Raw genomic sequence first — 71,112 nt, 5'->3', positions numbered from 1 at the left:
TCTGTGTAGACTAGGGAAAGACACCACGGTCCCCAGGTTAGAAAGGCTCTTTTCCTAGTTGCTTTCATCCATGGAAGACCCAGAAACGCTGCTCTCAACTAATCGTACTGCACATTCCTGATACCTTGCGGTAGGGTAGTTCTGAGCCAGTATGTCACCTAAGGAATGAAAGCAAAGTTTCCTTGCTACAGGAAAGCACACCGAGACCTGGTGTTTTCTCTATGAAATTGGCGTGGGCTTGAAGGGTGAGGCCTACTGACTGCCCTCCTTTATAGCCAGTTGAGGAAATGTAGCAAGGCTGATGCAACCCGCTTACAACGAAATATTTCTCTTCAGAGTAGGAGATTTTGCTACCAAAGGCCAGCAGCTCCTCTCCCTCAGAGTGCTGTTTCTGTGTAGACTAGGGAAAGACACCATGGTCCCCAGGTGAGAACGGCTCTTTTCCCAGTTGGTTTCATCCAAGAAAGAGCCAGAAAGGCTGACCTCAACTAATCGGGCTGCATATCCCTGAATCCTTGGGGTGGGGCAGTCCTGAGCCAATGTGCCAGCTCTGCAATGAAAGCGAAGTTTCCAGACTGGGAAGCAGGGCCTCAAGAAAATCTGCCAACTGACTGCCCTCCATTATAGCCAGCTGAGAAAATGTGGCAAGGCTGACGCAACACGCTTACAACAAAATGTTTCTCTTCAGAAGAGGAGATTTTGCTACCAAACGCCAGCAGCTCCTCTCCCTCAGAGTGCTGTTTCTGTGTAGACTAGGGAAAGACACCATGGTCCCCAGTTTAAAACGGCTCTTTTCCCAGTTGGTTTCATCCAAGAAAGAGCCAGAAGGGCTGATCTCAACTAATCGGGCTGCATATCCTTGAACCTTGGGGTAGGGCAGTCCTGAACCAATGTGCCAGCTAATGAATGAAAGCAAAGATTGCAGCCTGGGAAGCAGGGCCTCAAGTAAGTCTACCAACTGACTTTCCTCCAATATAGCCAGCTGAGAAAATGTGGCAAGTGTGTTGAAACCCGATTACATTGAAATGTTTCTCTTCAGAATAGGTGATTTGCTTCAAAACGCCAGCAGCTCGTCTCCCTCAGAGTGCTGTTTCTGTGTAGACAAGGGAAAGACACCACGGTCCCCATTTTAGAAAGGCTCTTTTCCTAGTTGCTTTCATCCATGGAAGACCCAGAAAGGCTGCTCTCAACTAATCGGGCTGCACATTCCTGAATCCTTGGGGTAGGGTATTTCTGAGCCAATATGCCACCTAAGGAATGAAAGCAAAGTTTCCTTGCTACAGGAAGGCACACCGAGACCTGGTGTTTTCTCTATGAAATAGGCGTGGGTTTGAAGGGTGAGGCTGACTGACTGCCCTCCTTTATAACCAGTTGAGAAAATGTGGCAAGGTTGAGGCAACCCGCTTACAACGAAATATTACTCTTCAGAATAGGAGATTTTGCTACCAAATGCTAGCATCTCGTCTCCCTCAGAGTGCTGTTTCTGTGTAGACTAGGGAAAGACACCACGGTGCCCAGGTTAGAAAGGCTCTTTTCCTAGTTGCTTTCATCCATGGAAGACCCAGAAACGCTGCTCTCAACTAATCGGACTGCACATTCCTGATACCTTGCGGTAGGGTAGTTCTGAGCCAGTATGTCACCTAAGGAATGAAAGCAAAGTTTCCTTGCTACAGGAAAGCACACCGAGACCTGGTGTTTTCTGTATGAAATTGGCGTGGGCTTGAAGGGTGAGGCCTACTGACTGCCCTCCTTTATAGCCAGTTGAGGAAATGTAGCAAGGCTGATGCAACCCGCTTACAAAGAAATATTTCTCTTCAGATTTGGAGATTTTGCTACCAAGGACCAGCAGCTCCTCTCCCTCAGAGTGTTGTTTCTGTGTAGACTAGGGAAAGACACAGTGGTCCCCAGGTTAGAACGGCTCTTTTCCCAGTTGGTTTCATCCAAGAAAGAGCCAGAAGGGCTGATCTCAATTAATCGGGCTTCATATCCCTGAACCTTGGAGTGGGGCAGTCCTGAGCCAATGTGCCAGCTAATGAATGAAAGCAAAGATTCCAGCCTGGGAAGCAGGGCCTCAAGTAAGTCTACCAAATGACTTTCCTCCATTATAGCCAGCTGAGAAAATGTGGCAAGTGTGTTGAAACCCGATTACCATGAAATGTTTCTCTTCAGAATAGGTGATTTGCTTCAAAACGCCAGCAGCTCGTCTCCCTCAGAGTGCTGTTTCTGTGTAGACTAGGGAAAGACACCACGGTCCCCATTTTAGAAACGCTCTTTTCCTACTTGGTATCATCCATGGAAGACCCAAAAACGCTGCTCTCAACTAATCGGGCTGCACATTGCTGATACCTTGCAGTAGGGTAATTCTGAGCCAATATGCCACCAAAGGAATGAAAGCAATGTTTCCTTGCTACAGGAAAGCACACCGAGACCTGGTGTTTTCTCTGTGAAATAGGCATGGGTTTGAAGGGTGAGGCTGACTGACTGCCCTCCTTTATAGCCAGTTGAGAAAATGTGGCAAGTGTGTTGAAACCCGATTACAATGAAATGTTTCTCTTCATAATAGGTGATTTGCTTCAAAACGCCAGCAGCTCGTCTCCCTCAGAGTGCTGTTTCTGTGTAGACAAGGGAAAGACACCACGGTCCCCATTTTAGAAAGGCTCTTTTCCTAGTTGCTTTCATCCATGGAAGACCCAGAAAGGCTGCTCTCAACTAATCGGACTGCACATTCCTGAATCCTTGGGGTAGAGTAGTTCTGAGCCAATATGCCACCTAAGGAATGACAGCAAAGATTCCTTGCCATAGGAAAGCACACCGAGACCTGGTGTTTTCTGTATGAAATTGGCGTGGGCTTGAAGGGTGAGGCCTACTGACTGCCCTCGTTTATAGCCAGTTGAGGAAATGTAGCAAGGCTGCGGCAACCCGCTTACAACAAAATGTTTCTCTTCAGAATAGGAGATTTTGCTACCAAAGGCCAGCAGCTCCTCTCCCTCAGAGTGCTGTTTCTGTGTAGACTAGGGAAAGACACCATGGTCCCCAGGTGAGAACGGCTCTTTTCCCAGTTGGTTTCATCCAAGAAAGAGCCAGAAAGGCTGACCTCAACTAATCGGGCTGCATATCCCTGAATCCTTGGGGTGGGGCAGTCCTGAGCCAATGTGCCAGCTCTGCAATGAAAGCGAAGTTTCCAGCCTGGGAAGCAGGGCCTCAAGAAAATCTGCCAACTGACTGCCCTCCATTATAGCCAGCTGAGAAAATGTGGCAAGGCTAACGCAACACGCTTACAACAAAATGTTTCTCTTCAGAAGAGGAGATTTTGCTACCAAACGCCAGCAGCTCCTCTCCCTCAGAGTGCTGTTTCAGTGTAGACTAGGGAAAGACACCATGGTCCCCAGTTTAAAACGGCTCTTTTCCCAGTTGGTTTCATCCAAGAAAGAGCCAGAAGGGCTGATCTCAACTAATCGGGCTGCATATCCTTGAACCTTGGGGTAGGGCAGTCCTGAGCCAATGTGCCAGCTAATGAATGAAAGCAAAGATTGCAGCCTGGGAAGCAGGGCCTCAAGTAAGTCTACCAACTGACTTTCCTCCAATATAGCCAGCTGAGAAAATGTGGCAAGTGTGTTGAAACCCGATTACATTGAAATGTTTCTCTTCAGAATAGGTGATTTGCTTCAAAACGCCAGCAGCTCGTCTCCCTCAGAGTGCTGTTTCTGTGTAGACAAGGGAAAGACACCACGGTCCCCATTTTAGAAAGGCTCTTTTCCTAGTTGCTTTCATCCATGGAAGACCCAGAAAGGCTGCTCTCAACTAATCGGGATGCACATTCCTGAATCCTTGGGGTAGGGTATTTCTGAGCCAATATGCCACCTAAGGAATGAAAGCAAAGTTTCCTTGCTACAGGAAGGCACACCGAGACCTGGTGTTTTCTCTATGAAATAGGCGTGGGTTTGAAGGGTGAGGCTGACTGACTGCCCTCCTTTATAACCAGTTGAGAAAATGTGGCAAGGTTGAGGCAACCCGCTTACAACGAAATATTACTCTTCAGAATAGGAGATTTTGCTACCAAATGCTAGCATCTCGTCTCCCTCAGAGTGCTGTTTCTGTGTAGACTAGGGAAAGACACCACGGTGCCCAGGTTAGAAAGGCTCTTTTCCTAGTTGCTTTCATCCATGGAAGACCCAGAAACGCTGCTCTCAACTAATCGGACTGCACATTCCTGATACCTTGCGGTAGGGTAGTTCTGAGCCAGTATGTCACCTAAGGAATGAAAGCAAAGTTTCCTTGCTACAGGAAAGCACACCGAGACCTGGTGTTTTCTCTATGAAATTGGCGTGGGCTTGAAGGGTGAGGCCTACTGACTGCCCTCCTTTATAGCCAGTTGAGGAAATGTAGCAAGGCTGATGCAACCCGCTTACAACGAAATATTTCTCTTCAGAGTAGGAGATTTTGCTACCAAAGGCCAGCAGCTCCTCTCCCTCAGAGTGTTGTTTCTGTGTAGACTAGGGAAAGACACCGTTGTCCCCAGGTTAGAACGGCTCTTTTCCCAGTTGGTTTCATCCAAGAAAGAGCCAGAAGGGCTGATCTCAATTAATCGGGCTTCATATCCCTGAACCTTGGAGTGGGGCAGTCCTGAGCCAATGTGCCAGCTAATGAATGAAAGCAAAGATTCCAGCCTGGGAAGCAGGGCCTCAAGTAAGTCTACCAAATGACTTTCCTCCATTATAGCCAGCTGAGAAAATGTGGCAAGTGTGTTGAAACCCGATTACCATGAAATGTTTCTCTTCAGAATAGGTGATTTGCTTCAAAACGCCAGCAGCTCGTCTCCCTCAGAGTGCTGTTTCTGTGTAGACTAGGGAAAGACACCACGGTCCCCATTTTAGAAAGGCTCTTTTCCTAGTTGCTTTCATCCATGGAAGACCCAGAAAGGCTGCTCTCAACTAATCGGACTGCACATTCCTGAATCCTTGGGGTAGAGTAGTTCTGAGCCAATATGCCACCTAAGGAATGACAGCAAAGATTCCTTGCCATAGGAAAGCACACCGAGACCTGGTGTTTTCTGTATGAAATTGGCGTGGGCTTGAAGGGTGAGGCCTACTGACTGCCCTCGTTTATAGCCAGTTGAGGAAATGTAGCAAGGCTGATGCAACCCGCTTACAACAAAATGTTTCTCTTCAGAATAGGAGATTTTGCTACCAAAGGTCAGCAGCTCGTCTCCCTCAGAGTGCTGTTTCTGTGTAGACTACGGAAAGACACCATGGTCCCCAGGTGAGAACGGCTCTTTTCCCAGTTGGTTTCATCCATGAAAGAGACAGAAGGGCTGATCTCAACTAATCGTGTTGAACATCCCTGAATCCTTGGGGTGGGGCAGTCCTGAGCCGATGTACCAGCTCTGGAATGAAAGCAAAGTTCCATCATGGGAAGCAGGGCCTCAAGTAAGTCTTCCAACTGACTGCCCTCCATTACAGCCAGCTGAGAAAATGTGGCAAGGCTGACGCAAACCGCTTACAACGAAATGTTTCTCTTCAGAATAGGAGATTTTGCTACCAAAGTCCAGCAGCTCCTCTCCCTCAGAGTGCTGTTTCTGTGTAGACGAGGAAAAGACACCATGGTCCCCAGGTGAGAACGGCTCTTTTCCCAGTTGGTTTCATCCAAGAAAGAGCCAGAAGGGCTGACCTCAACAAATCGGGCTGCATATCCCTGAATCCTTGGGGTAGGGCAGTCCTGAGCCAATGTGCCAGCACTGGAATGAAAGCGAAGTTTACAGCCTGGGAAGCAGGGCCTCAAGAAAATCTGCCAACTGACTGCCCTCCATTATAGCCAGCTGAGAAAATGTGGCAAGTGTGTTGAATCCCGATTACAGTGAAATGTTTCTCTTCAGAAGAGGTGATTTGCTTCAAACCGCCAGCAGCTCGTCTCACTCAGAGTGCTGTTTCTGTGTAGACTAGGGAAATGCACCACGGTCCCCATTTTAGAAACGCTCTTTTCCTACTTGGTTTCATCCATGGAAGACCCAGAAAGGCTGCTCTCAACTAATCGGGCTGCACTTTCCTGAATCCTTGGGGTAGGGTTGTTCTGAGCCAATATGCCACCTAAGGAATGAAAGCAAAGTTTCCTTGCTACAGGAAGGCACACCGAGACCTGGTGTTTTCTCTATGAAATAGGCGTGGGTTTGAAGGGTGAGGCTGACTGACTGCCCTCCTTTATAGCCAGTTGAGAAAATGTGGCAAGGCTGAGGCCACCCGCTTACAACGAAATATTACTCTTCAGAATAGGAGATTTTGCTACCAGATGCTAGCATCTCGTCTCCCTCAGAGTGCTGTTTCTGTGTAGACTAGGGAAAGACACCACGGTCCCCAGGTTAGAAAGGCTCTTTTCCTAGTTGCTTTCATCCATGGAAGACCCAGAAACGCTGCTCTCAACTAATCGTACTGCACATTCCTGATACCTTGCGGTAGGGTAGTTCTGAGCCAGTATGTCACCTAAGGAATGAAAGCAAAGTTTCCTTGCTACAGGAAAGCACACCGAGACCTGGTGTTTTCTCTATGAAATTGGCGTGGGCTTGAAGGGTGAGGCCTACTGACTGCCCTCCTTTATAGCCAGTTGAGGAAATGTAGCAAGGCTGATGCAACCCGCTTACAACGAAATATTTCTCTTCAGAGTAGGAGATTTTGCTACCAAAGGCCAGCAGCTCCTCTCCCTCAGAGTGCTGTTTCTGTGTAGACTAGGGAAAGACACCATGGTCCCCAGGTGAGAACGGCTCTTTTCCCAGTTGGTTTCATCCAAGAAAGAGCCAGAAAGGCTGACCTCAACTAATCGGGCTGCATATCCCTGAATCCTTGGGGTGGGGCAGTCCTGAGCCAATGTGCCAGCTCTGCAATGAAAGCGAAGTTTCCAGCCTGGGAAGCAGGGCCTCAAGAAAATCTGCCAACTGACTGCCCTCCATTATAGCCAGCTGAGAAAATGTGGCAAGGCTGACGCAACACGCTTACAACAAAATGTTTCTCTTCAGAAGAGGAGATTTTGCTACCAAACGCCAGCAGCTCCTCTCCCGCAGAGTGCTGTTTCTGTGTAGACTAGGGAAAGACACCATGGTCCCCAGTTTAAAACGGCTCTTTTCCCAGTTGGTTTCATCCAAGAAAGAGCCAGAAGGGCTGATCTCAACTAATCGGGCTGCATATCCTTGAACCTTGGGGTAGGGCAGTCCTGAGCCAATGTGCCAGCTAATGAATGAAAGCAAAGATTGCAGCCTGGGAAGCAGGGCCTCAAGTAAGTCTACCAACTGACTTTCCTCCAATATAGCCAGCTGAGAAAATGTGGCAAGTGTGTTGAAACCCGATTACATTGAAATGTTTCTCTTCAGAATAGGTGATTTGCTTCAAAACGCCAGCAGCTCGTCTCCCTCAGAGTGCTGTTTCTGTGTAGACAAGGGAAAGACACCACGGTCCCCATTTTAGAAAGGCTCTTTTCCTAGTTGCTTTCATCCATGGAAGACCCAGAAAGGCTGCTCTCAACTAATCGGGCTGCACATTCCTGAATCCTTGGGGTAGGGTATTTCTGAGCCAATATGCCACCTAAGGAATGAAAGCAAAGTTTCCTTGCTACAGGAAGGCACACCGAGACCTGGTGTTTTCTCTATGAAATAGGCGTGGGTTTGAAGGGTGAGGCTGACTGACTGCCCTCCTTTATAACCAGTTGAGAAAATGTGGCAAGGTTGAGGCAACCCGCTTACAACGAAATATTACTCTTCAGAATAGGAGATTTTGCTACCAAATGCTAGCATCTCGTCTCCCTCAGAGTGCTGTTTCTGTGTAGACTAGGGAAAGACACCACGGTGCCCAGGTTAGAAAGGCTCTTTTCCTAGTTGCTTTCATCCATGGAAGACCCAGAAACGCTGCTCTCAACTAATCGGACTGCACATTCCTGATACCTTGCGGTAGGGTAGTTCTGAGCCAGTATGTCACCTAAGGAATGAAAGCAAAGTTTCCTTGCTACAGGAAAGCACACCGAGACCTGGTGTTTTCTGTATGAAATTGGCGTGGGCTTGAAGGGTGAGGCCTACTGACTGCCCTCCTTTATAGCCAGTTGAGGAAATGTAGCAAGGCTGATGCAACCCGCTTACAAAGAAATATTTCTCTTCAGATTTGGAGATTTTGCTACCAAGGACCAGCAGCTCCTCTCCCTCAGAGTGTTGTTTCTGTGTAGACTAGGGAAAGACACCGTGGTCCCCAGGTTAGAACGGCTCTTTTCCCAGTTGGTTTCATCCAAGAAAGAGCCAGAAGGGCTGATCTCAATTAATCGGGCTTCATATCCCTGAACCTTGGAGTGGGGCAGTCCTGAGCCAATGTGCCAGCTAATGAATGAAAGCAAAGATTCCAGCCTGGGAAGCAGGGCCTCAAGTAAGTCTACCAAATGACTTTCCTCCATTATAGCCAGCTGAGAAAATGTGGCAAGTGTGTTGAAACCCGATTACCATGAAATGTTTCTCATCAGAATAGGTGATTTGCTTCAAAACGCCAGCAGCTCGTCTCCCTCAGAGTGCTGTTTCTGTGTAGACTAGGGAAAGACACCACGGTCCCCATTTTAGAAACGCTCTTTTCCTACTTGGTATCATCCATGGAAGACCCAAAAACGCTGCTCTCAACTAATGGGACTGCACATTCCTGATACCTTGCAGTAGGGTAATTCTGAGCCAATATGCCACCAAAGGAATGAAAGCAAAGTTTCCTTGCTACAGGAAAGCACACCGAGACCTGGTGTTTTCTCTATGTAATTGGCGTGGGCTTGAAGGGTGAGGCCTACTGACTGCCCTCCTTTATAGCCAGTTGAGGAAATGTAGCAAGGCTGATGCAACCCGCTTACAACGAAATGTTCCTCTTCAGAGTAGGAGATTTTGCTACCAAAGGCCAGCAGCTCCTCTCCCTCAGAGTGCTGTTTCTGTGTAGACTAGGGAAAGACACCACGGTCCCCAGGTTAGAAAGGCTCTTTTCCTAGTTGCTTTCATCCATGGAAGACCCAGAAACGCTGCTCTCAACTAATCGGACTGCACATTCCTGATACCTTGCGGTAGGGTAGTTCTGAGCCAGTATGTCACCTAAGGAATGAAAGCAAAGTTTCCTTGCTACAGGAAAGCACACCGAGACCTGGTGTTTTCTCTATGAAATTGGCGTGGGCTTGAAGAGTGAGGCCTACTGACTGCCCTCCTTTATAGCCAGTTGAGGAAATGTAGCAAGGCTGATGCAACCCGCTTACAACGAAATATTTCTCTTCAGAGTAGGAGATTTTGCTACCAAAGGCCAGCAGCTCCTCTCCCTCAGAGTGCTGTTTCTGTGTAGACTAGGGAAAGACACCATGGTCCCCAGGTGAGAACGGCTCTTTTCCCAGTTGGTTTCATCCAAGAAAGAGCCAGAAAGGCTGACCTCAACTAATCGGGCTGCATATCCCTGAATCCTTGGGGTGGGGCAGTCCTGAGCCAATGTGCCAGCTCTGCAATGAAAGCGAAGTTTCCAGCCTGGGAAGCAGGGCCTCAAGAAAATCTGCCAACTGACTGCCCTCCATTATAGCCAGCTGAGAAAATGTGGCAAGGCTGACGCAACACGCTTACAACAAAATGTTTCTCTTCAGAAGAGGAGATTTTGCTACCAAACGCCAGCAGCTCCTCTCCCTCAGAGTGCTGTTTCTGTGTAGACTAGGGAAAGACACCATGGTCCCCAGTTTAAAACGGCTCTTTTCCCAGTTGGTTTCATCCAAGAAAGAGCCAGAAGGGCTGATCTCAACTAATCGGGCTGCATATCCTTGAACCTTGGGGTAGGGCAGTCCTGAGCCAATGTGCCAGCTAATGAATGAAAGCAAAGATTGCAGCCTGGGAAGCAGGGCCTCAAGTAAGTCTACCAACTGACTTTCCTCCAATATAGCCAGCTGAGAAAATGTGGCAAGTGTGTTGAAACCCGATTACATTGAAATGTTTCTCTTCAGAATAGGTGATTTGCTTCAAAACGCCAGCAGCTCGTCTCCCTCAGAGTGCTGTTTCTGTGTAGACAAGGGAAAGACACCACGGTCCCCATTTTAGAAAGGCTCTTTTCCTAGTTGCTTTCATCCATGGAAGACCCAGAAAGGCTGCTCTCAACTAATCGGGCTGCACATTCCTGAATCCTTGGGGTAGGGTATTTCTGAGCCAATATGCCACCTAAGGAATGAAAGCAAAGTTTCCTTGCTACAGGAAGGCACACCGAGACCTGGTGTTTTCTCTATGAAATAGGCGTGGGTTTGAAGGGTGAGGCTGACTGACTGCCCTCCTTTATAACCAGTTGAGAAAATGTGGCAAGGTTGAGGCAACCCGCTTACAACGAAATATTACTCTTCAGAATAGGAGATTTTGCTACCAAATGCTAGCATCTCGTCTCCCTCAGAGTGCTGTTTCTGTGTAGACTAGGGAAAGACACCACGGTGCCCAGGTTAGAAAGGCTCTTTTCCTAGTTGCTTTCATCCATGGAAGACCCAGAAACGCTGCTCTCAACTAATCGGACTGCACATTCCTGATACCTTGCGGTAGGGTAGTTCTGAGCCAGTATGTCACCTAAGGAATGAAAGCAAAGTTTCCTTGCTACAGGAAAGCACACCGAGACCTGGTGTTTTCTCTATGAAATTGGCGTGGGCTTGAAGGGTGAGGCCTACTGACTGCCCTCCTTTATAGCCAGTTGAGGAAATGTAGCAAGGCTGATGCAACCCGCTTACAAAGAAATATTTCTCTTCAGATTTGGAGATTTTGCTACCAAAGGCCAGCAGCTCCTCTCCCTCAGAGTGTTGTTTCTGTGTAGACTAAGGAAAGACACCGTGGTCCCCAGGTTAGAACGGCTCTTTTCCCAGTTGGTTTCATCCAAGAAAGAGCCAGAAGGGCTGATCTCAATTAATCGGGCTTCATATCCCTGAACCTTGGAGTGGGGCAGTCCTGAGCCAATGTGCCAGCTAATGAATGAAAGCAAAGATTCCAGCCTGGGAAGCAGGGCCTCAAGTAAGTCTACCAAATGACTTTCCTCCATTATAGCCAGCTGAGAAAATGTGGCAAGTGTGTTGAAACCCGATTACCATGAAATGTTTCTCTTCAGAATAGGTGATTTGCTTCAAAACGCCAGCAGCTCGTCTCCCTCAGAGTGCTGTTTCTGTGTAGACTAGGGAAAGACACCACGGTCCCCATTTTAGAAACGCTCTTTTCCTACTTGGTATCATCCATGGAAGACCCAAAAACGCTGCTCTCAACTAATCGGGCTGCACATTGCTGATACCTTGCAGTAGGGTAATTCTGAGCCAATATGCCACCAAAGGAATGAAAGCAATGTTTCCTTGCTACAGGAAAGCACACCGAGACCTGGTGTTTTCTCTGTGAAATAGGCATGGGTTTGAAGGGTGAGGCTGACTGACTGCCCTCCTTTATAGCCAGTTGAGAAAATGTGGCAAGTGTGTTGAAACCCGATTACAATGAAATGTTTCTCTTCAGAATAGGTGATTTGCTTCAAAACGCCAGCAGCTCGTCTCCCTCAGAGTGCTGTTTCTGTGTAGACAAGGGAAAGACACCACGGTCCCCATTTTAGAAAGGCTCTTTTCCTAGTTGCTTTCATCCATGGAAGACCCAGAAAGGCTGCTCTCAACTAATCGGACTGCACATTCCTGAATCCTTGGGGTAGAGTAGTTCTGAGCCAATATGCCACCTAAGGAATGACAGCAAAGATTCCTTGCCATAGGAAAGCACACCGAGACCTGGTGTTTTCTGTATGAAATTGGCGTGGGCTTGAAGGGTGAGGCCTACTGACTGCCCTCGTTTATAGCCAGTTGAGGAAATGTAGCAAGGCTGCGGCAACCCGCTTACAACAAAATGTTTCTCTTCAGAATAGGAGATTTTGCTACCAAAGGCCAGCAGCTCCTCTCCCTCAGAGTGCTGTTTCTGTGTAGACTAGGGAAAGACACCATGGTCCCCAGGTGAGAACGGCTCTTTTCCCAGTTGGTTTCATCCAAGAAAGAGCCAGAAAGGCTGACCTCAACTAATCGGGCTGCATATCCCTGAATCCTTGGGGTGGGGCAGTCCTGAGCCAATGTGCCAGCTCTGCAATGAAAGCGAAGTTTCCAGCCTGGGAAGCAGGGCCTCAAGAAAATCTGCCAACTGACTGCCCTCCATTATAGCCAGCTGAGAAAATGTGGCAAGGCTGACGCAACACGCTTACAACAAAATGTTTCTCTTCAGAAGAGGAGATTTTGCTACCAAACGCCAGCAGCTCCTCTCCCTCAGAGTGCTGTTTCAGTGTAGACTAGGGAAAGACACCATGGTCCCCAGTTTAAAACGGCTCTTTTCCCAGTTGGTTTCATCCAAGAAAGAGCCAGAAGGGCTGATCTCAACTAATCGGGCTGCATATCCTTGAACCTTGGGGTAGGGCAGTCCTGAGCCAATGTGCCAGCTAATGAATGAAAGCAAAGATTGCAGCCTGGGAAGCAGGGCCTCAAGTAAGTCTACCAACTGACTTTCCTCCAATATAGCCAGCTGAGAAAATGTGGCAAGTGTGTTGAAACCCGATTACATTGAAATGTTTCTCTTCAGAATAGGTGATTTGCTTCAAAACGCCAGCAGCTCGTCTCCCTCAGAGTGCTGTTTCTGTGTAGACAAGGGAAAGACACCACGGTCCCCATTTTAGAAAGGCTCTTTTCCTAGTTCCTTTCATCCATGGAAGACCCAGAAAGGCTGCTCTCAACTAATCGGGATGCACATTCCTGAATCCTTGGGGTAGGGTATTTCTGAGCCAATATGCCACCTAAGGAATGAAAGCAAAGTTTCCTTGCTACAGGAAGGCACACCGAGACCTGGTGTTTTCTCTATGAAATAGGCGTGGGTTTGAAGGGTGAGGCTGACTGACTGCCCTCCTTTATAACCAGTTGAGAAAATGTGGCAAGGTTGAGGCAACCCGCTTACAACGAAATATTACTCTTCAGAATAGGAGATTTTGCTACCAAATGCTAGCATCTCGTCTCCCTCAGAGTGCTGTTTCTGTGTAGACTAGGGAAAGACACCACGGTGCCCAGGTTAGAAAGGCTCTTTTCCTAGTTGCTTTCATCCATGGAAGACCCAGAAACGCTGCTCTCAACTAATCGGACTGCACATTCCTGATACCTTGCGGTAGGGTAGTTCTGAGCCAGTATGTCACCTAAGGAATGAAAGCAAAGTTTCCTTGCTACAGGAAAGCACACCGAGACCTGGTGTTTTCTCTATGAAATTGGCGTGGGCTTGAAGGGTGAGGCCTACTGACTGCCCTCCTTTATAGCCAGTTGAGGAAATGTAGCAAGGCTGATGCAACCCGCTTACAAAGAAATATTTCTCTTCAGAGTAGGAGATTTTGCTACCAAAGGCCAGCAGCTCCTCTCCCTCAGAGTGTTGTTTCTGTGTAGACTAGGGAAAGACACCGTTGTCCCCAGGTTAGAACGGCTCTTTTCCCAGTTGGTTTCATCCAAGAAAGAGCCAGAAGGGCTGATCTCAATTAATCGGGCTTCATATCCCTGAACCTTGGAGTGGGGCAGTCCTGAGCCAATGTGCCAGCTAATGAATGAAAGCAAAGATTCCAGCCTGGGAAGCAGGGCCTCAAGTAAGTCTACCAAATGACTTTCCTCCATTATAGCCAGCTGAGAAATGTGGCAAGTGTGTTGAAACCCGATTACCATGAAATGTTTCTCTTCAGAATAGGTGATTTGCTTCAAAACGCCAGCAGCTCGTCTCCCTCAGAGTGCTGTTTCTGTGTAGACTAGGGAAAGACACCACGGTCCCCATTTTAGAAAGGCTCTTTTCCTAGTTGCTTTCATCCATGGAAGACCCAGAAAGGCTGCTCTCAACTAATCGGACTGCACATTCCTGAATCCTTGGGGTAGAGTAGTTCTGAGCCAATATGCCACCTAAGGAATGACAGCAAAGATTCCTTGCCATAGGAAAGCACACCGAGACCTGGTGTTTTCTGTATGAAATTGGCGTGGGCTTGAAGGGTGAGGCCTACTGACTGCCCTCCTTTATAGCCAGTTGAGGAAATGTAGCAAGGCTGATGCAACCCGCTTACAACAAAATGTTTCTCTTCAGAATAGGAGATTTTGCTACCAAAGGTCAGCAGCTCGTCTCCCTCAGAGTGCTGTTTCTGTGTAGACTACGGAAAGACACCATGGTCCCCAGGTGAGAACGGCTCTTTTCCCAGTTGGTTTCATCCATGAAAGAGACAGAAGGGCTGATCTCAACTAATCGTGTTGAACATCCCTGAATCCTTGGGGTGGGGCAGTCCTGAGCCGATGTACCAGCTCTGGAATGAAAGCAAAGTTCCATCATGGGAAGCAGGGCCTCAAGTAAGTCTTCCAACTGACTGCCCTCCATTACAGCCAGCTGAGAAAATGTGGCAAGGCTGACGCAAACCGCTTACAACGAAATGTTTCTCTTCAGAATAGGAGATTTTGCTACCAAAGTCCAGCAGCTCCTCTCCCTCAGAGTGCTGTTTCTGTGTAGACGAGGAAAAGACACCATGGTCCCCAGGTGAGAACGGCTCTTTTCCCAGTTGGTTTCATCCAAGAAAGAGCCAGAAGGGCTGACCTCAACAAATCGGGCTGCATATCCCTGAATCCTTGGGGTAGGGCAGTCCTGAGCCAATGTGCCAGCACTGGAATGAAAGCGAAGTTTACAGCCTGGGAAGCAGGGCCTCAAGAAAATCTGCCGACTGCCCTCCATTATAGCCAGCTGAGAAAATGTGGCAAGTGTGTTGAATCCCGATTACAGTGAAATGTTTCTCTTCAGAAGAGGTGATTTGCTTCAAACCGCCAGCAGCTCGTCTCACTCAGAGTGCTGTTTCTGTGTAGACTAGGGAAATGCACCACGGTCCCCATTTTAGAAACGCTCTTTTCCTACTTGGTTTCATCCATGGAAGACCCAGAAAGGCTGCTCTCAACTAATCGGGCTGCACTTTCCTGAATCCTTGGGGTAGGGTTGTTCTGAGCCAATATGCCACCTAAGGAATGAAAGCAAAGTTTCCTTGCTACAGGAAGGCACACCGAGACCTGGTGTTTTCTCTATGAAATAGGCGTGGGTTTGAAGGGTGAGGCTGACTGACTGCCCTCCTTTATAGCCAGTTGAGAAAATGTGGCAAGGCTGAGGCAACCCGCTTACAACGAAATATTACTCTTCAGAATAGGAGATTTTGCTACCAGATGCTAGCATCTCGTCTCCCTCAGAGTGCTGTTTCTGTGTAGACTAGGGAAAGACACCACGGTCCCCAGGTTAGAAAGGCTCTTTTCCTAGTTGCTTTCATCCATGGAAGACCCAGAAACGCTGCTCTCAACTAATCGTACTGCACATTCCTGATACCTTGCGGTAGGGTAGTTCTGAGCCAGTATGTCACCTAAGGAATGAAAGCAAAGTTTCCTTGCTACAGGAAAGCACACCGAGACCTGGTGTTTTCTCTATGAAATTGGCGTGGGCTTGAAGGGTGAGGCCTACTGACTGCCCTCCTTTATAGCCAGTTGAGGAAATGTAGCAAGGCTGATGCAACCCGCTTACAACGAAATATTTCTCTTCAGAGTAGGAGATTTTGCTACCAAAGGCCAGCAGCTCCTCTCCCTCAGAGTGCTGTTTCTGTGTAGACTAGGGAAAGACACCATGGTCCCCAGGTGAGAACGGCTCTTTTCCCAGTTGGTTTCATCCAAGAAAGAGCCAGAAAGGCTGACCTCAACTAATCGGGCTGCATATCCCTGAATCCTTGGGGTGGGGCAGTCCTGAGCCAATGTGCCAGCTCTGCAATGAAAGCGAAGTTTCCAGCCTGGGAAGCAGGGCCTCAAGAAAATCTGCCAACTGACTGCCCTCCATTATAGCCAGCTGAGAAAATGTGGCAAGGCTGACGCAACACGCTTACAACAAAATGTTTCTCTTCAGAAGAGGAGATTTTGCTACCAAACGCCAGCAGCTCCTCTCCCTCAGAGTGCTGTTTCTGTGTAGACTAGGGAAAGACACCATGGTCCCCAGTTTAAAACGGCTCTTTTCCCAGTTGGTTTCATCCAAGAAAGAGCCAGAAGGGCTGATCTCAACTAATCGGGCTGCATATCCTTGAACCTTGGGGTAGGGCAGTCCTGAGCCAATGTGCCAGCTAATGAATGAAAGCAAAGATTGCAGCCTGGGAAGCAGGGCCTCAAGTAAGTCTACCAACTGACTTTCCTCCAATATAGCCAGCTGAGAAAATGTGGCAAGTGTGTTGAAACCCGATTACATTGAAATGTTTCTCTTCAGAATAGGTGATTTGCTTCAAAACGCCAGCAGCTCGTCTCCCTCAGAGTGCTGTTTCTGTGTAGACAAGGGAAAGACACCACGGTCCCCATTTTAGAAAGGCTCTTTTCCTAGTTGCTTTCATCCATGGAAGACCCAGAAAGGCTGCTCTCAACTAATCGGGCTGCACATTCCTGAATCCTTGGGGTAGGGTATTTCTGAGCCAATATGCCACCTAAGGAATGAAAGCAAAGTTTCCTTGCTACAGGAAGGCACACCGAGACCTGGTGTTTTCTCTATGAAATAGGCGTGGGTTTGAAGGGTGAGGCTGACTGACTGCCCTCCTTTATAACCAGTTGAGAAAATGTGGCAAGGTTGAGGCAACCCGCTTACAACGAAATATTACTCTTCAGAATAGGAGATTTTGCTACCAAATGCTAGCATCTCGTCTCCCTCAGAGTGCTGTTTCTGTGTAGACTAGGGAAAGACACCACGGTGCCCAGGTTAGAAAGGCTCTTTTCCTAGTTGCTTTCATCCATGGAAGACCCAGAAACGCTGCTCTCAACTAATCGGACTGCACATTCCTGATACCTTGCGGTAGGGTAGTTCTGAGCCAGTATGTCACCTAAGGAATGAAAGCAAAGTTTCCTTGCTACAGGAAAGCACACCGAGACCTGGTGTTTTCTGTTTGAAATTGGCGTGGGCTTGAAGGGTGAGGCCTACTGACTGCCCTCCTTTATAGCCAGTTGAGGAAATGTAGCAAGGCTGATGCAACCCGCTTACAAAGAAATATTTCTCTTCAGATTTGGAGATTTTGCTACCAAGGACCAGCAGCTCCTCTCCCTCAGAGTGTTGTTTCTGTGTAGACTAGGGAAAGACACCGTGGTCCCCAGGTTAGAACGGCTCTTTTCCCAGTTGGTTTCATCCAAGAAAGAGCCAGAAGGGCTGATCTCAATTAATCGGGCTTCATATCCCTGAACCTTGGAGTGGGGCAGTCCTGAGCCAATGTGCCAGCTAATGAATGAAAGCAAAGATTCCAGCCTGGGAAGCAGGGCCTCAAGTAAGTCTACCAAATGACTTTCCTCCATTATAGCCAGCTGAGAAAATGTGGCAAGTGTGTTGAAACCCGATTACCATGAAATGTTTCTCTTCAGAATAGGTGATTTGCTTCAAAACGCCAGCAGCTCGTCTCCCTCAGAGTGCTGTTTCTGTGTAGACTAGGGAAAGACACCACGGTCCCCATTTTAGAAACGCTCTTTTCCTACTTGGTATCATCCATGGAAGACCCAAAAACGCTGCTCTCAACTAATGGGACTGCACATTCCTGATACCTTGCAGTAGGGTAATTCTGAGCCAATATGCCACCAAAGGAATGAAAGCAAAGTTTCCTTGCTACAGGAAAGCACACCGAGACCTGGTGTTTTCTCTATGTAATAGGCGTGGGCTTGAAGGGTGAGGCCTACTGACTGCTCTCCTTTATAGCCAGTTGAGGAAATGTAGCAAGGCTGATGCAACCCGCTTACAACGAAATGTTCCTCTTCAGAGTAGGAGATTTTGCTACCAAAGGCCAGCAGCTCCTCTCCCTCAGAGTGCTGTTTCTGTGTAGACTAGGGAAAGACACCACGGTCCCCAGGTTAGAAAGGCTCTTTTCCTAGTTGCTTTCATCCATGGAAGACCCAGAAACGCTGCTCTCAACTAATCGTACTGCACATTCCTGATACCTTGCGGTAGGGTAGTTCTGAGCCAGTATGTCACCTAAGGAATGAAAGCAAAGTTTCCTTGCTACAGGAAAGCACACCGAGACCTGGTGTTTTCTCTATGAAATTGGCGTGGGCTTGAAGGGTGAGGCCTACTGACTGCCCTCCTTTATAGCCAGTTGAGGAAATGTAGCAAGGCTGATGCAACCCGCTTACAACGAAATATTTCTCTTCAGAGTAGGAGATTTTGCTACCAAAGGCCAGCAGCTCCTCTCCCTCAGAGTGCTGTTTCTGTGTAGACTAGGGAAAGACACCATGGTCCCCAGGTGAGAACGGCTCTTTTCCCAGTTGGTTTCATCCAAGAAAGAGCCAGAAAGGCTGACCTCAACTAATCGGGCTGCATATCCCTGAATCCTTGGGGTGGGGCAGTCCTGAGCCAATGTGCCAGCTCTGCAATGAAAGCGAAGTTTCCAGCCTGGGAAGCAGGGCCTCAAGAAAATCTGCCAACTGACTGCCCTCCATTATAGCCAGCTGAGAAAATGTGGCAAGGCTGACGCAACACGCTTACAACAAAATGTTTCTCTTCAGAAGAGGAGATTTTGCTACCAAACGCCAGCAGCTCCTCTCCCTCAGAGTGCTGTTTCTGTGTAGACTAGGGAAAGACACCATGGTCCCCAGTTTAAAACGGCTCTTTTCCCAGTTGGTTTCATCCAAGAAAGAGCCAGAAGGGCTGATCTCAACTAATCGGGCTGCATATCCTTGAACCTTGGGGTAGGGCAGTCCTGAGCCAATGTGCCAGCTAATGAATGAAAGCAAAGATTGCAGCCTGGGAAGCAGGGCCTCAAGTAAGTCTACCAACTGACTTTCCTCCAATATAGCCAGCTGAGAAAATGTGGCAAGTGTGTTGAAACCCGATTACATTGAAATGTTTCTCTTCAGAATAGGTGATTTGCTTCAAAACGCCAGCAGCTCGTCTCCCTCAGAGTGCTGTTTCTGTGTAGACAAGGGAAAGACACCACGGTCCCCATTTTAGAAAGGCTCTTTTCCTAGTTGCTTTCATCCATGGAAGACCCAGAAAGGCTGCTCTCAACTAATCGGGCTGCACATTCCTGAATCCTTGGGGTAGGGTATTTCTGAGCCAATATGCCACCTAAGGAATGAAAGCAAAGTTTCCTTGCTACAGGAAGGCACACCGAGACCTGGTGTTTTCTCTATGAAATAGGCGTGGGTTTGAAGGGTGAGGCTGACTGACTGCCCTCCTTTATAACCAGTTGAGAAAATGTGGCAAGGTTGAGGCAACCCGCTTACAACGAAATATTACTCTTCAGAATAGGAGATTTTGCTACCAAATGCTAGCATCTCGTCTCCCTCAGAGTGCTGTTTCTGCGTAGACTAGGGAAAGACACCACGGTGCCCAGGTTAGAAAGGCTCTTTTCCTAGTTGCTTTCATCCATGGAAGACCCAGAAACGCTGCTCTCAACTAATCGGACTGCACATTCCTGATACCTTGCGGTAGGGTAGTTCTGAGCCAGTATGTCACCTAAGGAATGAAAGCAAAGTTTCCTTGCTACAGGAAAGCACACCGAGACCTGGTGTTTTCTCTATGAAATTGGCGTGGGCTTGAAGGGTGAGGCCTACTGACTGCCCTCCTTTATAGCCAGTTGAGGAAATGTAGCAAGGCTGATGCAACCCGCTTACAAAGAAATATTTCTCTTCAGATTTGGAGATTTTGCTACCAAAGGCCAGCAGCTCCTCTCCCTCAGAGTGCTGTTTCTGTGTAGACTAGGGAAAGACACCGTGGTCCCCAGGTTAGAACGGCTCTTTTCCCAGTTGGTTTCATCCAAGAAAGAGCCAGAAGGGCTGATCTCAATTAATCGGGCTTCATATCCCTGAACCTTGGAGTGGGGCAGTCCTGAGCCAATGTGCCAGCTAATGAATGAAAGCAAAGATTCCAGCCTGGGAAGCAGGGCCTCAAGTAAGTCTACCAAATGACTTTCCTCCATTATAGCCAGCTGAGAAAATGTGGCAAGTGTGTTGAAACCCGATTACCATGAAATGTTTCTCTTCAGAATAGGTGATTTGCTTCAAAACGCCAGCAGCTCGTCTCCCTCAGAGTGCTGTTTCTGTGTAGACTAGGGAAAGACACCACGGTCCCCATTTTAGAAACGCTCTTTTCCTACATGGTATCATCCATGGAAGACCCAAAAACGCTGCTCTCAACTAATCGGGCTGCACATTGCTGATACCTTGCAGTAGGGTAATTCTGAGCCAATATGCCACCAAAGGAATGAAAGCAATGTTTCCTTGCTACAGGAAAGCACACCGAGACCTGGTGTTTTCTCTGTGAAATAGGCATGGGTTTGAAGGGTGAGGCTGACTGACTGCCCTCCTTTATAGCCAGTTGAGAAAATGTGGCAAGTGTGTTGAAACCCGATTACAATGAAATGTTTCTCTTCAGAATAGGTGATTTGCTTCAAAACGCCAGCAGCTCGTCTCCCTCAGAGTGCTGTTTCTGTGTAGACAAGGGAAAGACACCACGGTCCCCATTTTAGAAACGCTCTTTTCCTAGTTGCTTTCATCCATGGAAGACCCAGAAAGGCTGCTCTCAACTAATCGGACTGCACATTCCTGAATCCTTGGGGTAGAGTAGTTCTGAGCCAATATGCCACCTAAGGAATGACAGCAAAGATTCCTTGCCATAGGAAAGCACACCGAGACCTGGTGTTTTCTGTATGAAATTGGCGTGGGCTTGAAGGGTGAGGCCTACTGACTGCCCTCGTTTATAGCCAGTTGAGGAAATGTAGCAAGGCTGCGGCAACCCGCTTACAACAAAATGTTTCTCTTCAGAATAGGAGATTTTGCTACCAAAGGTCAGCAGCTCGTCTCCCTCAGAGTGCTGTTTCTGTGTAGACTACGGAAAGACACCATGGTCCCCAGGTGAGAACGGCTCTTTTCCCAGTTGGTTTCATCCATGAAAGAGACAGAAGGGCTGATCTCAACTAATCGTGTTGAACATCCCTGAATCCTTGGGGTGGGGCAGTCCTGAGCCAATGTACCAGCTCTGGAATGAAAGCAAAGTTCCATCATGGGAAGCAGGGCCTCAAGTAAGTCTTCCAACTGACTGCCCTCCATTACAGCCAGCTGAGAAAATGTGGCAAGGCTGACGCAAACCGCTTACAACGAAATATTTCTCTTCAGAATAGGAGATTTTGCTACCAAAGGCCAGCAGCTCCTCTCCCTCAGAGTGCTGTTTCTGTGTAGACTAGGGAAAGACACCATGGTCCCCAGGTGAGAACGGCTCTTTTCCCAGTTGGTTTCATCCAAGAAAGAGCCAGAAAGGCTGACCTCAACTAATCGGGCTGCATATCCCTGAATCCTTGGGGTGGGGCAGTCCTGAGCCAATGTGCCAGCTCTGCAATGAAAGCGAAGTTTCCAGCCTGGGAAGCAGGGCCTCAAGAAAATCTGCCAACTGACTGCCCTCCATTATAGCCAGCTGAGAAAATGTGGCAAGGCTGACGCAACACGCTTACAACAAAATGTTTCTCTTCAGAAGAGGAGATTTTGCTACCAAACGCCAGCAGCTCCTCTCCCTCAGAGTGCTGTTTCTGTGTAGACTAGGGAAAGACACCATGGTCCCCAGTTTAAAACGGCTCTTTTCCCAGTTGGTTTCATCCAAGAAAGAGCCAGAAGGGCTGATCTCAACTAATCGGGCTGCATATCCTTGAACCTTGGGGTAGGGCAGTCCTGAGCCAATGTGCCAGCTAATGAATGAAAGCAAAGATTGCAGCCTGGGAAGCAGGGCCTCAAGTAAGTCTACCAACTGACTTTCCTCCAATATAGCCAGCTGAGAAAATGTGGCAAGTGTGTTGAAACCCGATTACATTGAAATGTTTCTCTTCAGAATAGGTGATTTGCTTCAAAACGCCAGCAGCTCGTCTCCCTCAGAGTGCTGTTTCTGTGTAGACAAGGGAAAGACACCACGGTCCCCATTTTAGAAAGGCTCTTTTCCTAGTTGCTTTCATCCATGGAAGACCCAGAAAGGCTGCTCTCAACTAATCGGGCTGCACATTCCTGAATCCTTGGGGTAGGGTATTTCTGAGCCAATATGCCACCTAAGGAATGAAAGCAAAGTTTCCTTGCTACAGGAAGGCACACCGAGACCTGGTGTTTTCTCTATGAAATAGGCGTGGGTTTGAAGGGTGAGGCTGACTGACTGCCCTCCTTTATAACCAGTTGAGAAAATGTGGCAAGGTTGAGGCAACCCGCTTACAACGAAATATTACTCTTCAGAATAGGAGATTTTGCTACCAAATGCTAGCATCTCGTCTCCCTCAGAGTGCTGTTTCTGCGTAGACTAGGGAAAGACACCACGGTGCCCAGGTTAGAAAGGCTCTTTTCCTAGTTGCTTTCATCCATGGAAGACCCAGAAACGCTGCTCTCAACTAATCGGACTGCACATTCCTGATACCTTGCGGTAGGGTAGTTCTGAGCCAGTATGTCACCTAAGGAATGAAAGCAAAGTTTCCTTGCTACAGGAAAGCACACCGAGACCTGGTGTTTTCTCTATGAAATTGGCGTGGGCTTGAAGGGTGAGGCCTACTGACTGCCCTCCTTTATAGCCAGTTGAGGAAATGTAGCAAGGCTGATGCAACCCGCTTACAACGAAATATTTCTCTTCAGAGTAGGAGATTTTGCTACCAAAGGCCAGCAGCTCCTCTCCCTCAGAGTGCTGTTTCTGTGTAGACTAGGGAAAGACACCATGGTCCCCAGGTGAGAACGGCTCTTTTCCCAGTTGGTTTCATCCAAGAAAGAGCCAGAAAGGCTGACCTCAACTAATCGGGCTGCATATCCCTGAATCCTTGGGGTGGGGCAGTCCTGAGCCAATGTGCCAGCTCTGCAATGAAAGCGAAGTTTCCAGCCTGGGAAGCAGGGCCTCAAGAAAATCTGCCAACTGACTGCCCTCCATTATAGCCAGCTGAGAAAATGTGGCAAGGCTGACGCAACACGCTTACAACAAAATGTTTCTCTTCAGAAGAGGAGATTTTGCTACCAAACGCCAGCAGCTCCTCTCCCTCAGAGTGCTGTTTCTGTGTAGACTAGGGAAAGACACCATGGTCCCCAGTTTAAAACGGCTCTTTTCCCAGTTGGTTTCATCCAAGAAAGAGCCAGAAGGGCTGATCTCAACTAATCGGGCTGCATATCCTTGAACCTTGGGGTAGGGCAGTCCTGAGCCAATGTGCCAGCTAATGAATGAAAGCAAAGATTGCAGCCTGGGAAGCAGGGCCTCAAGTAAGTCTACCAACTGACTTTCCTCCAATATAGCCAGCTGAGAAAATGTGGCAAGTGTGTTGAAACCCGATTACATTGAAATGTTTCTCTTCAGAATAGGTGATTTGCTTCAAAACGCCAGCAGCTCGTCTCCCTCAGAGTGCTGTTTCTGTGTAGACAAGGGAAAGACACCACGGTCCCCATTTTAGAAAGGCTCTTTTCCTAGTTGCTTTCATCCATGGAAGACCCAGAAAGGCTGCTCTCAACTAATCGGGCTGCACATTCCTGAATCCTTGGGGTAGGGTATTTCTGAGCCAATATGCCACCTAAGGAATGAAAGCAAAGTTTCCTTGCTACAGGAAGGCACACCGAGACCTGGTGTTTTCTCTATGAAATAGGCGTGGGTTTGAAGGGTGAGGCTGACTGACTGCCCTCCTTTATAACCAGTTGAGAAAATGTGGCAAGGTTGAGGCAACCCGCTTACAACGAAATATTACTCTTCAGAATAGGAGATTTTGCTACCAAATGCTAGCATCTCGTCTCCCTCAGAGTGCTGTTTCTGTGTAGACTAGGGAAAGACACCACGGTGCCCAGGTTAGAAAGGCTCTTTTCCTAGTTGCTTTCATCCATGGAAGACCCAGAAACGCTGCTCTCAACTAATCGGACTGCACATTCCTGATACCTTGCGGTAGGGTAGTTCTGAGCCAGTATGTCACCTAAGGAATGAAAGCAAAGTTTCCTTGCTACAGGAAAGCACACCGAGACCTGGTGTTTTCTGTATGAAATTGGCGTGGGCTTGAAGGGTGAGGCCTACTGACTGCCCTCCTTTATAGCCAGTTGAGGAAATGTAGCAAGGCTGATGCAACCCGCTTACAAAGAAATATTTCTCTTCAGATTTGGAGATTTTGCTACCAAGGACCAGCAGCTCCTCTCCCTCAGAGTGTTGTTTCTGTGTAGACTAGGGAAAGACACCGTGGTCCCCAGGTTAGAACGGCTCTTTTCCCAGTTGGTTTCATCCAAGAAAGAGCCAGAAGGGCTGATCTCAATTAATCGGGCTTCATATCCCTGAACCTTGGAGTGGGGCAGTCCTGAGCCAATGTGCCAGCTAATGAATGAAAGCAAAGATTCCAGCCTGGGAAGCAGGGCCTCAAGTAAGTCTACCAAATGACTTTCCTCCATTATAGCCAGCTGAGAAAATGTGGCAAGTGTGTTGAAACCCGATTACCATGAAATGTTTCTCTTCAGAATAGGTGATTTGCTTCAAAACGCCAGCAGCTCGTCTCCCTCAGAGTGCTGTTTCTGTGTAGACTAGGGAAAGACACCACGGTCCCCATTTTAGAAACGCTCTTTTCCTACTTGGTATCATCCATGGAAGACCCAAAAACGCTGCTCTCAACTAATGGGACTGCACATTCCTGATACCTTGCAGTAGGGTAATTCTGAGCCAATATGCCACCAAAGGAATGAAAGCAAAGTTTCCTTGCTACAGGAAAGCACACCGAGACCTGGTGTTTTCTCTATGTAATTGGCGTGGGCTTGAAGGGTGAGGCCTACTGACTGCCCTCCTTTATAGCCAGTTGAGGAAATGTAGCAAGGCTGATGCAACCCGCTTACAACGAAATGTTCCTCTTCAGAGTAGGAGATTTTGCTACCAAAGGCCAGCAGCTCCTCTCCCTCAGAGTGCTGTTTCTGTGTAGACTAGGGAAAGACACCACGGTCCCCAGGTTAGAAAGGCTCTTTTCCTAGTTGCTTTCATCCATGGAAGACCCAGAAACGCTGCTCTCAACTAATCGTACTGCACATTCCTGATACCTTGCGGTAGGGTAGTTCTGAGCCAGTATGTCACCTAAGGAATGAAAGCAAAGTTTCCTTGCTACAGGAAAGCACACCGAGACCTGGTGTTTTCTCTATGAAATTGGCGTGGGCTTGAAGGGTGAGGCCTACTGACTGCCCTCCTTTATAGCCAGTTGAGGAAATGTAGCAAGGCTGATGCAACCCGCTTACAACGAAATATTTCTCTTCAGAGTAGGAGATTTTGCTACCAAAGGCCAGCAGCTCCTCTCCCTCAGAGTGCTGTTTCTGTGTAGACTAGGGAAAGACACCATGGTCCCCAGGTGAGAACGGCTCTTTTCCCAGTTGGTTTCATCCAAGAAAGAGCCAGAAAGGCTGACCTCAACTAATCGGGCTGCATATCCCTGAATCCTTGGGGTGGGGCAGTCCTGAGCCAATGTGCCAGCTCTGCAATGAAAGCGAAGTTTCCAGCCTGGGAAGCAGGGCCTCAAGAAAATCTGCCAACTGACTGCCCTCCATTATAGCCAGCTGAGAAAATGTGGCAAGGCTGACGCAACACGCTTACAACAAAATGTTTCTCTTCAGAAGAGGAGATTTTGCTACCAAACGCCAGCAGCTCCTCTCCCTCAGAGTGCTGTTTCAGTGTAGACTAGGGAAAGACACCATGGTCCCCAGTTTAAAACGGCTCTTTTCCCAGTTGGTTTCATCCAAGAAAGAGCCAGAAGGGCTGATCTCAACTAATCGGGCTGCATATCCTTGAACCTTGGGGTAGGGCAGTCCTGAGCCAATGTGCCAGCTAATGAATGAAAGCAAAGATTGCAGCCTGGGAAGCAGGGCCTCAAGTAAGTCTACCAACTGACTTTCCTCCAATATAGCCAGCTGAGAAAATGTGGCAAGTGTGTTGAAACCCGATTACATTGAAATGTTTCTCTTCAGAATAGGTGATTTGCTTCAAAACGCCAGCAGCTCGTCTCCCTCAGAGTGCTGTTTCTGTGTAGACAAGGGAAAGACACCACGGTCCCCATTTTAGAAAGGCTCTTTTCCTAGTTGCTTTCATCCATGGAAGACCCAGAAAGGCTGCTCTCAACTAATCGGGATGCACATTCCTGAATCCTTGGGGTAGGGTATTTCTGAGCCAATATGCCACCTAAGGAATGAAAGCAAAGTTTCCTTGCTACAGGAAGGCACACCGAGACCTGGTGTTTTCTCTATGAAATAGGCGTGGGTTTGAAGGGTGAGGCTGACTGACTGCCCTCCTTTATAACCAGTTGAGAAAATGTGGCAAGGTTGAGGCAACCCGCTTACAACGAAATATTACTCTTCAGAATAGGAGATTTTGCTACCAAATGCTAGCATCTCGTCTCCCTCAGAGTGCTGTTTCTGTGTAGACTAGGGAAAGACACCACGGTGCCCAGGTTAGAAAGGCTCTTTTCCTAGTTGCTTTCATCCATGGAAGACCCAGAAACGCTGCTCTCAACTAATCGGACTGCACATTCCTGATACCTTGCGGTAGGGTAGTTCTGAGCCAGTATGTCACCTAAGGAATGAAAGCAAAGTTTCCTTGCTACAGGAAAGCACACCGAGACCTGGTGTTTTCTCTATGAAATTGGCGTGGGCTTGAAGGGTGAGGCCTACTGACTGCCCTCCTTTATAGCCAGTTGAGGAAATGTAGCAAGGCTGATGCAACCCGCTTACAACGAAATATTTCTCTTCAGAGTAGGAGATTTTGCTACCAAAGGCCAGCAGCTCCTCTCCCTCAGAGTGTTGTTTCTGTGTAGACTAGGGAAAGACACCGTTGTCCCCAGGTTAGAACGGCTCTTTTCCCAGTTGGTTTCATCCAAGAAAGAGCCAGAAGGGCTGATCTCAATTAATCGGGCTTCATATCCCTGAACCTTGGAGTGGGGCAGTCCTGAGCCAATGTGCCAGCTAATGAATGAAAGCAAAGATTCCAGCCTGGGAAGCAGGGCCTCAAGTAAGTCTACCAAATGACTTTCCTCCATTATAGCCAGCTGAGAAAATGTGGCAAGTGTGTTGAAACCCGATTACCATGAAATGTTTCTCTTCAGAATAGGTGATTTGCTTCAAAACGCCAGCAGCTCGTCTCCCTCAGAGTGCTGTTTCTGTGTAGACAAGGGAAAGACACCACGGTCCCCATTTTAGAAAGGCTCTTTTCCTAGTTGCTTTCATCCATGGAAGACCCAGAAAGGCTGCTCTCAACTAATCGGACTGCACATTCCTGAATCCTTGGGGTAGAGTAGTTCTGAGCCAATATGCCACCTAAGGAATGACAGCAAAGATTCCTTGCCATAGGAAAGCACACCGAGACCTGGTGTTTTCTGTATGAAATTGGCGTGGGCTTGAAGGGTGAGGCCTACTGACTGCCCTCGTTTATAGCCAGTTGAGGAAATGTAGCAAGGCTGATGCAACCCGCTTACAACAAAATGTTTCTCTTCAGAATAGGAGATTTTGCTACCAAAGGTCAGCAGCTCGTCTCCCTCAGAGTGCTGTTTCTGTGTAGACTACGGAAAGACACCATGGTCCCCAGGTGAGAACGGCTCTTTTCCCAGTTGGTTTCATCCATGAAAGAGACAGAAGGGCTGATCTCAACTAATCGTGTTGAACATCCCTGAATCCTTGGGGTGGGGCAGTCCTGAGCCGATGTACCAGCTCTGGAATGAAAGCAAAGTTCCATCATGGGAAGCAGGGCCTCAAGTAAGTCTTCCAACTGACTGCCCTCCATTACAGCCAGCTGAGAAAATGTGGCAAGGCTGACGCAAACCGCTTACAACGAAATGTTTCTCTTCAGAATAGGAGATTTTGCTACCAAAGTCCAGCAGCTCCTCTCCCTCAGAGTGCTGTTTCTGTGTAGACGAGGAAAAGACACCATGGTCCCCAGGTGAGAACGGCTCTTTTCCCAGTTGGTTTCATCCAAGAAAGAGCCAGAAGGGCTGACCTCAACAAATCGGGCTGCATATCCCTGAATCCTTGGGGTAGGGCAGTCCTGAGCCAATGTGCCAGCACTGGAATGAAAGCGAAGTTTACAGCCTGGGAAGCAGGGCCTCAAGAAAATCTGCCAACTGACTGCCCTCCATTATAGCCAGCTGAGAAAATGTGGCAAGTGTGTTGAATCCCGATTACAGTGAAATGTTTCTCTTCAGAAGAGGTGATTTGCTTCAAACCGCCAGCAGCTCGTCTCACTCAGAGTGCTGTTTCTGTGTAGACTAGGGAAATGCACCACGGTCCCCATTTTAGAAACGCTCTTTTCCTACTTGGTTTCATCCATGGAAGACCCAGAAAGGCTGCTCTCAACTAATCGGGCTGCACTTTCCTGAATCCTTGGGGTAGGGTTGTTCTGAGCCAATATGCCACCTAAGGAATGAAAGCAAAGTTTCCTTGCTACAGGAAGGCACACCGAGACCTGGTGTTTTCTCTATGAAATAGGCGTGGGTTTGAAGGGTGAGGCTGACTGACTGCCCTCCTTTATAGCCAGTTGAGAAAATGTGGCAAGGCTGAGGCCACCCGCTTACAACGAAATATTACTCTTCAGAATAGGAGATTTTGCTACCAGATGCTAGCATCTCGTCTCCCTCAGAGTGCTGTTTCTGTGTAGACTAGGGAAAGACACCACGGTCCCCAGGTTAGAAAGGCTCTTTTCCTAGTTGCTTTCATCCATGGAAGACCCAGAAACGCTGCTCTCAACTAATCGTACTGCACATTCCTGATACCTTGCGGTAGGGTAGTTCTGAGCCAGTATGTCACCTAAGGAATGAAAGCAAAGTTTCCTTGCTACAGGAAAGCACACCGAGACCTGGTGTTTTCTCTATGAAATTGGCGTGGGCTTGAAGGGTGAGGCCTACTGACTGCCCTCCTTTATAGCCAGTTGAGGAAATGTAGCAAGGCTGATGCAACCCGCTTACAACGAAATATTTCTCTTCAGAGTAGGAGATTTTGCTACCAAAGGCCAGCAGCTCCTCTCCCTCAGAGTGCTGTTTCTGTGTAGACTAGGGAAAGACACCATGGTCCCCAGGTGAGAACGGCTCTTTTCCCAGTTGGTTTCATCCAAGAAAGAGCCAGAAAGGCTGACCTCAACTAATCGGGCTGCATATCCCTGAATCCTTGGGGTGGGGCAGTCCTGAGCCAATGTGCCAGCTCTGCAATGAAAGCGAAGTTTCCAGCCTGGGAAGCAGGGCCTCAAGAAAATCTGCCAACTGACTGCCCTCCATTATAGCCAGCTGAGAAAATGTGGCAAGGCTGACGCAACACGCTTACAACAAAATGTTTCTCTTCAGAAGAGGAGATTTTGCTACCAAACGCCAGCAGCTCCTCTCCCTCAGAGTGCTGTTTCTGTGTAGACTAGGGAAAGACACCATGGTCCCCAGTTTAAAACGGCTCTTTTCCCAGTTGGTTTCATCCAAGAAAGAGCCAGAAGGGCTGATCTCAACTAATCGGGCTGCATATCCTTGAACCTTGGGGTAGGGCAGTCCTGAGCCAATGTGCCAGCTAATGAATGAAAGCAAAGATTGCAGCCTGGGAAGCAGGGCCTCAAGTAAGTCTACCAACTGACTTTCCTCCAATATAGCCAGCTGAGAAAATGTGGCAAGTGTGTTGAAACCCGATTACATTGAAATGTTTCTCTTCAGAATAGGTGATTTGCTTCAAAACGCCAGCAGCTCGTCTCCCTCAGAGTGCTGTTTCTGTGTAGACAAGGGAAAGACACCACGGTCCCCATTTTAGAAAGGCTCTTTTCCTAGTTGCTTTCATCCATGGAAGACCCAGAAAGGCTGCTCTCAACTAATCGGGCTGCACATTCCTGAATCCTTGGGGTAGGGTATTTCTGAGCCAATATGCCACCTAAGGAATGAAAGCAAAGTTTCCTTGCTACAGGAAGGCACACCGAGACCTGGTGTTTTCTCTATGAAATAGGCGTGGGTTTGAAGGGTGAGGCTGACTGACTGCCCTCCTTTATAACCAGTTGAGAAAATGTGGCAAGGTTGAGGCAACCCGCTTACAACGAAATATTACTCTTCAGAATAGGAGATTTTGCTACCAAATGCTAGCATCTCGTCTCCCTCAGAGTGCTGTTTCTGTGTAGACTAGGGAAAGACACCACGGTGCCCAGGTTAGAAAGGCTCTTTTCCTAGTTGCTTTCATCCATGGAAGACCCAGAAACGCTGCTCTCAACTAATCGGACTGCACATTCCTGATACCTTGCGGTAGGGTAGTTCTGAGCCAGTATGTCACCTAAGGAATGAAAGCAAAGTTTCCTTGCTACAGGAAAGCACACCGAGACCTGGTGTTTTCTGTATGAAATTGGCGTGGGCTTGAAGGGTGAGGCCTACTGACTGCCCTCCTTTATAGCCAGTTGAGGAAATGTAGCAAGGCTGATGCAACCCGCTTACAAAGAAATATTTCTCTTCAGATTTGGAGATTTTGCTACCAAGGACCAGCAGCTCCTCTCCCTCAGAGTGTTGTTTCTGTGTAGACTAGGGAAAGACACCGTGGTCCCCAGGTTAGAACGGCTCTTTTCCCAGTTGGTTTCATCCAAGAAAGAGCCAGAAGGGCTGATCTCAATTAATCGGGCTTCATATCCCTGAACCTTGGAGTGGGGCAGTCCTGAGCCAATGTGCCAGCTAATGAATGAAAGCAAAGATTCCAGCCTGGGAAGCAGGGCCTCAAGTAAGTCTACCAAATGACTTTCCTCCATTATAGCCAGCTGAGAAAATGTGGCAAGTGTGTTGAAACCCGATTACCATGAAATGTTTCTCATCAGAATAGGTGATTTGCTTCAAAACGCCAGCAGCTCGTCTCCCTCAGAGTGCTGTTTCTGTGTAGACTAGGGAAAGACACCACGGTCCCCATTTTAGAAACGCTCTTTTCCTACTTGGTATCATCCATGGAAGACCCAAAAACGCTGCTCTCAACTAATGGGACTGCACATTCCTGATACCTTGCAGTAGGGTAATTCTGAGCCAATATGCCACCAAAGGAATGAAAGCAAAGTTTCCTTGCTACAGGAAAGCACACCGAGACCTGGTGTTTTCTCTATGTAATTGGCGTGGGCTTGAAGGGTGAGGCCTACTGACTGCCCTCCTTTATAGCCAGTTGAGGAAATGTAGCAAGGCTGATGCAACCCGCTTACAACGAAATGTTCCTCTTCAGAGTAGGAGATTTTGCTACCAAAGGCCAGCAGCTCCTCTCCCTCAGAGTGCTGTTTCTGTGTAGACTAGGGAAAGACACCACGGTCCCCAGGTTAGAAAGGCTCTTTTCCTAGTTGCTTTCATCCATGGAAGACCCAGAAACGCTGCTCTCAACTAATCGGACTGCACATTCCTGATACCTTGCGGTAGGGTAGTTCTGAGCCAGTATGTCACCTAAGGAATGAAAGCAAAGTTTCCTTGCTACAGGAAAGCACACCGAGACCTGGTGTTTTCTCTATGAAATTGGCGTGGGCTTGAAGAGTGAGGCCTACTGACTGCCCTCCTTTATAGCCAGTTGAGGAAATGTAGCAAGGCTGATGCAACCCGCTTACAACGAAATATTTCTCTTCAGAGTAGGAGATTTTGCTACCAAAGGCCAGCAGCTCCTCTCCCTCAGAGTGCTGTTTCTGTGTAGACTAGGGAAAGACACCATGGTCCCCAGGTGAGAACGGCTCTTTTCCCAGTTGGTTTCATCCAAGAAAGAGCCAGAAAGGCTGACCTCAACTAATCGGGCTGCATATCCCTGAATCCTTGGGGTGGGGCAGTCCTGAGCCAATGTGCCAGCTCTGCAATGAAAGCGAAGTTTCCAGCCTGGGAAGCAGGGCCTCAAGAAAATCTGCCAACTGACTGCCCTCCATTATAGCCAGCTGAGAAAATGTGGCAAGGCTGACGCAACACGCTTACAACAAAATGTTTCTCTTCAGAAGAGGAGATTTTGCTACCAAACGCCAGCAGCTCCTCTCCCTCAGAGTGCTGTTTCTGTGTAGACTAGGGAAAGACACCATGGTCCCCAGTTTAAAACGGCTCTTTTCCCAGTTGGTTTCATCCAAGAAAGAGCCAGAAGGGCTGATCTCAACTAATCGGGCTGCATATCCTTGAACCTTGGGGTAGGGCAGTCCTGAGCCAATGTGCCAGCTAATGAATGAAAGCAAAGATTCCAGCCTGGGAAGCAGGGCCTCAAGTAAGTCTACCAAATGACTTTCCTCCATTATAGCCAGCTGAGAAAATGTGGCAAGTGTGTTGAAACCCGATTACCATGAAATGTTTCTCTTCAGAATAGGTGATTTGCTTCAAAACGCCAGCAGCTCGTCTCCCTCAGAGTGCTGTTTCTGTGTAGACTAGGGAAAGACACCACGGTCCCCATTTTAGAAACGCTCTTTTCCTACTTGGTATCATCCATGGAAGACCCAAAAACGCTGCTCTCAACTAATCGGGCTGCACATTGCTGATACCTTGCAGTAGGGTAATTCTGAGCCAATATGCCACCAAAGGAATGAAAGCAATGTTTCCTTGCTACAGGAAAGCACACCGAGACCTGGTGTTTTCTCTGTGAAATAGGCATGGGTTTGAAGGGTGAGGCTGACTGACTGCCCTCCTTTATAGCCAGTTGAGAAAATGTGGCAAGTGTGTTGAAACCCGATTACAATGAAATGTTTCTCTTCAGAATAGGTGATTTGCTTCAAAAGGCCAGCAGCTCGTCTCCCTCAGAGTGCTGTTTCTGTGTAGACAAGGGAAAGACACCACGGTCCCCATTTTAGAAAGGTCTTTTCCTAGTTGCTTTCATCCATGGAAGACCCAGAAAGGCTGCTCTCAACTAATCGGACTGCACATTCCTGAATCCTTGGGGTAGAGTAGTTCTGAGCCAATATGCCACCTAAGGAATGACAGCAAAGATTCCTTGCCATAGGAAAGCACACCGAGACCTGGTGTTTTCTGTATGAAATTGGCGTGGGCTTGAAGGGTGAGGCCTACTGACTGCCCTCGTTTATAGCCAGTTGAGGAAATGTAGCAAGGCTGCGGCAACCCGCTTACAACAAAATGTTTCTCTTCAGAATAGGAGATTTTGCTACCAAAGGTCAGCAGCTCGTCTCCCTCAGAGTGCTGTTTCTGTGTAGACTACGGAAAGACACCATGGTCCCCAGGTGAGAACGGCTCTTTTCCCAGTTGGTTTCATCCATGAAAGAGACAGAAGGGCTGATCTCAACTAATCGTGTTGAACATCCCTGAATCCTTGGGGTGGGGCAGTCCTGAGCCAATGTACCAGCTCTGGAATGAAAGCAAAGTTCCATCATGGGAAGCAGGGCCTCAAGTAAGTCTTCCAACTGACTGCCCTCCATTACAGCCAGCTGAGAAAATGTGGCAAGGCTGACGCAAACCGCTTACAACGAAATATTTCTCTTCAGAATAGGAGATTTTGCTACCAAAGGCCAGCAGCTCCTCTCCCTCAGAGTGCTGTTTCTGTGTAGACTAGGGAAAGACACCATGGTCCCCAGGTGAGAACGGCTCTTTTCCCAGTTGGTTTCATCCAAGAAAGAGCCAGAAAGGCTGACCTCAACTAATCGGGCTGCATATCCCTGAATCCTTGGGGTGGGGCAGTCCTGAGCCAATGTGCCAGCTCTGCAATGAAAGCGAAGTTTCCAGCCTGGGAAGCAGGGCCTCAAGAAAATCTGCCAACTGACTGCCCTCCATTATAGCCAGCTGAGAAAATGTGGCAAATGTGTTGAATCCCGATTACAGTGAAATGTTTCTCTTCAGAAGAGGTGATTTGCTTCAAACCGCCAGCAGCTCGTCTCCCTCAGAGTGCTGTTTCTGTGTAGACTAGGGAAATGCACCACGGTCCCCATTTTAGAAACGCTCTTTTCCTACTTGGTTTCATCCATGGAAGACCCAGAAAGGCTGCTCTCAACTAATCGGGCTGCACTTTCCTGAATCCTTGGGGTAGGGTTGTTCTGAGCCAATATGCCACCTAAGGAATGAAAGCAAAGTTTCCTTGCTACAGGAAGGCACACCGAGACCTGGTGTTTTCTCTATGAAATAGGCGTGGGTTTGAAGGGTGAGGCTGACTGACTGCCCTCCTTTATAGCCAGTTGAGAAAATGTGGCAAGGCTGAGGCCACCCGCTTACAACGAAATATTACTCTTCAGAATAGGAGATTTTGCTACCAGATGCTAGCATCTCGTCTCCCTCAGAGTGCTGTTTCTGTGTAGACTAGGGAAAGACACCACGGTCCCCAGGTTAGAAAGGCTCTTTTCCTAGTTGCTTTCATCCATGGAAGACCCAGAAACGCTGCTCTCAACTAATCGTACTGCACATTCCTGATACCTTGCGGTAGGGTAGTTCTGAGCCAGTATGTCACCTAAGGAATGAAAGCAAAGTTTCCTTGCTACAGGAAAGCACACCGAGACCTGGTGTTTTCTCTATGAAATTGGCGTGGGCTTGAAGGGTGAGGCCTACTGACTGCCCTCATTTATAGCCAGTTGAGGAAATGTAGCAAGGCTGATGCAACCCGCTTACAACGAAATATTTCTCTTCAGAGTAGGAGATTTTGCTACCAAAGGCCAGCAGCTCCTCTCCCTCAGAGTGCTGTTTCTGTGTAGACTAGGGAAAGACACCATGGTCCCCAGGTGAGAACGGCTCTTTTCCCAGTTGGTTTCATCCAAGAAAGAGCCAGAAAGGCTGACCTCAACTAATCGGGCTGCATATCCCTGAATCCTTGGGGTGGGGCAGTCCTGAGCCAATGTGCCAGCTCTGCAATGAAAGCGAAGTTTCCAGCCTGGGAAGCAGGGCCTCAAGAAAATCTGCCAACTGACTGCCCTCCATTATAGCCAGCTGAGAAAATGTGGCAAGGCTGACGCAACACGCTTACAACAAAATGTTTCTCTTCAGAAGAGGAGATTTTGCTACCAAACGCCAGCAGCTCCTCTCCCTCAGAGTGCTGTTTCTGTGTAGACTAGGGAAAGACACCATGGTCCCCAGTTTAAAACGGCTCTTTTCCCAGTTGGTTTCATCCAAGAAAGAGCCAGAAGGGCTGATCTCAACTAATCGGGCTGCATATCCTTGAACCTTGGGGTAGGGCAGTCCTGAGCCAATGTGCCAGCTAATGAATGAAAGCAAAGATTGCAGCCTGGGAAGCAGGGCCTCAAGTAAGTCTACCAACTGACTTTCCTCCAATATAGCCAGCTGAGAAAATGTGGCAAGTGTGTTGAAACCCGATTACATTGAAATGTTTCTCTTCAGAATAGGTGATTTGCTTCAAAACGCCAGCAGCTCGTCTCCCTCAGAGTGCTGTTTCTGTGTAGACAAGGGAAAGACACCACGGTCCCCATTTTAGAAAGGCTCTTTTCCTAGTTGCTTTCATCCATGGAAGACCCAGAAAGGCTGCTCTCAACTAATCGGGCTGCACATTCCTGAATCCTTGGGGTAGGGTATTTCTGAGCCAATATGCCACCTAAGGAAAGAAAGCAAAGTTTCCTTGCTACAGGAAGGCACACCGAGACCTGGTGTTTTCTCTATGAAATAGGCGTGGGTTTGAAGGGTGAGGCTGACTGACTGCCCTCCTTTATAACCAGTTGAGAAAATGTGGCAAGGTTGAGGCAACCCGCTTACAACGAAATATTACTCTTCAGAATAGGAGATTTTGCTACCAAATGCTAGCATCTCGTCTCCCTCAGAGTGCTGTTTCTGTGTAGACTAGGGAAAGACACCACGGTGCCCAGGTTAGAAAGGCTCTTTTCCTAGTTGCTTTCATCCATGGAAGACCCAGAAACGCTGCTCTCAACTAATCGGACTGCACATTCCTGATACCTTGCGGTAGGGTAGTTCTGAGCCAGTATGTCACCTAAGGAATGAAAGCAAAGTTTCCTTGCTACAGGAAAGCACACCGAGACCTGGTGTTTTCTCTATGAAATTGGCGTGGGCTTGAAGGGTGAGGCCTACTGACTGCCCTCCTTTATAGCCAGTTGAGGAAATGTAGCAAGGCTGATGCAACCCGCTTACAAAGAAATATTTCTCTTCAGATTTGGAGATTTTGCTACCAAAGGCCAGCAGCTCCTCTCCCTCAGAGTGTTGTTTCTGTGTAGACTAGGGAAAGACACCGTGGTCCCCAGGTTAGAACGGCTCTTTTCCCAGTTGGTTTCATCCAAGAAAGAGCCAGAAGGGCTGATCTCAATTAATCGGGCTTCATATCCCTGAACCTTGGAGTGGGGCAGTCCTGAGCCAATGTGCCAGCTAATGAATGAAAGCAAAGATTCCAGCCTGGGAAGCAGGGCCTCAAGTAAGTCTACCAAATGACTTTCCTCCATTATAGCCAGCTGAGAAAATGTGGCAAGTGTGTTGAAACCCGATTACCATGAAATGTTTCTCTTCAGAATAGGTGATTTGCTTCAAAACGCCAGCAGCTCGTCTCCCTCAGAGTGCTGTTTCTGTGTAGACTAGGGAAAGACACCACGGTCCCCATTTTAGAAACGCTCTTTTCCTACTTGGTATCATCCATGGAAGACCCAAAAACGCTGCTCTCAACTAATCGGGCTGCACATTGCTGATACCTTGCAGTAGGGTAATTCTGAGCCAATATGCCACCAAAGGAATGAAAGCAATGTTTCCTTGCTACAGGAAAGCACACCGAGACCTGGTGTTTTCTCTGTGAAATAGGCATGGGTTTGAAGGGTGAGGCTGACTGACTGCCCTCCTTTATAGCCAGTTGAGAAAATGTGGCAAGTGTGTTGAAACCCGATTACAATGAAATGTTTCTCTTCAGAATAGGTGATTTGCTTCAAAAGGCCAGCAGCTCGTCTCCCTCAGAGTGCTGTTTCTGTGTAGACAAGGGAAAGACACCACGGTCCCCATTTTAGAAAGGCTCTTTTCCTAGTTGCTTTCATCCATGGAAGACCCAGAAAGGCTGCTCTCAACTAATCGGACTGCACATTCCTGAATCCTTGGGGTAGAGTAGTTCTGAGCCAATATGCCACCTAAGGAATGACAGCAAAGATTCCTTGCCATAGGAAAGCACACCGAGACCTGGTGTTTTCTGTATGAAATTGGCGTGGGCTTGAAGGGTGAGGCCTACTGACTGCCCTCGTTTATAGCCAGTTGAGGAAATGTAGCAAGGCTGCGGCAACCCGCTTACAACAAAATGTTTCTCTTCAGAATAGGAGATTTTGCTACCAAAGGCCAGCAGCTCCTCTCCCTCAGAGTGCTGTTTCTGTGTAGACTAGGGAAAGACACCATGGTCCCCAGGTGAGAACGGCTCTTTTCCCAGTTGGTTTCATCCAAGAAAGAGCCAGAAAGGCTGACCTCAACTAATCGGGCTGCATATCCCTGAATCCTTGGGGTGGGGCAGTCCTGAGCCAATGTGCCAGCTCTGCAATGAAAGCGAAGTTTCCAGCCTGGGAAGCAGGGCCTCAAGAAAATCTGCCAACTGACTGCCCTCCATTATAGCCAGCTGAGAAAATGTGGCAAGGCTAACGCAACACGCTTACAACAAAATGTTTCTCTTCAGAAGAGGAGATTTTGCTACCAAACGCCAGCAGCTCCTCTCCCTCAGAGTGCTGTTTCAGTGTAGACTAGGGAAAGACACCATGGTCCCCAGTTTAAAACGGCTCTTTTCCCAGTTGGTTTCATCCAAGAAAGAGCCAGAAGGGCTGATCTCAACTAATCGGGCTGCATATCCTTGAACCTTGGGGTAGGGCAGTCCTGAGCCAATGTGCCAGCTAATGAATGAAAGCAAAGATTGCAGCCTGGGAAGCAGGGCCTCAAGTAAGTCTACCAACTGACTTTCCTCCAATATAGCCAGCTGAGAAAATGTGGCAAGTGTGTTGAAACCCGATTACATTGAAATGTTTCTCTTCAGAATAGGTGATTTGCTTCAAAACGCCAGCAGCTCGTCTCCCTCAGAGTGCTGTTTCTGTGTAGACAAGGGAAAGACACCACGGTCCCCATTTTAGAAAGGCTCTTTTCCTAGTTGCTTTCATCCATGGAAGACCCAGAAAGGCTGCTCTCAACTAATCGGGCTGCACATTCCTGAATCCTTGGGGTAGGGTATTTCTGAGCCAATATGCCACCTAAGGAATGAAAGCAAAGTTTCCTTGCTACAGGAAGGCACACCGAGACCTGGTGTTTTCTCTATGAAATAGGCGTGGGTTTGAAGGGTGAGGCTGACTGACTGCCCTCCTTTATAACCAGTTGAGAAAATGTGGCAAGGTTGAGGCAACCCGCTTACAACGAAATATTACTCTTCAGAATAGGAGATTTTGCTACCAAATGCTAGCATCTCGTCTCCCTCAGAGTGCTGTTTCTGTGTAGACTAGGGAAAGACACCACGGTGCCCAGGTTAGAAAGGCTCTTTTCCTAGTTGCTTTCATCCATGGAAGACCCAGAAACGCTGCTCTCAACTAATCGGACTGCACATTCCTGATACCTTGCGGTAGGGTAGTTCTGAGCCAGTATGTCACCTAAGGAATGAAAGCAAAGTTTCCTTGCTACAGGAAAGCACACCGAGACCTGGTGTTTTCTCTATGAAATTGGCGTGGGCTTGAAGGGTGAGGCCTACTGACTGCCCTCCTTTATAGCCAGTTGAGGAAATGTAGCAAGGCTGATGCAACCCGCTTACAACGAAATATTTCTCTTCAGAGTAGGAGATTTTGCTACCAAAGGCCAGCAGCTCCTCTCCCTCAGAGTGTTGTTTCTGTGTAGACTAGGGAAAGACACCGTTGTCCCCAGGTTAGAACGGCTCTTTTCCCAGTTGGTTTCATCCAAGAAAGAGCCAGAAGGGCTGATCTCAATTAATCGGGCTTCATATCCCTGAACCTTGGAGTGGGGCAGTCCTGAGCCAATGTGCCAGCTAATGAATGAAAGCAAAGATTCCAGCCTGGGAAGCAGGGCCTCAAGTAAGTCTACCAAATGACTTTCCTCCATTATAGCCAGCTGAGAAAATGTGGCAAGTGTGTTGAAACCCGATTACCATGAAATGTTTCTCTTCAGAATAGGTGATTTGCTTCAAAACGCCAGCAGCTCGTCTCCCTCAGAGTGCTGTTTCTGTGTAGACTAGGGAAAGACACCACGGTCCCCATTTTAGAAAGGCTCTTTTCCTAGTTGCTTTCATCCATGGAAGACCCAGAAAGGCTGCTCTCAACTAATCGGACTGCACATTCCTGAATCCTTGGGGTAGAGTAGTTCTGAGCCAATATGCCACCTAAGGAATGACAGCAAAGATTCCTTGCCATAGGAAAGCACACCGAGACCTGGTGTTTTCTGTATGAAATTGGCGTGGGCTTGAAGGGTGAGGCCTACTGACTGCCCTCGTTTATAGCCAGTTGAGGAAATGTAGCAAGGCTGATGCAACCCGCTTACAACAAAATGTTTCTCTTCAGAATAGGAGATTTTGCTACCAAAGGTCAGCAGCTCGTCTCCCTCAGAGTGCTGTTTCTGTGTAGACTACGGAAAGACACCATGGTCCCCAGGTGAGAACGGCTCTTTTCCCAGTTGGTTTCATCCATGAAAGAGACAGAAGGGCTGATCTCAACTAATCGTGTTGAACATCCCTGAATCCTTGGGGTGGGGCAGTCCTGAGCCGATGTACCAGCTCTGGAATGAAAGCAAAGTTCCATCATGGGAAGCAGGGCCTCAAGTAAGTCTTCCAACTGACTGCCCTCCATTACAGCCAGCTGAGAAAATGTGGCAAGGCTGACGCAAACCGCTTACAACGAAATGTTTCTCTTCAGAATAGGAGATTTTGCTACCAAAGTCCAGCAGCTCCTCTCCCTCAGAGTGCTGTTTCTGTGTAGACGAGGAAAAGACACCATGGTCCCCAGGTGAGAACGGCTCTTTTCCCAGTTGGTTTCATCCAAGAAAGAGCCAGAAGGGCTGACCTCAACAAATCGGGCTGCATATCCCTGAATCCTTGGGGTAGGGCAGTCCTGAGCCAATGTGCCAGCACTGGAATGAAAGCGAAGTTTACAGCCTGGGAAGCAGGGCCTCAAGAAAATCTGCCAACTGACTGCCCTCCATTATAGCCAGCTGAGAAAATGTGGCAAGTGTGTTGAATCCCGATTACAGTGAAATGTTTCTCTTCAGAAGAGGTGATTTGCTTCAAACCGCCAGCAGCTCGTCTCACTCAGAGTGCTGTTTCTGTGTAGACTAGGGAAATGCACCACGGTCCCCATTTTAGAAACGCTCTTTTCCTACTTGGTTTCATCCATGGAAGACCCAGAAAGGCTGCTCTCAACTAATCGGGCTGCACTTTCCTGAATCCTTGGGGTAGGGTTGTTCTGAGCCAATATGCCACCTAAGGAATGAAAGCAAAGTTTCCTTGCTACAGGAAGGCACACCGAGACCTGGTGTTTTCTCTATGAAATAGGCGTGGGTTTGAAGGGTGAGGCTGACTGACTGCCCTCCTTTATAGCCAGTTGAGAAAATGTGGCAAGGCTGAGGCCACCCGCTTACAACGAAATATTACTCTTCAGAATAGGAGATTTTGCTACCAGATGCTAGCATCTCGTCTCCCTCAGAGTGCTGTTTCTGTGTAGACTAGGGAAAGACACCACGGTCCCCAGGTTAGAAAGGCTCTTTTCCTAGTTGCTTTCATCCATGGAAGACCCAGAAACGCTGCTCTCAACTAATCGTACTGCACATTCCTGATACCTTGCGGTAGGGTAGTTCTGAGCCAGTATGTCACCTAAGGAATGAAAGCAAAGTTTCCTTGCTACAGGAAAGCACACCGAGACCTGGTGTTTTCTCTATGAAATTGGCGTGGGCTTGAAGGGTGAGGCCTACTGACTGCCCTCCTTTATAGCCAGTTGAGGAAATGTAGCAAGGCTGATGCAACCCGCTTACAACGAAATATTTCTCTTCAGAGTAGGAGATTTTGCTACCAAAGGCCAGCAGCTCCTCTCCCTCAGAGTGCTGTTTCTGTGTAGACTAGGGAAAGACACCATGGTCCCCAGGTGAGAACGGCTCTTTTCCCAGTTGGTTTCATCCAAGAAAGAGCCAGAAAGGCTGACCTCAACTAATCGGGCTGCATATCCCTGAATCCTTGGGGTGGGGCAGTCCTGAGCCAATGTGCCAGCTCTGCAATGAAAGCGAAGTTTCCAGCCTGGGAAGCAGGGCCTCAAGAAAATCTGCCAACTGACTGCCCTCCATTATAGCCAGCTGAGAAAATGTGGCAAGGCTGACGCAACACGCTTACAACAAAATGTTTCTCTTCAGAAGAGGAGATTTTGCTACCAAACGCCAGCAGCTCCTCTCCCTCAGAGTGCTGTTTCTGTGTAGACTAGGGAAAGACACCATGGTCCCCAGTTTAAAACGGCTCTTTTCCCAGTTGGTTTCATCCAAGAAAGAGCCAGAAGGGCTGATCTCAACTAATCGGGCTGCATATCCTTGAACCTTGGGGTAGGGCAGTCCTGAGCCAATGTGCCAGCTAATGAATGAAAGCAAAGATTGCAGCCTGGGAAGCAGGGCCTCAAGTAAGTCTACCAACTGACTTTCCTCCAATATAGCCAGCTGAGAAAATGTGGCAAGTGTGTTGAAACCCGATTACATTGAAATGTTTCTCTTCAGAATAGGTGATTTGCTTCAAAACGCCAGCAGCTCGTCTCCCTCAGAGTGCTGTTTCTGTGTAGACAAGGGAAAGACACCACGGTCCCCATTTTAGAAAGGCTCTTTTCCTAGTTGCTTTCATCCATGGAAGACCCAGAAAGGCTGCTCTCAACTAATCGGGCTGCACATTCCTGAATCCTTGGGGTAGGGTATTTCTGAGCCAATATGCCACCTAAGGAATGAAAGCAAAGTTTCCTTGCTACAGGAAGGCACACCGAGACCTGGTGTTTTCTCTATGAAATAGGCGTGGGTTTGAAGGGTGAGGCTGACTGACTGCCCTCCTTTATAACCAGTTGAGAAAATGTGGCAAGGTTGAGGCAACCCGCTTACAACGAAATATTACTCTTCAGAATAGGAGATTTTGCTACCAAATGCTAGCATCTCGTCTCCCTCAGAGTGCTGTTTCTGTGTAGACTAGGGAAAGACACCACGGTGCCCAGGTTAGAAAGGCTCTTTTCCTAGTTGCTTTCATCCATGGAAGACCCAGAAAGGCTGCTCTCAACTAATCGGACTGCACATTCCTGATACCTTGCGGTAGGGTAGTTCTGAGCCAGTATGTCACCTAAGGAATGAAAGCAAAGTTTCCTTGCTACAGGAAAGCACACCGAGACCTGGTGTTTTCTGTATGAAATTGGCGTGGGCTTGAAGGGTGAGGCCTACTGACTGCCCTCCTTTATAGCCAGTTGAGGAAATGTAGCAAGGCTGATGCAACCCGCTTACAAAGAAATATTTCTCTTCAGATTTGGAGATTTTGCTACCAAGGACCAGCAGCTCCTCTCCCTCAGAGTGTTGTTTCTGTGTAGACTAGGGAAAGACACCGTGGTCCCCAGGTTAGAACGGCTCTTTTCCCAGTTGGTTTCATCCAAGAAAGAGCCAGAAGGGCTGATCTCAATTAATCGGGCTTCATATCCCTGAACCTTGGAGTGGGGCAGTCCTGAGCCAATGTGCCAGCTAATGAATGAAAGCAAAGATTCCAGCCTGGGAAGCAGGGCCTCAAGTAAGTCTACCAAATGACTTTCCTCCATTATAGCCAGCTGAGAAAATGTGGCAAGTGTGTTGAAACCCGATTACCATGAAATGTTTCTCATCAGAATAGGTGATTTGCTTCAAAACGCCAGCAGCTCGTCTCCCTCAGAGTGCTGTTTCTGTGTAGACTAGGGAAAGACACCACGGTCCCCATTTTAGAAACGCTCTTTTCCTACTTGGTATCATCCATGGAAGACCCAAAAACGCTGCTCTCAACTAATGGGACTGCACATTCCTGATACCTTGCAGTAGGGTAATTCTGAGCCAATATGCCACCAAAGGAATGAAAGCAAAGTTTCCTTGCTACAGGAAAGCACACCGAGACCTGGTGTTTTCTCTATGTAATTGGCGTGGGCTTGAAGGGTGAGGCCTACTGACTGCCCTCCTTTATAGCCAGTTGAGGAAATGTAGCAAGGCTGATGCAACCCGCTTACAACGAAATGTTCCTCTTCAGAGTAGGAGATTTTGCTACCAAAGGCCAGCAGCTCCTCTCCCTCAGAGTGCTGTTTCTGTGTAGACTAGGGAAAGACACCACGGTCCCCAGGTTAGAAAGGCTCTTTTCCTAGTTGCTTTCATCCATGGAAGACCCAGAAACGCTGCTCTCAACTAATCGGACTGCACATTCCTGATACCTTGCGGTAGGGTAGTTCTGAGCCAGTATGTCACCTAAGGAATGAAAGCAAAGTTTCCTTGCTACAGGAAAGCACACCGAGACCTGGTGTTTTCTCTATGAAATTGGCGTGGGCTTGAAGAGTGAGGCCTACTGACTGCCCTCCTTTATAGCCAGTTGAGGAAATGTAGCAAGGCTGATGCAACCCGCTTACAACGAAATATTTCTCTTCAGAGTAGGAGATTTTGCTACCAAAGGCCAGCAGCTCCTCTCCCTCAGAGTGCTGTTTCTGTGTAGACTAGGGAAAGACACCATGGTCCCCAGGTGAGAACGGCTCTTTTCCCAGTTGGTTTCATCCAAGAAAGAGCCAGAAAGGCTGACCTCAACTAATCGGGCTGCATATCCCTGAATCCTTGGGGTGGGGCAGTCCTGAGCCAATGTGCCAGCTCTGCAATGAAAGCGAAGTTTCCAGCCTGGGAAGCAGGGCCTCAAGAAAATCTGCCAACTGACTGCCCTCCATTATAGCCAGCTGAGAAAATGTGGCAAGGCTGACGCAACACGCTTACAACAAAATGTTTCTCTTCAGAAGAGGAGATTTTGCTACCAAACGCCAGCAGCTCCTCTCCCTCAGAGTGCTGTTTCTGTGTAGACTAGGGAAAGACACCATGGTCCCCAGTTTAAAACGGCTCTTTTCCCAGTTGGTTTCATCCAAGAAAGAGCCAGAAGGGCTGATCTCAACTAATCGGGCTGCATATCCTTGAACCTTGGGGTAGGGCAGTCCTGAGCCAATGTGCCAGCTAATGAATGAAAGCAAAGATTGCAGCCTGGGAAGCAGGGCCTCAAGTAAGTCTACCAACTGACTTTCCTCCAATATAGCCAGCTGAGAAAATGTGGCAAGTGTGTTGAAACCCGATTACATTGAAATGTTTCTCTTCAGAATAGGTGATTTGCTTCAAAACGCCAGCAGCTCGTCTCCCTCAGAGTGCTGTTTCTGTGTAGACAAGGGAAAGACACCACGGTCCCCATTTTAGAAAGGCTCTTTTCCTAGTTGCTTTCATCCATGGAAGACCCAGAAAGGCTGCTCTCAACTAATCGGGCTGCACATTCCTGAATCCTTGGGGTAGGGTATTTCTGAGCCAATATGCCACCTAAGGAATGAAAGCAAAGTTTCCTTGCTACAGGAAGGCACACCGAGACCTGGTGTTTTCTCTATGAAATAGGCGTGGGTTTGAAGGGTGAGGCTGACTGACTGCCCTCCTTTATAACCAGTTGAGAAAATGTGGCAAGGTTGAGGCAACCCGCTTACAACGAAATATTACTCTTCAGAATAGGAGATTTTGCTACCAAATGCTAGCATCTCGTCTCCCTCAGAGTGCTGTTTCTGTGTAGACTAGGGAAAGACACCACGGTGCCCAGGTTAGAAAGGCTCTTTTCCTAGTTGCTTTCATCCATGGAAGACCCAGAAACGCTGCTCTCAACTAATCGGACTGCACATTCCTGATACCTTGCGGTAGGGTAGTTCTGAGCCAGTATGTCACCTAAGGAATGAAAGCAAAGTTTCCTTGCTACAGGAAAGCACACCGAGACCTGGTGTTTTCTCTATGAAATTGGCGTGGGCTTGAAGGGTGAGGCCTACTGACTGCCCTCCTTTATAGCCAGTTGAGGAAATGTAGCAAGGCTGATGCAACCCGCTTACAAAGAAATATTTCTCTTCAGATTTGGAGATTTTGCTACCAAAGGCCAGCAGCTCCTCTCCCTCAGAGTGTTGTTTCTGTGTAGACTAAGGAAAGACACCGTGGTCCCCAGGTTAGAACGGCTCTTTTCCCAGTTGGTTTCATCCAAGAAAGAGCCAGAAGGGCTGATCTCAATTAATCGGGCTTCATATCCCTGAACCTTGGAGTGGGGCAGTCCTGAGCCAATGTGCCAGCTAATGAATGAAAGCAAAGATTCCAGCCTGGGAAGCAGGGCCTCAAGTAAGTCTACCAAATGACTTTCCTCCATTATAGCCAGCTGAGAAAATGTGGCAAGTGTGTTGAAACCCGATTACCATGAAATGTTTCTCTTCAGAATAGGTGATTTGCTTCAAAACGCCAGCAGCTCGTCTCCCTCAGAGTGCTGTTTCTGTGTAGACTAGGGAAAGACACCACGGTCCCCATTTTAGAAACGCTCTTTTCCTACTTGGTATCATCCATGGAAGACCCAAAAACGCTGCTCTCAACTAATCGGGCTGCACATTGCTGATACCTTGCAGTAGGGTAATTCTGAGCCAATATGCCACCAAAGGAATGAAAGCAATGTTTCCTTGCTACAGGAAAGCACACCGAGACCTGGTGTTTTCTCTGTGAAATAGGCATGGGTTTGAAGGGTGAGGCTGACTGACTGCCCTCCTTTATAGCCAGTTGAGAAAATGTGGCAAGTGTGTTGAAACCCGATTACAATGAAATGTTTCTCTTCAGAATAGGTGATTTGCTTCAAAACGCCAGCAGCTCGTCTCCCTCAGAGTGCTGTTTCTGTGTAGACAAGGGAAAGACACCACGGTCCCCATTTTAGAAAGGCTCTTTTCCTAGTTGCTTTCATCCATGGAAGACCCAGAAAGGCTGCTCTCAACTAATCGGACTGCACATTCCTGAATCCTTGGGGTAGAGTAGTTCTGAGCCAATATGCCACCTAAGGAATGACAGCAAAGATTCCTTGCCATAGGAAAGCACACCGAGACCTGGTGTTTTCTGTATGAAATTGGCGTGGGCTTGAAGGGTGAGGCCTACTGACTGCCCTCGTTTATAGCCAGTTGAGGAAATGTAGCAAGGCTGCGGCAACCCGCTTACAACAAAATGTTTCTCTTCAGAATAGGAGATTTTGCTACCAAAGGCCAGCAGCTCCTCTCCCTCAGAGTGCTGTTTCTGTGTAGACTAGGGAAAGACACCATGGTCCCCAGGTGAGAACGGCTCTTTTCCCAGTTGGTTTCATCCAAGAAAGAGCCAGAAAGGCTGACCTCAACTAATCGGGCTGCATATCCCTGAATCCTTGGGGTGGGGCAGTCCTGAGCCAATGTGCCAGCTCTGCAATGAAAGCGAAGTTTCCAGCCTGGGAAGCAGGGCCTCAAGAAAATCTGCCAACTGACTGCCCTCCATGATAGCCAGCTGAGAAAATGTGGCAAGGCTGACGCAACACGCTTACAACAAAATGTTTCTCTTCAGAAGAGGAGATTTTGCTACCAAACGCCAGCAGCTCCTCTCCCTCAGAGTGCTGTTTCTGTGTAGACTAGGGAAAGACACCATGGTCCCCAGTTTAAAACGGCTCTTTTCCCAGTTGGTTTCATCCAAGAAAGAGCCAGAAGGGCTGATCTCAACTAATCGGGCTGCATATCCTTGAACCTTGGGGTAGGGCAGTCCTGAGCCAATGTGCCAGCTAATGAATGAAAGCAAAGATTGCAGCCTGGGAAGCAGGGCCTCAAGTAAGTCTACCAACTGACTTTCCTCCAATATAGCCAGCTGAGAAAATGTGGCAAGTGTGTTGAAACCCGATTACATTGAAATGTTTCTCTTCAGAATAGGTGATTTGCTTCAAAACGCCAGCAGCTCGTCTCCCTCAGAGTGCTGTTTCTGTGTAGACAAGGGAAAGACACCACGGTCCCCATTTTAGAAAGGCTCTTTTCCTAGTTGCTTTCATCCATGGAAGACCCAGAAAGGCTGCTCTCAACTAATCGGGCTGCACATTCCTGAATCCTTGGGGTAGGGTATTTCTGAGCCAATATGCCACCTAAGGAATGAAAGCAAAGTTTCCTTGCTACAGGAAGGCACACCGAGACCTGGTGTTTTCTCTATGAAATAGGCGTGGGTTTGAAGGGTGAGGCTGACTGACTGCCCTCCTTTATAACCAGTTGAGAAAATGTGGCAAGGTTGAGGCAACCCGCTTACAACGAAATATTACTCTTCAGAATAGGAGATTTTGCTACCAAATGCTAGCATCTCGTCTCCCTCAGAGTGCTGTTTCTGCGTAGACTAGGGAAAGACACCACGGTGCCCAGGTTAGAAAGGCTCTTTTCCTAGTTGCTTTCATCCATGGAAGACCCAGAAACGCTGCTCTCAACTAATCGGACTGCACATTCCTGATACCTTGCGGTAGGGTAGTTCTGAGCCAGTATGTCACCTAAGGAATGAAAGCAAAGTTTCCTTGCTACAGGAAAGCACACCGAGACCTGGTGTTTTCTCTATGAAATTGGCGTGGGCTTGAAGGGTGAGGCCTACTGACTGCCCTCCTTTATAGCCAGTTGAGGAAATGTAGCAAGGCTGATGCAACCCGCTTACAAAGAAATATTTCTCTTCAGATTTGGAGATTTTGCTACCAAAGGCCAGCAGCTCCTCTCCCTCAGAGTGCTGTTTCTGTGTAGACTAGGGAAAGACACCGTGGTCCCCAGGTTAGAACGGCTCTTTTCCCAGTTGGTTTCATCCAAGAAAGAGCCAGAAGGGCTGATCTCAATTAATCGGGCTTCATATCCCTGAACCTTGGAGTGGGGCAGTCCTGAGCCAATGTGCCAGCTAATGAATGAAAGCAAAGATTCCAGCCTGGGAAGCAGGGCCTCAAGTAAGTCTACCAAATGACTTTCCTCCATTATAGCCAGCTGAGAAAATGTGGCAAGTGTGTTGAAACCCGATTACCATGAAATGTTTCTCTTCAGAATAGGTGATTTGCTTCAAAACGCCAGCAGCTCGTCTCCCTCAGAGTGCTGTTTCTGTGTAGACTAGGGAAAGACACCACGGTCCCCATTTTAGAAACGCTCTTTTCCTACATGGTATCATCCATGGAAGACCCAAAAACGCTGCTCTCAACTAATCGGGCTGCACATTGCTGATACCTTGCAGTAGGGTAATTCTGAGCCAATATGCCACCAAAGGAATGAAAGCAATGTTTCCTTGCTACAGGAAAGCACACCGAGACCTGGTGTTTTCTCTGTGAAATAGGCATGGGTTTGAAGGGTGAGGCTGACTGACTGCCCTCCTTTATAGCCAGTTGAGAAAATGTGGCAAGTGTGTTGAAACCCGATTACAATGAAATGTTTCTCTTCAGAATAGGTGATTTGCTTCAAAACGCCAGCAGCTCGTCTCCCTCAGAGTGCTGTTTCTGTGTAGACAAGGGAAAGACACCACGGTCCCCATTTTAGAAAGGCTCTTTTCCTAGTTGCTTTCATCCATGGAAGACCCAGAAAGGCTGCTCTCAACTAATCGGACTGCACATTCCTGAATCCTTGGGGTAGAGTAGTTCTGAGCCAATATGCCACCTAAGGAATGACAGCAAAGATTCCTTGCCATAGGAAAGCACACCGAGACCTGGTGTTTTCTGTATGAAATTGGCGTGGGCTTGAAGGGTGAGGCCTACTGACTGCCCTCGTTTATAGCCAGTTGAGGAAATGTAGCAAGGCTGCGGCATCCCGCTTACAACAAAATGTTTCTCTTCAGAATAGGAGATTTTGCTACCAAAGGTCAGCAGCTCGTCTCCCTCAGAGTGCTGTTTCTGTGTAGACTACGGAAAGACACCATGGTCCCCAGGTGAGAACGGCTCTTTTCCCAGTTGGTTTCATCCATGAAAGAGACAGAAGGGCTGATCTCAACTAATCGTGTTGAACATCCCTGAATCCTTGGGGTGGGGCAGTCCTGAGCCAATGTACCAGCTCTGGAATGAAAGCAAAGTTCCATCATGGGAAGCAGGGCCTCAAGTAAGTCTTCCAACTGACTGCCCTCCATTACAGCCAGCTGAGAAAATGTGGCAAGGCTGACGCAAACCGCTTACAACGAAATATTTCTCTTCAGAATAGGAGATTTTGCTACCAAAGGCCAGCAGCTCCTCTCCCTCAGAGTGCTGTTTCTGTGTAGACTAGGGAAAGACACCATGGTCCCCAGGTGAGAACGGCTCTTTTCCCAGTTGGTTTCATCCAAGAAAGAGCCAGAAAGGCTGACCTCAACTAATCGGGCTGCATATCCCTGAATCCTTGGGGTGGGGCAGTCCTGAGCCAATGTGCCAGCTCTGCAATGAAAGCGAAGTTTCCAGCCTGGGAAGCAGGGCCTCAAGAAAATCTGCCAACTGACTGCCCTCCATTATAGCCAGCTGAGAAAATGTGGCAAGGCTGACGCAACATGCTTACAACAAAATGTTTCTCTTCAGAAGAGGAGATTTTGCTACCAAACGCCAGCAGCTCCTCTCCCTCAGAGTGCTGTTTCTGTGTAGACTAGGGAAAGACACCATGGTCCCCAGTTTAAAACGGCTCTTTTCCCAGTTGGTTTCATCCAAGAAAGAGCCAGAAGGGCTGATCTCAACTAATCGGGCTGCATATCCTTGAACCTTGGGGTAGGGCAGTCCTGAGCCAATGTGCCAGCTAATGAATGAAAGCAAAGATTGCAGCCTGGGAAGCAGGGCCTCAAGTAAGTCTACCAACTGACTTTCCTCCAATATAGCCAGCTGAGAAAATGTGGCAAGTGTGTTGAAACCCGATTACATTGAAATGTTTCTCTTCAGAATAGGTGATTTGCTTCAAAACGCCAGCAGCTCGTCTCCCTCAGAGTGCTGTTTCTGTGTAGACAAGGGAAAGACACCACGGTCCCCATTTTAGAAAGGCTCTTTTCCTAGTTGCTTTCATCCATGGAAGACCCAGAAAGGCTGCTCTCAACTAATCGGGCTGCACATTCCTGAATCCTTGGGGTAGGGTATTTCTGAGCCAATATGCCACCTAAGGAATGAAAGCAAAGTTTCCTTGCTACAGGAAGGCACACCGAGACCTGGTGTTTTCTCTATGAAATAGGCGTGGGTTTGAAGGGTGAGGCTGACTGACTGCCCTCCTTTATAACCAGTTGAGAAAATGTGGCAAGGTTGAGGCAACCCGCTTACAACGAAATATTACTCTTCAGAATAGGAGATTTTGCTACCAAATGCTAGCATCTCGTCTCCCTCAGAGTGCTGTTTCTGCGTAGACTAGGGAAAGACACCACGGTGCCCAGGTTAGAAAGGCTCTTTTCCTAGTTGCTTTCATCCATGGAAGACCCAGAAACGCTGCTCTCAACTAATCGGACTGCACATTCCTGATACCTTGCGGTAGGGTAGTTCTGAGCCAGTATGTCACCTAAGGAATGAAAGCAAAGTTTCCTTGCTACAGGAAAGCACACCGAGACCTGGTGTTTTCTCTATGAAATTGGCGTGGGCTTGAAGGGTGAGGCCTACTGACTGCCCTCCTTTATAGCCAGTTGAGGAAATGTAGCAAGGCTGATGCAACCCGCTTACAAAGAAATATTTCTCTTCAGATTTGGAGATTTTGCTACCAAAGGCCAGCAGCTCCTCTCCCTCAGAGTGCTGTTTCTGTGTAGACTAGGGAAAGACACCGTGGTCCCCAGGTTAGAACGGCTCTTTTCCCAGTTGGTTTCATCCAAGAAAGAGCCAGAAGGGCTGATCTCAATTAATCGGGCTTCATATCCCTGAACCTTGGAGTGGGGCAGTCCTGAGCCAATGTGCCAGCTAATGAATGAAAGCAAAGATTCCAGCCTGGGAAGCAGGGCCTCAAGTAAGTCTACCAAATGACTTTCCTCCATTATAGCCAGCTGAGAAAATGTGGCAAGTGTGTTGAAACCCGATTACCATGAAATGTTTCTCTTCAGAATAGGTGATTTGCTTCAAAACGCCAGCAGCTCGTCTCCCTCAGAGTGCTGTTTCTGTGTAGACTAGGGAAAGACACCACGGTCCCCATTTTAGAAACGCTCTTTTCCTACATGGTATCATCCATGGAAGACCCAAAAACGCTGCTCTCAACTAATCGGGCTGCACATTGCTGATACCTTGCAGTAGGGTAATTCTGAGCCAATATGCCACCAAAGAAATGAAAGCAATGTTTCCTTGCTACAGGAAAGCACACCGAGACCTGGTGTTTTCTCTGTGAAATAGGCATGGGTTTGAAGGGTGAGGCTGACTGACTGCCCTCCTTTATAGCCAGTTGAGAAAATGTGGCAAGTGTGTTGAAACCCGATTACAATGAAATGTTTCTCTTCAGAATAGGTGATTTGCTTCAAAACGCCAGCAGCTCGTCTCCCTCAGAGTGCTGTTTCTGTGTAGACAAGGGAAAGACACCACGGTCCCCATTTTAGAAAGGCTCTTTTCCTAGTTGCTTTCATCCATGGAAGACCCAGAAAGGCTGCTCTCAACTAATCGGACTGCACATTCCTGAATCCTTGGGGTAGAGTAGTTCTGAGCCAATATGCCACCTAAGGAATGACAGCAAAGATTCCTTGCCATAGGAAAGCACACCGAGACCTGGTGTTTTCTGTATGAAATTGGCGTGGGCTTGAAGGGTGAGGCCTACTGACTGCCCTCGTTTATAGCCAGTTGAGGAAATGTAGCAAGGCTGCGGCAACCCGCTTACAACAAAATGTTTCTCTTCAGAATAGGAGATTTTGCTACCAAAGGTCAGCAGCTCGTCTCCCTCAGAGTGCTGTTTCTGTGTAGACTACGGAAAGACACCATGGTCCCCAGGTGAGAACGGCTCTTTTCCCAGTTGGTTTCATCCATGAAAGAGACAGAAGGGCTGATCTCAACTAATCGTGTTGAACATCCCTGAATCCTTGGGGTGGGGCAGTCCTGAGCCAATGTACCAGCTCTGGAATGAAAGCAAAGTTCCATCATGGGAAGCAGGGCCTCAAGTAAGTCTTCCAACTGACTGCCCTCCATTACAGCCAGCTGAGAAAATGTGGCAAGGCTGACGCAAACCGCTTACAACGAAATATTTCTCTTCAGGATAGGAGATTTTGCTACCAAAGGCCAGCAGCTCCTCTCCCTCAGAGTGCTGTTTCTGTGTAGACTAGGGAAAGACACCATGGTCCCCAGGTGAGAACGGCTCTTTTCCCAGTTGGTTTCATCCAAGAAAGAGCCAGAAAGGCTGACCTCAACTAATCGGGCTGCATATCCCTGAATCCTTGGGGTGGGGCAGTCCTGAGCCAATGTGCCAACTCTGCAATGAAAGCGAAGTTTCCAGCCTGGGAAGCAGGGCCTCAAGAAAATCTGCCAACTGACTGCCCTCCATTATAGCCAGCTGAGAAAATGTGGCAAGGCTGACGCAACACGCTTACAACGAAATATTACTCTTCAGAATAGGAGATTTTGCTACCAAATGCTAGCATCTCGTCTCCCTCAGAGTGCTGTTTCGGCGTAGACTAGGGAAAGACACCATGGTCCCCAGTTTAAAACGGCTCTTTTCCCAGTTGGTTTCATCCAAGAAAGAGCCAGAAGGGCTGATCTCAACTAATCGGGCTGCATATCCTTGAACCTTGGGGTAGGGCAGTCCTGAGCCAATGTGCCAGCTAATGAATGAAAGCAAAGATTGCAGCCTGGGAAGCAGGGCCTCAAGTAAGTCTACCAACTGACTTTCCTCCAATATAGCCAGCTGAGAAAATGTGGCAAGTGTGTTGAAACCCGATTACATTGAAATGTTTCTCTTCAGAATAGGTGATTTGCTTCAAAACGCCAGCAGCTCGTCTCCCTCAGAGTGCTGTTTCTGTGTAGACAAGGGAAAGACACCACGGTCCCCATTTTAGAAAGGCTCTTTTCCTAGTTGCTTTCATCCATGGAAGACCCAGAAAGGCTGCTCTCAACTAATCGGGCTGCACATTCCTGAATCCTTGGGGTAGGGTATTTCTGAGCCAATATGCCACCTAAGGAATGAAAGCAAAGTTTCCTTGCTACAGGAAGGCACACCGAGACCTGGTGTTTTCTCTATGAAATAGGCGTGGGTTTGAAGGGTGAGGCTGACTGACTGCCCTCCTTTATAACCAGTTGAGAAAATGTGGCAAGGTTGAGGCAACCCGCTTACAACGAAATATTACTCTTCAGAATAGGAGATTTTGCTACCAAATGCTAGCATCTCGTCTCCCTCAGAGTGCTGTTTCTGTGTAGACTAGGGAAAGACACCACGGTGCCCAGGTTAGAAAGGCTCTTTTCCTAGTTGCTTTCATCCATGGAAGACCCAGAAACGCTGCTCTCAACTAATCGGACTGCACATTCCTGATACCTTGCGGTAGGGTAGTTCTGAGCCAGTATGTCACCTAAGGAATGAAAGCAAAGTTTCCTTGCTACAGGAAAGCACACCGAGACCTGGTGTTTTCTCTATGAAATTGGCGTGGGCTTGAAGGGTGAGGCCTACTGACTGCCCTCCTTTATAGCCAGTTGAGGAAATGTAGCAAGGCTGATGCAACCCGCTTACAAAGAAATATTTCTCTTCAGATTTGGAGATTTTGCTACCAAAGGCCAGCAGCTCCTCTCCCTCAGAGTGTTGTTTCTGTGTAGACTAGGGAAAGACACCGTGGTCCCCAGGTTAGAACGGCTCTTTTCCCAGTTGGTTTCATCCAAGAAAGAGCCAGAAGGGCTGATCTCAATTAATCGGGCTTCATATCCCTGAACCTTGGAGTGGGGCAGTCCTGAGCCAATGTGCCAGCTAATGAATGAAAGCAAAGATTCCAGCCTGGGAAGCAGGGCCTCAAGTAAGTCTACCAAATGACTTTCCTCCATTATAGCCAGCTGAGAAAATGTGGCAAGTGTGTTGAAACCCGATTACCATGAAATGTTTCTCTTCAGAATAGGTGATTTGCTTCAAAACGCCAGCAGCTCGTCTCCCTCAGAGTGCTGTTTCTGTGTAGACTAGGGAAAGACACCACGGTCCCCATTTTAGAAACGCTCTTTTCCTACTTGGTATCATCCATGGAAGACCCAAAAACGCTGCTCTCAACTAATCGGGCTGCACATTGCTGATACCTTGCAGTAGGGTAATTCTGAGCCAATATGCCACCAAAGGAATGAAAGCAATGTTTCCTTGCTACAGGAAAGCACACCGAGACCTGGTGTTTTCTCTGTGAAATAGGCATGGGTTTGAAGGGTGAGGCTGACTGACTGCCCTCCTTTATAGCCAGTTGAGAAAATGTGGCAAGTGTGTTGAAACCCGATTACAATGAAATGTTTCTCTTCAGAATAGGTGATTTGCTTCAAAACGCCAGCAGCTCGTCTCCCTCAGAGTGCTGTTTCTGTGTAGACAAGGGAAAGACACCACGGTCCCCATTTTAGAAAGGCTCTTTTCCTAGTTGCTTTCATCCATGGAAGACCCAGAAAGGCTGCTCTCAACTAATCGGACTGCACATTCCTGAATCCTTGGGGTAGAGTAGTTCTGAGCCAATATGCCACCTAAGGAATGACAGCAAAGATTCCTTGCCATAGGAAAGCACACCGAGACCTGGTGTTTTCTGTATGAAATTGGCGTGGGCTTGAAGGGTGAGGCCTACTGACTGCCCTCGTTTATAGCCAGTTGAGGAAATGTAGCAAGGCTGCGGCAACCCGCTTACAACAAAATGTTTCTCTTCAGAATAGGAGATTTTGCTACCAAAGGTCAGCAGCTCGTCTCCCTCAGAGTGCTGTTTCTGTGTAGACTACGGAAAGACACCATGGTCCCCAGGTGAGAACGGCTCTTTTCCCAGTTGGTTTCATCCATGAAAGAGACAGAAGGGCTGATCTCAACTAATCGTGTTGAACATCCCTGAATCCTTGGGGTGGGGCAGTCCTGAGCCAATGTACCAGCTCTGGAATGAAAGCAAAGTTCCATCATGGGAAGCAGGGCCTCAAGTAAGTCTTCCAACTGACTGCCCTCCATTACAGCCAGCTGAGAAAATGTGGCAAGGCTGACGCAAACCGCTTACAACGAAATATTTCTCTTCAGGATAGGAGATTTTGCTACCAAAGGCCAGCAGCTCCTCTCCCTCAGAGTGCTGTTTCTGTGTAGACTAGGGAAAGACACCATGGTCCCCAGGTGAGAACGGCTCTTTTCCCAGTTGGTTTCATCCAAGAAAGAGCCAGAAAGGCTGACCTCAACTAATCGGGCTGCATATCCCTGAATCCTTGGGGTGGGGCAGTCCTGAGCCAATGTGCCAACTCTGCAATGAAAGCGAAGTTTCCAGCCTGGGAAGCAGGGCCTCAAGAAAATCTGCCAACTGACTGCCCTCCATTATAGCCAGCTGAGAAAATGTGGCAAGGCTGACGCAACACGCTTACAACGAAATATTACTCTTCAGAATAGGAGATTTTGCTACCAAATGCTAGCATCTCGTCTCCCTCAGAGTGCTGTTTCGGCGTAGACTAGGGAAAGACACCATGGTCCCCAGTTTAAAACGGCTCTTTTCCCAGTTGGTTTCATCCAAGAAAGAGCCAGAAGGGCTGATCTCAACTAATCGGGCTGCATATCCTTGAACCTTGGGGTAGGGCAGTCCTGAGCCAATGTGCCAGCTAATGAATGAAAGCAAAGATTGCAGCCTGGGAAGCAGGGCCTCAAGTAAGTCTACCAACTGACTTTCCTCCAATATAGCCAGCTGAGAAAATGTGGCAAGTGTGTTGAAACCCGATTACATTGAAATGTTTCTCTTCAGAATAGGTGATTTGCTTCAAAACGCCAGCAGCTCGTCTCCCTCAGAGTGCTGTTTCTGTGTAGACAAGGGAAAGACACCACGGTCCCCATTTTAGAAAGGCTCTTTTCCTAGTTGCTTTCATCCATGGAAGACCCAGAAAGGCTGCTCTCAACTAATCGGGCTGCACATTCCTGAATCCTTGGGGTAGGGTATTTCTGAGCCAATATGCCACCTAAGGAATGAAAGCAAAGTTTCCTTGCTACAGGAAGGCACACCGAGACCTGGTGTTTTCTCTATGAAATAGGCGTGGGTTTGAAGGGTGAGGCTGACTGACTGCCCTCCTTTATAACCAGTTGAGAAAATGTGGCAAGGTTGAGGCAACCCGCTTACAACGAAATATTACTCTTCAGAATAGGAGATTTTGCTACCAAATGCTAGCATCTCGTCTCCCTCAGAGTGCTGTTTCTGTGTAGACTAGGGAAAGACACCACGGTGCCCAGGTTAGAAAGGCTCTTTTCCTAGTTGCTTTCATCCATGGAAGACCCAGAAACGCTGCTCTCAACTAATCGGACTGCACATTCCTGATACCTTGCGGTAGGGTAGTTCTGAGCCAGTATGTCACCTAAGGAATGAAAGCAAAGTTTCCTTGCTACAGGAAAGCACACCGAGACCTGGTGTTTTCTCTATGAAATTGGCGTGGGCTTGAAGGGTGAGGCCTACTGACTGCCCTCCTTTATAGCCAGTTGAGGAAATGTAGCAAGGCTGATGCAACCCGCTTACAAAGAAATATTTCTCTTCAGATTTGGAGATTTTGCTACCAAAGGCCAGCAGCTCCTCTCCCTCAGAGTGTTGTTTCTGTGTAGACTAGGGAAAGACACCATGGTCCCCAGGTTAGAACGGCTCTTTTCCCAGTTGGTTTCATCCAAGAAAGAGCCAGAAGGGCTGATCTCAATTAATCGGGCTTCATATCCCTGAACCTTGGAGTGGGGCAGTCCTGAGCCAATGTGCCAGCTAATGAATGAAAGCAAAGATTCCAGCCTGGGAAGCAGGGCCTCAAGTAAGTCTACCAAATGACTTTCCTCCATTATAGCCAGCTGAGAAAATGTGGCAAGTGTGTTGAAACCCGATTACCATGAAATGTTTCTCTTCAGAATAGGTGATTTGCTTCAAAACGCCAGCAGCTCGTCTCCCTCAGAGTGCTGTTTCTGTGTAGACTAGGGAAAGACACCACGGTCCCCATTTTAGAAACGCTCTTTTCCTACTTGGTATCATCCATGGAAGACCCAAAAACGCTGCTCTCAACTAATCGGGCTGCACATTGCTGATACCTTGCAGTAGGGTAATTCTGAGCCAATATGCCACCAAAGGAATGAAAGCAATGTTTCCTTGCTACAGGAAAGCACACCGAGACCTGGTGTTTTCTCTGTGAAATAGGCATGGGTTTGAAGGGTGAGGCTGACTGACTGCCCTCCTTTATAGCCAGTTGAGAAAATGTGGCAAGTGTGTTGAAACCCGATTACAATGAAATGTTTCTCTTCAGAATAGGTGATTTGCTTCAAAACGCCAGCAGCTCGTCTCCCTCAGAGTGCTGTTTCTGTGTAGACAAGGGAAAGACACCACGGTCCCCATTTTAGAAAGGCTCTTTTCCTAGTTGCTTTCATCCATGGAAGACCCAGAAAGGCTGCTCTCAACTAATCGGACTGCACATTCCTGAATCCTTGGGGTAGAGTAGTTCTGAGCCAATATGCCACCTAAGGAATGACAGCAAAGATTCCTTGCCATAGGAAAGCACACCGAGACCTGGTGTTTTCTGTATGAAATTGGCGTGGGCTTGAAGGGTGAGGCCTACTGACTGCCCTCGTTTATAGCCAGTTGAGGAAATGTACCAAGGCTGCGGCAACCCGCTTACAACAAAATGTTTCTCTTCAGAATAGGAGATTTTGCTACCAAAGGCCAGCAGCTCCTCTCCCTCAGAGTGCTGTTTCTGTGTAGACTAGGGAAAGACACCATGGTCCCCAGGTGAGAACGGCTCTTTTCCCAGTTGGTTTCATCCAAGAAAGAGCCAGAAAGGCTGACCTCAACTAATCGGGGTGCATATCCCTGAATCCTTGGGGTGGGGCAGTCCTGAGCCAATGTGCCAGCTCTGCAATGAAAGCGAAGTTTCCAGCCTGGGAAGCAGGGCCTCAAGAAAATCTGCCAACTGACTGCCCTCCATTATAGCCAGCTGAGAAAATGTGGCAAGGCTGACGCAACACGCTTACAACAAAATGTTTCTCTTCAGAAGAGGAGATTTTGCTACCAAACGCCAGCAGCTCCTCTCCCTCAGAGTGCTGTTTCAGTGTAGACTAGGGAAAGACACCATGGTCCCCAGTTTAAAACGGCTCTTTTCCCAGTTGGTTTCATCCAAGAAAGAGCCAGAAGGGCTGATCTCAACTAATCGGGCTGCATATCCTTGAACCTTGGGGTAGGGCAGTCCTGAGCCAATGTGCCAGCTAATGAATGAAAGCAAAGATTGCAGCCTGGGAAGCAGGGCCTCAAGTAAGTCTACCAACTGACTTTCCTCCAATATAGCCAGCTGAGAAAATGTGGCAAGTGTGTTGAAACCCGATTACATTGAAATGTTTCTCTTCAGAATAGGTGATTTGCTTCAAAACGCCAGCAGCTCGTCTCCCTCAGAGTGCTGTTTCTGTGTAGACAAGGGAAAGACACCACGGTCCCCATTTTAGAAAGGCTCTTTTCCTAGTTGCTTTCATCCATGGAAGACCCAGAAAGGCTGCTCTCAACTAATCGGGATGCACATTCCTGAATCCTTGGGGTAGGGTATTTCTGAGCCAATATGCCACCTAAGGAATGAAAGCAAAGTTTCCTTGCTACAGGAAGGCACACCGAGACCTGGTGTTTTCTCTATGAAATAGGCGTGGGTTTGAAGGGTGAGGCTGACTGACTGCCCTCCTTTATAACCAGTTGAGAAAATGTGGCAAGGTTGAGGCAACCCGCTTACAACGAAATATTACTCTTCAGAATAGGAGATTTTGCTACCAAATGCTAGCATCTCGTCTCCCTCAGAGTGCTGTTTCTGTGTAGACTAGGGAAAGACACCACGGTGCCCAGGTTAGAAAGGCTCTTTTCCTAGTTGCTTTCATCCATGGAAGACCCAGAAACGCTGCTCTCAACTAATCGGACTGCACATTCCTGATACCTTGCGGTAGGGTAGTTCTGAGCCAGTATGTCACCTAAGGAATGAAAGCAAAGTTTCCTTGCTACAGGAAAGCACACCGAGACCTGGTGTTTTCTCTATGAAATTGGCGTGGGCTTGAAGGGTGAGGCCTACTGACTGCCCTCCTTTATAGCCAGTTGAGGAAATGTAGCAAGGCTGATGCAACCCGCTTACAACGAAATATTTCTCTTCAGAGTAGGAGATTTTGCTACCAAAGGCCAGCAGCTCCTCTCCCTCAGAGTGTTGTTTCTGTGTAGACTAGGGAAAGACACCGTGGTCCCCAGGTTAGAACGGCTCTTTTCCCAGTTGGTTTCATCCAAGAAAGAGCCAGAAGGGCTGATCTCAATTAATCGGGCTTCATATCCCTGAACCTTGGAGTGGGGCAGTCCTGAGCCAATGTGCCAGCTAATGAATGAAAGCAAAGATTCCAGCCTGGGAAGCAGGGCCTCAAGTAAGTCTACCAAATGACTTTCCTCCATTATAGCCAGCTGAGAAAATGTGGCAAGTGTGTTGAAACCCGATTACCATGAAATGTTTCTCTTCAGAATAGGTGATTTGCTTCAAAACGCCAGCAGCTCGTCTCCCTCAGAGTGCTGTTTCTGTGTAGACTAGGGAAAGACACCACGGTCCCCATTTTAGAAAGGCTCTTTTCCTAGTTGCTTTCATCCATGGAAGACCCAGAAAGGCTGCTCTCAACTAATCGGACTGCACATTCCTGAATCCTTGGGGTAGAGTAGTTCTGAGCCAATATTCCACCTAAGGAATGACAGCAAAGATTCCTTGCCATAGGAAAGCACACCGAGACCTGGTGTTTTCTGTATGAAATTGGCGTGGGCTTGAAGGGTGAGGCCTACTGACTGCCCTCGTTTATAGCCAGTTGAGGAAATGTAGCAAGGCTGATGCAACCCGCTTACAACAAAATGTTTCTCTTCAGAATAGGAGATTTTGCTACCAAAGGTCAGCAGCTCGTCTCCCTCAGTGTGCTGTTTCTGTGTAGACTACGGAAAGACACCATGGTCCCCAGGTGAGAACGGCTCTTTTCCCAGTTGGTTTCATCCATGAAAGAGACAGAAGGGCTGATCTCAACTAATCGTGTTGAACATCCCTGAATCCTTGGGGTGGGGCAGTCCTGAGCCAATGTACCAGCTCTGGAATGAAAGCAAAGTTCCATCATGGGAAGCAGGGCCTCAAGTAAGTCTTCCAACTGACTGCCCTCCATTACAGCCAGCTGAGAAAATGTGGCAAGGCTGACGCAAACCGCTTACAACGAAATGTTTCTCTTCAGAATAGGAGATTTTGCTACCAAAGTCCAGCAGCTCCTCTCCCTCAGAGTGCTGTTTCTGTGTAGACGAGGAAAAGACACCATGGTCCCCAGGTGAGAACGGCTCTTTTCCCAGTTGGTTTCATCCAAGAAAGAGCCAGAAGGGCTGACCTCAACAAATCGGGCTGCATATCCCTGAATCCTTGGGGTAGGGCAGTCCTGAGCCAATGTGCCAGCACTGGAATGAAAGCGAAGTTTACAGCCTGGGAAGCAGGGCCTCAAGAAAATCTGCCAACTGACTGCCCTCCATTATAGCCAGCTGAGAAAATGTGGCAAGTGTGTTGAATCCCGATTACAGTGAAATGTTTCTCTTCAGAAGAGGTGATTTGCTTCAAACCGCCAGCAGCTCGTCTCACTCAGAGTGCTGTTTCTGTGTAGACTAGGGAAATGCACCACGGTCCCCATTTTAGAAACGCTCTTTTCCTACTTGGTTTCATCCATGGAAGACCCAGAAAGGCTGCTCTCAACTAATCGGGCTGCACTTTCCTGAATCCTTGGGGTAGGGTTGTTCTGAGCCAATATGCCACCTAAGGAATGAAAGCAAAGTTTCCTTGCTACAGGAAGGCACACCGAGACCTGGTGTTTTCTCTATGAAATAGGCGTGGGTTTGAAGGGTGAGGCTGACTGACTGCCCTCCTTTATAGCCAGTTGAGAAAATGTGGCAAGGCTGAGGCCACCCGCTTACAACGAAATATTACTCTTCAGAATAGGAGATTTTGCTACCAGATGCTAGCATCTCGTCTCCCTCAGAGTGCTGTTTCTGTGTAGACTAGGGAAAGACACCACGGTGCCCAGGTTAGAAAGGCTCTTTTCCTAGTTGCTTTCATCCATGGAAGACCCAGAAACGCTGCTCTCAACTAATCGGACTGCACATTCCTGATACCTTGCGGTAGGGTAGTTCTGAGCCAGTATGTCACCTAAGGAATGAAAGCAAAGTTTCCTTGCTACAGGAAAGCACACCGAGACCTGGTGTTTTCTCTATGAAATTGGCGTGGGCTTGAAGGGTGAGGCCTACTGACTGCCCTCCTTTATAGCCAGTTGAGGAAATGTAGCAAGGCTGATGCAACCCGCTTACAAAGAAATATTTCTCTTCAGATTTGGAGATTTTGCTACCAAAGGCCAGCAGCTCCTCTCCCTCAGAGTGTTGTTTCTGTGTAGACTAGGGAAAGACACCATGGTCCCCAGGTTAGAACGGCTCTTTTCCCAGTTGGTTTCATCCAAGAAAGAGCCAGAAGGGCTGATCTCAATTAATCGGGCTTCATATCCCTGAACCTTGGAGTGGGGCAGTCCTGAGCCAATGTGCCAGCTAATGAATGAAAGCAAAGATTCCAGCCTGGGAAGCAGGGCCTCAAGTAAGTCTACCAAATGACTTTCCTCCATTATAGCCAGCTGAGAAAATGTGGCAAGTGTGTTGAAACCCGATTACCATGAAATGTTTCTCTTCAGAATAGGTGATTTGCTTCAAAACGCCAGCAGCTCGTCTCCCTCAGAGTGCTGTTTCTGTGTAGACTAGGGAAAGACACCACGGTCCCCATTTTAGAAACGCTCTTTTCCTACTTGGTATCATCCATGGAAGACCCAAAAACGCTGCTCTCAACTAATCGGGCTGCACATTGCTGATACCTTGCAGTAGGGTAATTCTGAGCCAATATGCCACCAAAGGAATGAAAGCAATGTTTCCTTGCTACAGGAAAGCACACCGAGACCTGGTGTTTTCTCTGTGAAATAGGCATGGGTTTGAAGGGTGAGGCTGACTGACTGCCCTCCTTTATAGCCAGTTGAGAAAATGTGGCAAGTGTGTTGAAACCCGATTACAATGAAATGTTTCTCTTCAGAATAGGTGATTTGCTTCAAAACGCCAGCAGCTCGTCTCCCTCAGAGTGCTGTTTCTGTGTAGACAAGGGAAAGACACCACGGTCCCCATTTTAGAAAGGCTCTTTTCCTAGTTGCTTTCATCCATGGAAGACCCAGAAAGGCTGCTCTCAACTAATCGGACTGCACATTCCTGAATCCTTGGGGTAGAGTAGTTCTGAGCCAATATGCCACCTAAGGAATGACAGCAAAGATTCCTTGCCATAGGAAAGCACACCGAGACCTGGTGTTTTCTGTATGAAATTGGCGTGGGCTTGAAGGGTGAGGCCTACTGACTGCCCTCGTTTATAGCCAGTTGAGGAAATGTACCAAGGCTGCGGCAACCCGCTTACAACAAAATGTTTCTCTTCAGAATAGGAGATTTTGCTACCAAAGGCCAGCAGCTCCTCTCCCTCAGAGTGCTGTTTCTGTGTAGACTAGGGAAAGACACCATGGTCCCCAGGTGAGAACGGCTCTTTTCCCAGTTGGTTTCATCCAAGAAAGAGCCAGAAAGGCTGACCTCAACTAATCGGGGTGCATATCCCTGAATCCTTGGGGTGGGGCAGTCCTGAGCCAATGTGCCAGCTCTGCAATGAAAGCGAAGTTTCCAGCCTGGGAAGCAGGGCCTCAAGAAAATCTGCCAACTGACTGCCCTCCATTATAGCCAGCTGAGAAAATGTGGCAAGGCTGACGCAACACGCTTACAACAAAATGTTTCTCTTCAGAAGAGGAGATTTTGCTACCAAACGCCAGCAGCTCCTCTCCCTCAGAGTGCTGTTTCAGTGTAGACTAGGGAAAGACACCATGGTCCCCAGTTTAAAACGGCTCTTTTCCCAGTTGGTTTCATCCAAGAAAGAGCCAGAAGGGCTGATCTCAACTAATCGGGCTGCATATCCTTGAACCTTGGGGTAGGGCAGTCCTGAGCCAATGTGCCAGCTAATGAATGAAAGCAAAGATTGCAGCCTGGGAAGCAGGGCCTCAAGTAAGTCTACCAACTGACTTTCCTCCAATATAGCCAGCTGAGAAAATGTGGCAAGTGTGTTGAAACCCGATTACATTGAAATGTTTCTCTTCAGAATAGGTGATTTGCTTCAAAACGCCAGCAGCTCGTCTCCCTCAGAGTGCTGTTTCTGTGTAGACAAGGGAAAGACACCACGGTCCCCATTTTAGAAAGGCTCTTTTCCTAGTTGCTTTCATCCATGGAAGACCCAGAAAGGCTGCTCTCAACTAATCGGGATGCACATTCCTGAATCCTTGGGGTAGGGTATTTCTGAGCCAATATGCCACCTAAGGAATGAAAGCAAAGTTTCCTTGCTACAGGAAGGCACACCGAGACCTGGTGTTTTCTCTATGAAATAGGCGTGGGTTTGAAGGGTGAGGCTGACTGACTGCCCTCCTTTATAACCAGTTGAGAAAATGTGGCAAGGTTGAGGCAACCCGCTTACAACGAAATATTACTCTTCAGAATAGGAGATTTTGCTACCAAATGCTAGCATCTCGTCTCCCTCAGAGTGCTGTTTCTGTGTAGACTAGGGAAAGACACCACGGTGCCCAGGTTAGAAAGGCTCTTTTCCTAGTTGCTTTCATCCATGGAAGACCCAGAAACGCTGCTCTCAACTAATCGGACTGCACATTCCTGATACCTTGCGGTAGGGTAGTTCTGAGCCAGTATGTCACCTAAGGAATGAAAGCAAAGTTTCCTTGCTACAGGAAAGCACACCGAGACCTGGTGTTTTCTCTATGAAATTGGCGTGGGCTTGAAGGGTGAGGCCTACTGACTGCCCTCCTTTATAGCCAGTTGAGGAAATGTAGCAAGGCTGATGCAACCCGCTTACAAATAAATATTTCTCTTCAGATTTGGAGATTTTGCTACCAAAGGCCAGCAGCTCCTCTCCCTCAGAGTGTTGTTTCTGTGTAGACTAGGGAAAGACACCGTGGTCCCCAGGTTAGAACGGCTCTTTTCCCAGTTGGTTTCATCCAAGAAAGAGCCAGAAGGGCTGATCTCAATTAATCGGGCTTCATATCCCTGAACCTTGGAGTGGGGCAGTCCTGAGCCAATGTGCCAGCTAATGAATGAAAGCAAAGATTCCAGCCTGGGAAGCAGGGCCTCAAGTAAGTCTACCAAATGACTTTCCTCCATTATAGCCAGCTGAGAAAATGTGGCAAGTGTGTTGAAACCCGATTACCATGAAATGTTTCTCTTCAGAATAGGTGATTTGCTTCAAAACGCCAGCAGCTCGTCTCCCTCAGAGTGCTGTTTCTGTGTAGACTAGGGAAAGACACCACGGTCCCCATTTTAGAAACGCTCTTTTCCTACTTGGTATCATCCATGGAAGACCCAAAAACGCTGCTCTCAACTAATCGGGCTGCACATTCCTGAATCCTTGGGGTAGAGTAGTTCTGAGCCAATATTCCACCTAAGGAATGACAGCAAAGATTCCTTGCCATAGGAAAGCACACCGAGACCTGGTGTTTTCTGTATGAAATTGGCATGGGCTTGAAGGGTGAGGCCTACTGACTGCCCTCGTTTATAGCCAGTTGAGGAAATGTAGCAAGGCTGATGCAACCCGCTTACAACAAAATGTTTCTCTTCAGAATAGGAGATTTTGCTACCAAAGGTCAGCAGCTCGTCTCCCTCAGTGTGCTGTTTCTGTGTAGACTACGGAAAGACACCATGGTCCCCAGGTGAGAACGGCTCTTTTCCCAGTTGGTTTCATCCATGAAAGAGACAGAAGGGCTGATCTCAACTAATCGTGTTGAACATCCCTGAATCCTTGGGGTGGGGCAGTCCTGAGCCAATGTACCAGCTCTGGAATGAAAGCAAAGTTCCATCATGGGAAGCAGGGCCTCAAGTAAGTCTTCCAACTGACTGCCCTCCATTACAGCCAGCTGAGAAAATGTGGCAAGGCTGACGCAAACCGCTTACAACGAAATATTTCTCTTCAGAATAGGAGATTTTGCTACCAAAGTCCAGCAGCTCCTCTCCCTCAGAGTGCTGTTTCTGTGTAGACGAGGAAAAGACACCATGGTCCCCAGGTGAGAACGGCTCTTTTCCCAGTTGGTTTCATCCAAGAAAGAGCCAGAAGGGCTGACCTCAGCAAATCGGGCTGCATATCCCTGAATCCTTGGGGTAGGGCAGTCCTGAGCCAATGTGCCAGCACTGGAATGAAAGCGAAGTTTACAGCCTGGGAAGCAGGGCCTCAAGAAAATCTGCCAACTGACTGCCCTCCATTATAGCCAGCTGAGAAAATGTGGCAAGTGTGTTGAATCCCGATTACAGTGAAATGTTTCTCTTCAGAAGAGGTGATTTGCTTCAAACCGCCAGCAGCTCGTCTCACTCAGAGTGCTGTTTCTGTGTAGACTAGGGAAATGCACCACGGTCCCCATTTTAGAAACGCTCTTTTCCTACTTGGTTTCATCCATGGAAGACCCAGAAAGGCTGCTCTCAACTAATCGGGCTGCACTTTCCTGAATCCTTGGGGTAGGGTTGTTCTGAGCCAATATGCCACCTAAGGAATGAAAGCAAAGTTTCCTTGCTACAGGAAGGCACACCGAGACCTGGTGTTTTCTCTATGAAATAGGCGTGGGTTTGAAGGGTGAGGCTGACTGACTGCCCTCCTTTATAGCCAGTTGAGAAAATGTGGCAAGGCTGAGGCCACCCGCTTACAACGAAATATTACTCTTCAGAATAGGAGATTTTGCTACCAGATGCTAGCATCTCGTCTCCCTCAGAGTGCTGTTTCTGTGTAGACTAGGGAAAGACACCACGGTCCCCAGGTTAGAAAGGCTCTTTTCCTAGTTGCTTTCATCCATGGAAGACCCAGAAACGCTGCTCTCAACTAATCGTACTGCACATTCCTGATACCTTGCGGTAGGGTAGTTCTGAGCCAGTATGTCACCTAAGGAATGAAAGCAAAGTTTCCTTGCTACAGGAAAGCACACCGAGACCTGGTGTTTTCTCTATGAAATTGGCGTGGGCTTGAAGGGTGAGGCCTACTGACTGCCCTCCTTTATAGCCAGTTGAGGAAATGTAGCAAGGCTGATGCAACCCGCTTACAACGAAATATTTCTCTTCAGAGTAGGAGATTTTGCTACCAAAGGCCAGCAGCTCCTCTCCCTCAGAGTGCTGTTTCTGTGTAGACTAGGGAAAGACACCATGGTCCCCAGGTGAGAACGGCTCTTTTCCCAGTTGGTTTCATCCAAGAAAGAGCCAGAAAGGCTGACCTCAACTAATCGGGCTGCATATCCCTGAATCCTTGGGGTGGGGCAGTCCTGAGCCAATGTGCCAGCTCTGCAATGAAAGCGAAGTTTCCAGCCTGGGAAGCAGGGCCTCAAGAAAATCTGCCAACTGACTGCCCTCCATTATAGCCAGCTGAGAAAATGTGGCAAGGCTGACGCAACACGCTTACAACAAAATGTTTCTCTTCAGAAGAGGAGATTTTGCTACCAAACGCCAGCAGCTCCTCTCCCTCAGAGTGCTGTTTCTGTGTAGACTAGGGAAAGACACCATGGTCCCCAGTTTAAAACGGCTCTTTTCCCAGTTGGTTTCATCCAAGAAAGAGCCAGAAGGGCTGATCTCAACTAATCGGGCTGCATATCCTTGAACCTTGGGGTAGGGCAGTCCTGAGCCAATGTGCCAGCTAATGAATGAAAGCAAAGATTGCAGCCTGGGAAGCAGGGCCTCAAGTAAGTCTACCAACTGACTTTCCTCCAATATAGCCAGCTGAGAAAATGTGGCAAGTGTGTTGAAACCCGATTACATTGAAATGTTTCTCTTCAGAATAGGTGATTTGCTTCAAAACGCCAGCAGCTCGTCTCCCTCAGAGTGCTGTTTCTGTGTAGACAAGGGAAAGACACCACGGTCCCCATTTTAGAAAGGCTCTTTTCCTAGTTGCTTTCATCCATGGAAGACCCAGAAAGGCTGCTCTCAACTAATCGGGCTGCACATTCCTGAATCCTTGGGGTAGGGTATTTCTGAGCCAATATGCCACCTAAGGAATGAAAGCAAAGTTTCCTTGCTACAGGAAGGCACACCGAGACCTGGTGTTTTCTCTATGAAATAGGCGTGGGTTTGAAGGGTGAGGCTGACTGACTGCCCTCCTTTATAACCAGTTGAGAAAATGTGGCAAGGTTGAGGCAACCCGCTTACAACGAAATATTACTCTTCAGAATAGGAGATTTTGCTACCAAATGCTAGCATCTCGTCTCCCTCAGAGTGCTGTTTCTGTGTAGACTAGGGAAAGACACCACGGTGCCCAGGTTAGAAAGGCTCTTTTCCTAGTTGCTTTCATCCATGGAAGACCCAGAAACGCTGCTCTCAACTAATCGGACTGCACATTCCTGATACCTTGCGGTAGGGTAGTTCTGAGCCAGTATGTCACCTAAGGAATGAAAGCAAAGTTTCCTTGCTACAGGAAAGCACACCGAGACCTGGTGTTTTCTCTATGAAATTGGCGTGGGCTTGAAGGGTGAGGCCTACTGACTGCCCTCCTTTATAGCCAGTTGAGGAAATGTAGCAAGGCTGATGCAACCCGCTTACAAAGAAATATTTCTCTTCAGATTTGGAGATTTTGCTACCAAAGGCCAGCAGCTCCTCTCCCTCAGAGTGTTGTTTCTGTGTAGACTAGGGAAAGACACCATGGTCCCCAGGTTAGAACGGCTCTTTTCCCAGTTGGTTTCATCCAAGAAAGAGCCAGAAGGGCTGATCTCAATTAATCGGGCTTCATATCCCTGAACCTTGGAGTGGGGCAGTCCTGAGCCAATGTGCCAGCTAATGAATGAAAGCAAAGATTCCAGCCTGGGAAGCAGGGCCTCAAGTAAGTCTACCAAATGACTTTCCTCCATTATAGCCAGCTGAGAAAATGTGGCAAGTGTGTTGAAACCCGATTACCATGAAATGTTTCTCTTCAGAATAGGTGATTTGCTTCAAAACGCCAGCAGCTCGTCTCCCTCAGAGTGCTGTTTCTGTGTAGACTAGGGAAAGACACCACGGTCCCCATTTTAGAAACGCTCTTTTCCTACTTGGTATCATCCATGGAAGACCCAAAAACGCTGCTCTCAACTAATCGGGCTGCACATTGCTGATACCTTGCAGTAGGGTAATTCTGAGCCAATATGCCACCAAAGGAATGAAAGCAATGTTTCCTTGCTACAGGAAAGCACACCGAGACCTGGTGTTTTCTCTGTGAAATAGGCATGGGTTTGAAGGGTGAGGCTGACTGACTGCCCTCCTTTATAGCCAGTTGAGAAAATGTGGCAAGTGTGTTGAAACCCGATTACAATGAAATGTTTCTCTTCAGAATAGGTGATTTGCTTCAAAACGCCAGCAGCTCGTCTCCCTCAGAGTGCTGTTTCTGTGTAGACAAGGGAAAGACACCACGGTCCCCATTTTAGAAAGGCTCTTTTCCTAGTTGCTTTCATCCATGGAAGACCCAGAAAGGCTGCTCTCAACTAATCGGACTGCACATTCCTGAATCCTTGGGGTAGAGTAGTTCTGAGCCAATATGCCACCTAAGGAATGACAGCAAAGATTCCTTGCCATAGGAAAGCACACCGAGACCTGGTGTTTTCTGTATGAAATTGGCGTGGGCTTGAAGGGTGAGGCCTACTGACTGCCCTCGTTTATAGCCAGTTGAGGAAATGTAGCAAGGCTGCGGCAACCCGCTTACAACAAAATGTTTCTCTTCAGAATAGGAGATTTTGCTACCAAAGGCCAGCAGCTCCTCTCCCTCAGAGTGCTGTTTCTGTGTAGACTAGGGAAAGACACCATGGTCCCCAGGTGAGAACGGCTCTTTTCCCAGTTGGTTTCATCCAAGAAAGAGCCAGAATGGCTGACCTCAACTAATCGGGCTGCATATCCCTGAATCCTTGGGGTGGGGCAGTCCTGAGCCAATGTGCCAGCTCTGCAATGAAAGCGAAGTTTCCAGCCTGGGAAGCAGGGCCTCAAGAAAATCTGCCAACTGACTGCCCTCCATTATAGCCAGCTGAGAAAATGTGGCAAGGCTGACGCAACACGCTTACAACAAAATGTTTCTCTTCAGAAGAGGAGATTTTGCTACCAAACGCCAGCAGCTCCTCTCCCTCAGAGTGCTGTTTCAGTGTAGACTAGGGAAAGACACCATGGTCCCCAGTTTAAAACGGCTCTTTTCCCAGTTGGTTTCATCCAAGAAAGAGCCAGAAGGGCTGATCTCAACTAATCGGGCTGCATATCCTTGAACCTTGGGGTAGGGCAGTCCTGAGCCAATGTGCCAGCTAATGAATGAAAGCAAAGATTGCAGCCTGGGAAGCAGGGCCTCAAGTAAGTCTACCAACTGACTTTCCTCCAATATAGCCAGCTGAGAAAATGTGGCAAGTGTGTTGAAACCCGATTACATTGAAATGTTTCTCTTCAGAATAGGTGATTTGCTTCAAAACGCCAGCAGCTCGTCTCCCTCAGAGTGCTGTTTCTGTGTAGACTAGGGAAAGACACCACGGTCCCCATTTTAGAAACGCTCTTTTCCTACTTGGTATCATCCATGGAAGACCCAAAAACGCTGCTCTCAACTAATCGGGCTGCACATTGCTGATACCTTGCAGTAGGGTAATTCTGAGCCAATATGCCACCAAAGGAATGAAAGCAATGTTTCCTTGCTACAGGAAAGCACACCGAGACCTGGTGTTTTCTCTGTGAAATAGGCATGGGTTTGAAGGGTGAGGCTGACTGACTGCCCTCCTTTATAGCCAGTTGAGAAAATGTGGCAAGTGTGTTGAAACCCGATTACAATGAAATGTTTCTCTTCAGAATAGGTGATTTGCTTCAAAACGCCAGCAGCTCGTCTCCCTCAGAGTGCTGTTTCTGTGTAGACAAGGGAAAGACACCACGGTCCCCATTTTAGAAAGGTCTTTTCCTAGTTGCTTTCATCCATGGAAGACCCAGAAAGGCTGCTCTCAACTAATCGGACTGCACATTCCTGAATCCTTGGGGTAGAGTAGTTCTGAGCCAATATGCCACCTAAGGAATGACAGCAAAGATTCCTTGCCATAGGAAAGCACACCGAGACCTGGTGTTTTCTGTATGAAATTGGCGTGGGCTTGAAGGGTGAGGCCTACTGACTGCCCTCGTTTATAGCCAGTTGAGGAAATGTAGCAAGGCTGCGGCAACCCGCTTACAACAAAATGTTTCTCTTCAGAATAGGAGATTTTGCTACCAAAGGTCAGCAGCTCGTCTCCCTCAGAGTGCTGTTTCTGTGTAGACTACGGAAAGACACCATGGTCCCCAGGTGAGAACGGCTCTTTTCCCAGTTGGTTTCATCCATGAAAGAGACAGAAGGGCTGATCTCAACTAATCGTGTTGAACATCCCTGAATCCTTGGGGTGGGGCAGTCCTGAGCCAATGTACCAGCTCTGGAATGAAAGCAAAGTTCCATCATGGGAAGCAGGGCCTCAAGTAAGTCTTCCAACTGACTGCCCTCCATTACAGCCAGCTGAGAAAATGTGGCAAGGCTGACGCAAACCGCTTACAACGAAATATTTCTCTTCAGAATAGGAGATTTTGCTACCAAAGGCCAGCAGCTCCTCTCCCTCAGAGTGCTGTTTCTGTGTAGACTAGGGAAAGACACCATGGTCCCCAGGTGAGAACGGCTCTTTTCCCAGTTGGTTTCATCCAAGAAAGAGCCAGAAAGGCTGACCTCAACTAATCGGGCTGCATATCCCTGAATCCTTGGGGTGGGGCAGTCCTGAGCCAATGTGCCAGCTCTGCAATGAAAGCGAAGTTTCCAGCCTGGGAAGCAGGGCCTCAAGAAAATCTGCCAACTGACTGCCCTCCATTATAGCCAGCTGAGAAAATGTGGCAAGGCTGACGCAACACGCTTACAACAAAATGTTTCTCTTCAGAAGAGGAGATTTTGCTACCAAACGCCAGCAGCTCCTCTCCCTCAGAGTGCTGTTTCTGTGTAGACTAGGGAAAGACACCATGGTCCCCAGTTTAAAACGGCTCTTTTCCCAGTTGGTTTCATCCAAGAAAGAGCCAGAAGGGCTGATCTCAACTAATCGGGCTGCATATCCTTGAACCTTGGGGTAGGGCAATCCTGAGCCAATGTGCCAGCTAATGAATGAAAGCA

Source organism: Eschrichtius robustus, chromosome 20, assembly GCF_028021215.1.
Source record: "Eschrichtius robustus isolate mEscRob2 chromosome 20, mEscRob2.pri, whole genome shotgun sequence".
NCBI classification, from domain to species: Eukaryota; Metazoa; Chordata; class Mammalia; order Artiodactyla; family Eschrichtiidae; genus Eschrichtius; species Eschrichtius robustus.
The sequence above is the reverse complement of the archived record's forward strand: the minus strand, read 5'-3'. Positions refer to the sequence as shown.